This window comes from Phyllostomus hastatus, unplaced genomic scaffold, assembly GCF_019186645.2.
Source record: "Phyllostomus hastatus isolate PE091 unplaced genomic scaffold, TTU_PhHast_1.1 phas_scaffold_442, whole genome shotgun sequence".
NCBI classification, from domain to species: Eukaryota; Metazoa; Chordata; class Mammalia; order Chiroptera; family Phyllostomidae; genus Phyllostomus; species Phyllostomus hastatus.
The window spans coordinates 3,090,030-3,150,977 of NW_025334030.1; the positions used below are offsets into that span (position 1 = coordinate 3,090,030).

At 43.1% G+C, this 60,948-nt stretch overlaps 1 protein-coding gene across 1 annotated transcript; it reads left to right on the plus strand.

Moving 5' to 3' along the window:
- Positions 1–24,014: 24,014 nt before the first annotated feature.
- Positions 24,015–59,652, plus strand: LOC123807112 (ectonucleotide pyrophosphatase/phosphodiesterase family member 7-like). The gene is made up of 6 exons (XM_045820662.1): positions 24,015–24,261; positions 42,707–42,852; positions 52,729–53,355; positions 56,263–56,500; positions 57,851–57,974; positions 59,583–59,652. The coding sequence occupies exons 1-6, from the start codon at positions 24,015–24,017 to the stop codon at positions 59,650–59,652; spliced, it is 1,452 nt and encodes a 483-aa protein (XP_045676618.1).
- The last annotated feature ends 1,296 nt before the right edge of the window (positions 59,653–60,948 follow it).

Below are 60,948 nucleotides of genomic sequence, written 5' to 3' on the forward strand. Positions count from 1 at the left end.
GGGACACAATTCAACTCACAACAATAGGTATATATGTGTGTAAAATATCATTAAACTGCACATTTAAGATGAGTGCACTTTATCATATAAGTACTATGTCTCCAGAAAACAAAATGGAAGGAAGAAATTAGCATTGGACATGCACTCCCTCTCCATAAAATCTTCCAGGGCTCCTGGGATCTGCCTTTTCCAGAAGTCAGGGAGAGACCGCTGGTAAAGCAGCCATCATTTTCACTGTGAAGCTGCCTTGAAATTAGCAGGACCAGCCAGCTGCTCACTTTCCATCCTCATGTGCTGCCCTTGGCAGTCAAAAAGGAATTTTTAAAGACTGATTACACATTCTTTTTTATTGGTGCCATGTTTGTAGTATTTGCTGTCCCCAGCTGGTGCCACAGTAGGTGATATAAGAAGATGTATGAATAATGTATACAACAGCACTAGAGTCATCAGCGAACCTTACTGCCAAAACAGGGAAGGCACAGCAGGCCAAGATAATGGATTCGAGTGGGAAGTGGGAGAAATGCATATTACTGCCCAGTTTTCCCTAAAAATTGTGGGCTATGGTTGGTTTGAAGATGAGCAAGTGAGATCTTCACCCAGCCCCAGAAAAAGCTTCCAACAAGAACGTATGGGGTGTTCAAACACAGCAAACACACATCTAGAAATCTATCCTACCTAAATATAGTCACAGATGTACAAATATTTATGGACAAGATGTCAATTCAGTACTGTCCTAATTGTGGAGAAGAAAAAACTAAAGCTACTGAATTATTAGTGTTTCTCCAGAAACTCCCCATCTTGGGGCATGAGTCTCCCAAACAAAAACTGCCTGAAACAGTCTCTGACATGAGTTGATGCATGAAGGTCATGAATGTAGTAGAATAGAAGAGCATAATGGAATAGTTAGTCATTTATTTGGAAAAGTTGGAGGGTTGTTTGTCCATGGGTAGAGGCCTCTCCTCAGTTCTCTCTTTCTTGCCTCTGTCTATAGAGACTGAATAAGAGATGTTTGCTTTCCCAGCCTCCCTTTCAGTTAGGGGTGGCCATGTGATTCAGTCTTGACCAATGAGACATAAAGGGAGGTTTCCTAGAAAAGATATCTCCTCCTTCATAGAAAGACGAACCTTTCCCTCCCATCATCTCTCTTCTTCTTTTCTCCTCCTCCTGCTTCTCTCTCTCTCTCTCTCTCTCTCTCTCTCTCTCTCTCTCACACACACACACACACACACACACACACACACCTCTGGTCATCCCAATCCCCCTTACTCACATTTCACACCTTTGGATGGAACTATGTGAAGATTCCAGCTTGGGCCACAGCAGCCATCTTGTAACCATGAAGGAAAAAAAAAAAATTGCAGAATCCCCAACCCAGAACCCTGATATCATGGAATGGCTGAAAACCCCCAGAAACATCAACCTCTAGGTTTCTTGTGAATCTTCCCACTTACCTGCCAAAACTTGTGTTCAGTTGCTTGCAAGTCAATGCTCTCTAACTGCTCTGTGGCATAGCCTGTGACTGCCTGAATGCCACAGTAACACCTATTGAGCCTCCAAAAAGTCCTGGCCTGGCCTTTTTGCCTGGGGCAACTGAAAGTACCAGGACACTCTCTGAAGTGAGCTGAAACATATCCCTCCCCAAAAATCATGTCTAGCCCAAACTTCAGAATATGACCTTATTTGAAAATAGGGTCTTTGCAAACATAACTAAGGTAAAAACTAAGGTGAAATCATTAGGGTGGGCTCTAAATCGAGTAAATGAAAGTGTTCTTATAATAGACAGAAAAGGACATACAAATATTCAGGGAAGAAGGCCATGTAAATACAGAAGCAGAGATTGGGGTAATGTGGCCACAAGCCAAGGAACTCCAGGAGCCACCAAAAGTTGGAAGAGTCAGGAAGGATTCTCCCCTGGAGCCTTCCAAAAGGGCATGACCCTGCCAACATTTTGATCCCAGACTTCTGGCCTCCAGAACTATGAGAAAATAAATTTATGTTGTTTTAAGCTACGCAGTTGTGAGTTTTTGCAGCAGCTTCATGAAACAATACTCACTCAAGTCTGTTCTGGGGCCCCAACAATTGCTGGGACCCATTGGTTACACTGCTGTGCATCCCTGACACAGTGGCCCGACTCACACCATTTTGGAGACCTCTCAAGCTGTAGGAATGTATAGTAGACTGTTCTGTGTGGCGTGGGCCCAGCTCCCACTGGGAGATGCACAGGACCCATGCCCACAGATAGGTTCTCCTGTGGGGAATCAGGCCTGCAATGTACTTAGGCCGCTTTTTGCTAAAACTCCCTCACCCTGAATTCAGGACATTTACTGCAAAGCAACTTCCTAAAAAACATGCTAAACCTCCCAAGGAAGAGTGTAACCGGTCCAACTACTTTTGCCTTTTCATTTGCAAATATCCCTCTTCTGTGATGTGATAAGCAGCGTTGGCGCCTTTGTTTTCTGTAAAAGGTAACCACCTAAAGCAAGCCTGTGCATATTTAATGAGGACTTTCTTGTAATGTGCCCAGTAAGACAATAAAAGCTCATTGGAGCAAGGGCTGAGGCTTTTGCTCCCCTTGAGAGAAAAGCCATGCCCTCCCTTTTCCTCCGCCGGATTCAATAATCCATGTGAATGTCTCATTTCATCCATAATGACTCAGACCCCATGAGCCAGGGTCCGAATCAGGAATGACCACCCCACTTCCACCCACTGCTAGTAAACCTCATCCCTTCCTGCTTGGCTCAGAGACCCTCTACACTTGGTCTAGAAGTGGCAGGAGGCAGCAAGAAAGCATGTTTTTGTTTTATTCAAGGCTAGAGAGTCTGTTTCCTCAGTATACGGGCTCCTTCAGAAGAGAAAAAAAAACCTTTCATTTAATTCCACATTTACAACTAGAAAAATGTATCTACCTACATTAAACACAGCTGAAATGCCCATTGTAGGAGATGGGATAAATAAATTATGGAGTATCACATAGCAGCTAAAAAGAAATGAGGTATACTGATATATTTATAAATGCAGTGATATGATGTTTGGGATTTTCTTAAAAAATAATGTGGAAAGGAGGAAGTAGATGTGAGGGGATGTCTAAACAAAATAAATTTGGACAGGTTCTGACTGGAGTGGCTGAGTGGGTTGGGTGTCATCCCACAAAGCAAAAGGTTGCTGGTTAGATTCCCAGCAGGGCACATGCCTGGTGTGGACCTGGTCCCCGGTCAGGGTGTGTGCAAGAGGCAACCGATAGATGTTTCTCTCACACATCCATGTTTCTCTCCCTCTCTTTCTCCCTCCATTCCCTCTATCTAAGAATTAACAAATAAAATATTTTTTAAATAAATAAATAAATTTGGACAAGAGATGGTAACTACTGAAGTTGGATGAGGGGGTACTCATTTTTCTATTCTCTCTACTTTTGTATATGTTTGAAAGTTCCTATCATAAAGAGGACATACAGATGGCCAATAGACATATGAAAAGATGCTCAATGTCACTAATCATCAGAGGAATGCAAATTAAAACAACAATGAAGTATCACTTCACACCTGTCAGAATGGCTATCATCAATAAATCAGCAAATAGCAAGTGCTGGTGAGGATGTGGAGAAAAGGGAGCCCTCATGAACTGTCTTGGTGGAGGTTCACTCTGACAAGTTTCCCTCAAGTTGTCAAAAGGCTTAAGTGTAAGCGAGGCCTGAGGTGGGCACATTGGCTCAATATGGGGTAGAGCAGCCACATTTGAGGTCATAGTTCTAGACTTCTCTACTCATATTTCAAATTTAAAGAGGTGCACCAAGAATGCCCCTCTCAGCTGGGATGAGAGGATCAAGAGAAGAAAAGTTTGCTCGGTACACATCACCTACTATCCACCACTTATCCATAAACTTTGCAGTGTAAGATACAGGCTGAGAGCTTGTGCATCAGTGCCAACAGATCTGGATTCCAGTCCTGGCTCAGAAACTAAACTTGGACAAATGGCTTCCATTCTGCAAGCCTCAGTTTCCTCATCTGTGAAATGGAGCGGTAATGGTATATACCTCCTGGACAAGGCTGATGTGAACATTAAATGAGATGATATGTCTAAGGTGGTTGAAGCACATGATATCCCAGAAGCAGACCCCCTTTGATAGAGATTTGTACACAAGTAGTTGATTTGGGAGGTAATACTAAGATGCACTGACAGAGGAATGGAGACATGAGATGTGACAGGAAGAAGTCAATACTGGAGGTCTGATGAGCAGGTCCCTGCTATGTGCAACTGGAGTTCAACTAATTGCACTGGGAAACTGAGAAAGACTACATGCAGTATGTCCAGAAGCTTCTTTCCTGAAGGGGAAGGAAGCTGGGGGATTATCCACCAATGCCAACTGGCTGGGGGCTGCTCCCAGTGTGGTAACTTCCTGGTACATCTGGTCTACCCCATGCACTGGCTGAGCAAGCAGATGATCATGGGTTCAGGAAGGAGCTCTGTGCACAAAGGTGTGTGACTACAGAGCCCTGAAGCAGGGCCCCAGGAGTCTGCTACAGCTGCATACTACAGTGGATAAGGGAGCCAACTTTGAAGCCAGTCTTTCTGGGGTTGAATCCTAACTTCACCACCTACCAGCTATAGGGCCTTGAGGCAAGGGTCCCCAGTTTATAACCTAGGCTATTGACAGAGTATAAGGAAATGAATGTGGGCAGCAAATGTCACTACACTGAGCCACAGTGATCATTTAAATAGTCAACCTAGTGATCCCTGAGAAACACAAGTGCTTTGTAATATAAAACACAAGTATATTGAATAAGCAAGATAACCTCCCAAGGATAGATGGAATGACCCAGCTGACTTGTAGAAAGAAACCTGTGAGTCTCACCAACAGCAGTGATCCTCCAGACTCCTGTGCATCACGGTTACCAGGAAGAGTTGATAAAAATGCGGGCTCCCAGACTCCAGTGCAAGAGATTTTAACACAGAAGGTCCCTGGAAGGGCCCAAGAATCTGCATTTTAGCAAGCTCCAGGTGATTTAATGCAGGTGGGCAAAGGACAACGTTCGGAGAAATACAGTGCTAACAGAACCTAAAACATCGGTTTTTCAGATCTCCTGGCAACACCAACTGAGTAAGAGACACCTTCAGAGAGAGGGCACTATTCAGCATTTAAAACAAGCCAACAGTCACACAAGGCATGTACACGCACACATCAACAATACCAACAAATAGGGCTTAGAACACCAACTACATTTACTCAACAAAATTAATGACTCTGCTTCCCAACACACTCCAGGAATCATCAAAGAATAATTCATAAGCTCTATAACTGTCACAATCTCCTCCACCTACCCCCACCAAAAAAGTCCTCTTGATAACAGCCAAGGTTAATGAGGCTGGTGGCTAACTGCTGAGTAAGTGCTGGCCATGCAAGTTAAACTGCCTGAAGGCAGATTCAATTTATAGGTCCAATTTTTCCAGGAGCACAAAGAAAAATATTTGCCAGAGAAGAGAGGCCAGATGCCACAGGCCTGGGTGAGGAGTGATGACAGGGTTCCTCCAGGCTGTACTTGGAATTTGGTCCAGGGAGGGCAGCTGGCTCTCCAAATGTCTTTGTTTCCTCTCTATCAGACTCACCCTTTTCCTGCTCCATCTACTGAGCCAAAGGCAGCAAGAGGAACCTCTCCAAACCTTTTTGTCACATTGAACAAAGCTCCCTACTCCCTGCTTCTAAAAGAGAAGGTATCTATGTTTCCCACATATCCTGTTTAGCTCCCCATCCATCCCCACACTGTGAGCAGACAGACAAGGTTCAATGAGTGTCAGAGCTGGGGAATTTCTCTTCTGATGTGCTCTGTGGTAGCACAGATCCTTGAAAGCTTGACTGCTCAAAGTGAAGTTCTCAGACCAGCAGCATCAGCAGCAGCACCAACTTAGGAGCTTGTCAGAAATGCAGAACCCCACCAGACCCACTGAATCAGAATCTGCATTTCAATAAGATCCCTAGGTGACTTGTCTGTACACATTAAAGGTCCCCAGTATCCTCCAAATAGAATCCAATGTGTTCTGAATGTGTAGGGACACTTGCCTTAGAAAGTTTGGGGAGGGGGGGGACTACAGAATTTAGCTGTCTCTGTGACAGTCATTCTAGGTCTTTCTGGAGACAGAATGACTGTCTCCAGTATATATTTTTTTTGGAAATTGGTCATTTTCCTACTGTTCCAAAACAAACATAATTGTGTGTGGCAATTTACATTGATGATTTGATTTTACTTACTTTTCTCTCCTGAGGTTTCAGATAGTGAGACCAAAGTCCAATTCAGGACTGCAGCTTTATTTGGTTTTGCCTGCACAGTGTTTTTACATTTTTGTTCATTAGTTTCCAATAGTTTAAAATGAAGATTTTCCACAGTTTCTTTTTAAAAATCAGATTACTAATTTGCATTAAAAAATCAGAACACAGAGCACACACAGCAGCTGGAACTGAGAGGTGGCTGTCCCTCTAGACAGGGCCTTTGCTTTCTTCTGCCCCCATTCAGCCTCTGCAAACGATTGAGAGGGCAAGTCCAGTTTCTGGACCTGCCCACATTTCTGGCACTTGCCCAGCTTTCTGAAACTGAGGAAACATGCACGTTTACCCCCCATATTTCACCCCATACGAGTGTCCTGTGGCTGCCATAACAAATTACCACAAGCCAGTTGGCTTAAGACAAGAGAAATTTATTGTCTCACAGGTCTGAAGGCAGAAGTTCAAAATCAAGGTCTCAGCAGAGATGGGCTCTCTCTGAAGTCTCTAGGGGAGAATCCTTCCTCTCCTCTTCCAGCTTCTGGTGACTCCCAGCAATGCTTGGCATTTCCTGGCTTGAAACTGCATCACTCTTATCTCTGCCTCCATTGCACATGGCCTGTTCCCTGTGTCTCTGTATCTAAATCTTCTCCTTTATCTTGTGAAGACACCAGTCATTGAATTCGTCCTCCCCACTATCAATCCAGTATGACCTCATCTTAACTTGATTGCATCTGTGATGACCCCATTTCCAAATAAGGTCATATTCACAGGTTAGGACTTAGGCATAGCCTTTGAGAGGACACAATTTAACCCACTACACCAGTACCTACACTCACCTCCAGCCTCATTTCTTACCCTTCTCCCCGCCCATCCCAGCTGTCCACACCACAACCCTAGGAAGCTCCACTCTGACCTCTGTGGCTTCACAGGGATGCTTTTTTGGATTTTTCCCCTGGCCCCCATCTCCTTCCTACACATCCTTCAGTCTGACCCCAGCCATCATTTCCTTTGAGAATCCTTTCCCCTGACCCAGTCTCTCATTAAATGGCCCTCATCTCTTCCCAAATTATACCCCATGCCTTGAAATTGCCTTTTAAAGTTCCTTTCCTACCACTGTATGTAAATTCTAAGAGGGAAAACAACTGTGTTCATTTATCCACTATTTTAACTCCAGTATCTGCACTTCATAGATGTGCAGCAAGCACTCAAATATTTGTTGAATGAATGAATGAATGAGTAACTGAATGAAAGAAAGGGAGGAAGTAGAGAAGAAGAGGAGGAAACAATAGCATATATCACACCTCAGACTTACAAGGATATACGCTGGGCAAGAGATACTTTAAACAAAATGCTTTAGACTGCCTTAGATTGTCAAGAACTGGCCAGCACATTTTATTTCCTCTCTTAATCAATACTGCCCAACCTCAGTGCAGGCTCCTGTCTCATTAACATTTATCAGCAATGCTCGATGATATGTGGACTTTTGCAATTGTTTACCGACTCTGAATTTTAGTTCATCTCTCAAGCAGGCCATTTAGTACCAGGCGAGGACAGGGGTTGCTTCTAATCTGTATCCCACTGAACAGCACCAGCTTTATCAATGCCATTCCAAACACAGGCAGGCTGGAGCTCTTCCTCCCTTTTTGGAATTATATCACTTCTAAGAATCCTTCATAATCCAAGCTGATGCTCAACTTACTCTATCATGCCACTTTTTTTTGTTGACAGAGAAGGGTCCTTCTCTACCCTGCCTGGCAGTGATGTACAGGCAAGTCATTTCCATCCATTCGGTAGGGCAGATGTTGACAAGTACTGAGTGCAATTTCAAAGTGCAGAATGGAGCTGCATCTGCAGAGGGAGGGAAGGGGCTCTCAGGCTGGCTAAGATCTCCTTGGGTATTTCCTCCATTGCAGTCCCATTAGGGAGCTGTGGGCATCCATCACAGGCCTCTGAAAGGGTTCTCAGAATTACCCTCTCACTTCACTCCCTGGCAATGGCCTTGTTATGCACAAGGCTTTGTTGAGAGAAAACTAGAGTCCTCAGGGTTAGCAGCTATTTGTTTCTAGCCAACACTGACTTTTATCTCGCTTATTAGCAAGTATGTTCCATGGCCCTGTGAGCAAGAGCCTGTTTTCCTGCACAGGTGGTTGGTAATTTGTTTCTCAGCACATCACACTAGCTTCTCTGGACTTCCTTCTGCAGAACCAGACAGCATTTGTTTTCCTTAAAAGAGCCTCTGACATCTGGCAGATTCTGGAAAAAAAAATCACCATTTAAAATTCATCTTCTCTCTGGGTTTTATTTCATTGGAGGTTTGTTTTCCTGTGCCTTTGGTTTACGGAGCCATTGGGAAGAACTATCTTGACTATTTCTTTGTCCCCATATATCCCTCTTACATCTGAGATTGCTCACCTGCACCTCTGATCATGGCACCTGGTGATTCCTGCTCACACCTGGTGGATCTCTGGGTGGCAGGGGAAAGAAGGGAAACAGCAGGCACTGCCTCAGGAGGAAGACAGAAAAAGAGTCTAGATGACCTGCTTTACCTTGTCCTTGGCTGGTGTTAGGCTAGGATGGAGGAGACTGAGATGCAAATGGGAAAAACTTTGTCCATTTGCCTCTCAGCTTTCTCCATCCTAGCCCAACACCAGGCTCTTTCAACCTCAGGGCTGTGGTCATCTGAGTGTAACCACTCCCTGCCATCTACTCTTCTTGGAGGAAATAAGCTTAGAATTCTAAGACGGACCCCAAGATCCCCACTGCCCAAGTGTCCATGCATATATAATCTCCTTCCCTTGAGTGTGGGCAGAATTTTTGATTAGGTTACATAACAAAGGGGAAGGAATTTTCAAATGCAGTTAAAGTCCCTAATCAGTTGACTTGGAGTTAATCAAAAGGGAGATCATCCTATGTGAGCCTATCCTCACAAAGTGAGCCCTTTAAAGAAAATGAAGTTTCAGAGATTCACCCCTTGGCCTCCAAGAGGAAGCAGACAGCCATGCTCTGAGGTGCCTGTGGGGAAGGGCAGCCTCAAAGGACTGAGGGCCTCAGTCCAACAACCACAAGGAACTGAATTCTGCCAACAACCTGAATAAGCTTGGATGAGGACCCTGAGCCTCAGATGAGACTCTCCAACCAACATTGTGGTTTCAGCTTTGTGAGACCCAGTTAAGCCCTGCCTAGGAAGTGATGGAATTTAGCAAAGGCCGCCTTGCTATCTAGTGCTTAAGCTAGAACTTGGCTCCAAATCCGTACAACTAAAGTCCACAATCTTTAAAACACTCAGTAAATTCCACCACCCAACTCCCTTAGCCTTGCTTTTCAGAAATGTGTTCTTTCAATGATAGATCCCAATCAGGTGTTAAGTTATTGAACTCCTGATTTTGACAAAAGTAGTAACTATCTACCAAAATTAATAATATTAAATAGTATTTTTGAACCCATGTGTTTTCAGCACTGGGCTATCCTCCTTGGGATAGATAGATATTATTATTATTACTATTACTACTGAGAAAACCAAAGCATGAAAAAGTAAAGAAACTTGCCAAAGATCACACAAAATGCTGTAGAAATAGTAGACCCCTGCTTTTAACCGTCACACCATACTTTCCTCTGACCAAAGTTTTAATTCTGACATTCTGAAATAAAATGGTGCCCAATAATAGTTTGGAAATGCATGTATCTTCTTCAGGTTAACAGATTACAATCCACTTCAAGGGAATCACAACTAAGTAGCTACATTAAACGAGATCTTTTGTATAACTGATGGGAATAGTCAACAAGTCTGTTCACGAACATTTGACTTGACTTCCAGGCACAAGGAAGTTGGGCATGACCATGTGATCTATTTTGTCCAGTGAAACATGAGCAAAAGTAACTTGTGTCAGTTCCAGGTGGAAAAGTCAAAAGACTGTGATTTACCACATTCCCTACCCACTGAGATGTTGATCAAGGATGTATACACAGACTATTTCAAAAGCCTGGATTCCTGAGTGTCTAGAATGGGCAGTTTGTTAGTCAGAAAGATTTGGGTTATGCTATTGTAACAACAATACCCAAACTCAGTGGTTCAACTCAGCAAGGTTTAAAAGAACCCAGACACACATTGGACATGGAATGTGACCAAGAATATGAGGTCTGTCCAGAAAAAGTTCAGCCATTGTTAATATAATGAGAATAGTTTGCGTGACATTGATGTAACCTGGCAGCCAAGGAGAGTGGACTGTTATATGTATGCATGAACAATGACGACTTTACTGCACTAGTCAGTGCGGGCAGTAGGCACCATTTAGTGAACATGTGTACTGTGTAATCATTGCATTCAAAATGACAGAGTGAGTAGAGCAACAAGTCTGCATCAAATTTTGCGTTAAGCTTGAACATTCTTCAACAGAAACTATTCAGATGATTCAGAAGACTGCAGCTATGAGCAACTGGTGATTGGCAGCTTCATCGCAACAACAAGCTTGCTCATGGATCACATCTCATGAAGAGTTTTTTTGTGAAACATCAAATCATCCAGGTGACTAAGACCCTCTACAGCCCAGATTTGATTTACCTGTGACTTCTGGTTTTTTTCCAAAACTAAAATCACCTTTGAAAGGGTAGAGATTTCAGACCATTGATGAGATTCAGGGAAATACGATGGGCAGCTGATAGTGATTGGGAGAACTATTTGAGGTCCCAAGATGCCTATTTTGAAGGGGACTGAGGTGTCACTGTCTTATGTACAATGTTTCTTTTATCTTGTATGTTTTTCCATAAATGTCTCTATCTTTCATCGTACATGGCTGGATACTTTCTGGACAGACCTCGTGAACTTTGCTGAGTTAAAATCAGGTATTGTTAAATCAGCATAACCCAAACCATCCTGACTAATAAATTGCCCTAACCAGTGCTTCTTACCAAAAGCAAAGGCATTTTAAAAGTTAATGACATAAATAAAAGAGCAAATGTCAATATAATCTGCCACTTTGTCAGTCTAACAAACCAAAACAAAGCCAACAGCCATAAGTTAAAAGAAACAGATCATTAGGTTGAAAACAGAACTGTCAAAACAGGCACAACTGACAAATCTAGTGATTGGTGATGAACATCAGGCAAGGCACAGATGTTGTCATCATCATCATTTATTGTATGTCTAATTGCACATAATGTCTAAGAAAAACACAGTGTTTAAGCTCACTGTCTGTAGTTGAAAAAAGTAACTCTCCATTTATTTATCCCTTCATTCTGGATTTATTTATTAAGCAACCATTATATGTCAGGCACTGTGCTGGGTGCTGGGATACAACAAAGAACAAGTGGGCATGCCGCATCCTCAAAGAGCTTATGAACATTGGGAGAGATGAGAATAAAAAATGTAGAGAAATATGGAATTTTTAAAAATAAAGTCCATGAAGGGAGTAGCAAGAAACTGAAATAGAGAGTAAAGAGGTTCAGGAAAGACCTCTCTGTATAGACCTTTAAGTTAAGAGAAAGGGTGTTAAGAGGTTAGTCTGAGGAAAGGCAAAGGAAAACCATTCCCAGAGAACAACAGGTCCTGAGAACTAAAGGAGGCCAGTGTGACTAAAGGAGGTAGAAAAGTGGGCGGGAGCCAGCAGAAGACTCAAGGTCTTGATTTAACTCTCTGTGCAATGGGAAGCCAAATCAGGGACCCTAAGATCACTTTAGCTGCCAGGAAATGTACTGCTAAGAGTCAGGAGTGGAAGCAGAAAACCAGTCAGGAGGCTGCAGCCATAGCTGGCTAAGATATAGTTGGTGTCCTGGGCTAAGACAGTGACAGTAAAGATGGAGAGAATAGACAAAGTTCAGAATTATAGGACTTGCTGATGGGGAAAGGAGAAAGAAGGAAATACCTAGCTTACTGATCTGAACAGCTGGGTATGTGGTGGTGCCACTTAGGGAATAGGGAAGGCATGGATGGGGATCAGGGAAGGAGGGTGACGAAAAGCAAGAGTTTGGCTTTAGTGCCTTTGCACATGTTAAGTGTGAGATGTCAACTTTGTTGACATGTGGAAAAACCAAGAAAAACACTGGATATGTAAACCTGGTCCTCAAAAGAGGAGTCTGCATTAGAAACAAACATTCACAGGTCAACAGCCAAGAAATGGCAGCTAAACCTATGGAAACAGACGGGCTCACCTAGTGAGCAAGTGTGGAGAGAGCAGAGAAGAGTATCGGGACTAGGCTGTGAGAACAACCAATATGTCAAAGATGATTGTGTTGGACAAGCAAAAACTTGATTATATGCCATCCTCTATCCCTCAGTCTCTGCATTATGCCAAGGCAGGGCTCAGCCTCTGGTGACTTCCAATGACCCCCCCACATGTAACTTATTCTTCTGAGGCTATTTCCCAAATCCTCCTTCCATGCTTAGTGAAATGGGATTCTCAACATACTTGCTTTTTTTCCCCCAGCCAGTCTAAGGAAAAACTTTTGACTACAAGGGGAATAAAGAAGCTTTTAGTATCTGTTCTACACCACTAATTCCAGCAACAGTTTCTCGTTACTCATGCTTGGCTAATTTTTTTTCTTTTGCCTCATCCAGCTTATTCATAGCCTTAATTATTGACCTTTCCACTCTCCTACTACCACAAAAGATAAACATTGTTTAAATGGATGTCTTTCCTTCTAATCTTTGATCAAACAAGTCAGAGATCTCTGTGCATCAAAGGTTAAATTCAAGCTTCACTGATCATATTTCTGGTTTCTATTCTTCCAGCCTGTGAATTAACAGGTTTACAACCTTCACAGAGAAGTCAATAAATTTTCACAAGGTCTGAGTTTCTAAGGGTGATGGTCACCCTTGCTCTCTTTCTCCTGCTCAAAATGTGGCATGAGAAAATGCTACATCCTCACATTTGCAGAATGAGGCATCTTGTTCTAAGGGCCACATTTTAAAAGATGGACAAATTAACAGGCATTCAGGCATTTCTACAGGCATTGTAGAAAATGATTACTACATAAAGAAGAAAATCGAAAATCAAAGCCACACCAAAAAGCAATGGTCAAAAGAGTTAGAGATGTTCAGGCTACAGAGAATTTTCTGGAGCAGCAGGGGTAGAAAACCATAGCTCATGGGCCAAATCCTACCTGTCCCTGTGTTTCTGTAAACAAAGTTTTATTGGAACTCAGCCACATTTACAATCATGAATACATGAAACAGAGTTTATTCTTGTATTATTATTATTAATTACTATATTATTTTCCATATGAACAACTGTAAACCTACTTTTGCTCCACCCTGTTTTTATTTACAATAATCTATGGCTGCTTTTCATGCAACAGTGACACAGTTGAGTAGTCATGATAGACACTATATGGCCTGCAAGGACTAAAATACTTACTCTCTTTCTCATTATAGAAAAAGTCTGCCAACCCAACTCTAGAAAAAGAAGGGAAGGAAGGAAGGAGAGAGAGAGAAGAGGGGGAAATGAGGCTGTATGCAAACATCTGTTTAAGGAAGAGGGATTTGACTTGTTCAGCATGCTCCAACATGTCAAACAAGGAGAAACTGAAATTACAAAAGATGGACTTCCGGCAAGATGGAGGCATAGGTGGACACACCATACCTCCACGCACAACCAAGATTAGAACAACAATTTAGAGGCAGAATAACACCCAGAACTGACAGAGAATTTATCTGAATGGAAGTTGGACAGCCAAGAAGTTGAAGTAGACCCATTCATCCAGACCAGTAGGAGGGGCAGAGAGGAGGAGTGGGCACGGGGCATAGTGCATGGAGATCAGGGAGAACTGGGCACATAAGGCAACCGAGCGCATAAGCCTTCCAGGACGTGCAAGATTGCAGCGGTGGACCCTGAGTACGCAACGGCACCAGTGAGGCAGCATTGTGGACCAGGGCAGAGGGCGCAACCCCAGATCCCAGGGGGGTAACTGAGGCCCCAGGAGAAGGAGCTACCGCCATTGTTCCTCCCGCCCCCGCCCCCACCCCCACATACAACATCACAATCTAGTGACTGGGGTACCCAGCCCCAGTGAACACCTAAGGCTCCACCCCTCACCATAACAAGAGTGACCAGACTGGGGGAAAAAAAAAAAAACAAGGAAAGAAAGAGAGAGACACGTCTCCAACAGAAGAACAGCTCAATCCCCCAGGACTCATCCTTTTGAGCGACCAAGAGATAGCCAATCTATCAGATGCACAGTACAAAGCACTGGTGATCAGGATGCTCACTGAATTGGTTGATTCTGGGTGCAAATTACATGAAAAAATGCAGGTTACCATAAAAGAGATGAAGGAAGATGCACAGAGAACCAATAGTAAAGAGAAGGAAACTGGGACTCAAAACAATAGAGTGGACCAGAAGGAAGAAAAAAACAACCAAGCAGGAAAGAATGGAGAAATAAGAATTCAAAAACAAATGAGGAGAAGCTTAGGAACCTCCAGGACATCTTTAAACTAAACGTTCCAACATCCGAATTATAGGGGTACCAGAAGAGGAAGAGGAAAAGCAACAGATTGAGCACGTATTTGAACAAATAATAAAGGAGAACTTCCCTGTTCTGGCAAAAGAAATAGACTTCCAGGAAATCCAGGAAGCTCAGAGAGCCCCAAAGAAGTTGGACCCAAGAAGAAACACACCAAGGCACATCATCATTACATTAGCCAAGGTAAAAATGAAGGAGAGAATCCTAGAAGCAGCAAGAGATAAGGGGACAGTAACCTACAAAGGAGTTCCCATCAGACTGTCAGCTGATTTCTCAAAAGAGACCTTACAAGCAAGAAGGGGCTGGAAAGAAATATTCCAAGTCATGAAAGACAAGGACCTACATCCCAGATTGCTCTATCCAGCAAAGCTCTCATTTAGAATGGAAGGGCAGATAAAGTGCTTCTCAGATAAGGCCAAGTTAAAGGAGTTCATCATCACCAAGCCCTTATCTTATGAAATGTTAAAGGGACTTATCTAAGAAAAGATAAAGAAAAAACATGTATAGTAAAAGGACAGCAAACTCACAATTAACAACCACACCTAAAGCAAAACCAAAAGAAACTAAGCAAACAACTAGAACAGGAACAGAACCACAGAAATGGAGATCCCATGGAGGGTTAGCAACAAGGGAGTGGGAGGAGGAGAGAGGGGGAAAAGGTACAGAGAATAAGTAGCATAGAATGGTAGGTAGAAAATAGATAGGGGGAGAGTAAGAATAGTATGGGAAATGTAGAAGCTAAAGAACTTATAAGTATGATACATGGACATGACTAAAGGGAGGATATGGGTGGGAGAGGGTGTACAGGGTGGAGGGGAGTGAAGGGAGGAAATGGGATAACTGTAATAGCATAATCAATAAAGTATATTTTTAAAAAAAGAAATTACAAAAGATGGAGATTTTGCAGGTGGTATGCAACATAGTCTCTTCTTCTACATTCTCCTGAAATCTTCAGTAAAATTATTTTACTAAATATTTTATCGATGCTTCTGAGGTTGTATAAGTGGAGATTTATAGGAGAGGATATGATGTGGTGACATTTGTCTTAATGAAATAGCAGATTAGCCCAAAGAGATCTGGGTCCCTTCCAACCGAACTAACCCTTCTAGGTATAGATGTTGGAAAGCCATTCCCATCCTGTCAACCCTGAGGCCATTTGAGTCTTTAAAAACATGATCTGGCTTAACAGCATTACTTAATCTAACTTAACACTATACTCAGTTGAACACTCAACATGAACCCTGTTGACATGAAGCCATAAGAATGCATTCTTTAAATTTTTATTTCATTTCAGACTCTTCTCAGAAATTCCTAAGGCTTAACCACATGTGGAACATGCCAGAAGGAAAAATAATTTCTGAACTTTGAGATTTCTCTGAGATGGTCCAAATCTGTGAAAGTTTCACACAAGTTGTCCAAATTTTTGGTACACCAAAAGTGAACTGTTTATAAACTATGGACTTTGAGTGACTATAAAATCTTATTGTAGGTTCATCGATTGTAACAAATATGCAATTTGTTGAGAGATGTTGGTGATGGAAGGAGGCTACATATGTGCAGAGGTTGGCTATATATGGGAAATCTCTACCTTCTTCTTGGTTTTTGCTATGAACCTAAAACTGCTCTAAGAAATTAAGTCTTTAAACATTTTTTCATTGATCTTTATAACAATAAGAACAGTGGGAACATCTGAACTCTGGGACGGATTATAGGAACTCGTGGATCTTCAGCAGATGGGATATATGCACTCCACATGCTCACACCCTCTCAGGCTATTTCTATTGCTCCCAAACCTTAGTAGATTTAAGCCACAACAATTTGTTATTTCTCATGATTCTGTGAGCTGGTTGGGCATTTCCTCTGCTGGTCTCACCTGGGCACACTTGTAGCAGCTGGAGGCACAGCTGGGCTGGAAAAGTCAATGATGCTTTATGCATACGACTGGCACATGGTTCTGGCTGTTGGCTGGGGAACCTGGTTTTCTTCTACATGGTCTCTTGTACTCCCGGGTGCCCATGTCCCCACAGCCTCTTGAGCAGAACAACAAGGGATTACTTGGTGTTGGCTTCTAAGAGAGCAAAAATAAGGGAAGCTACAAGGGCTTTCAAGGCCTACGACCAAAAGTAAGACACCATCACTTTGGAAGCACCCATTGGTCAAAGCAAGACATAGACCAACCCAGATTAGGGAAGAGAAATAAACTCCACCTCTCAATGGAATGATCCACAATCACATTGCAAAGAGCATTTATGGGATATTTCACTCATTTTAGAAACTACCTCGCACACACACACGTAGGTATATGCAATCCTCCCTCAAGGTCCATCCATTTCCAGCCAGAACATAAACCTGACAGTACTCAATGGAAGAAAGAAATTAGATTGTCCTACATGCCAATTCTCTTCTTGCATAACTTCAGCCTCATCATAAGCAAGCCCTATCAGAGTTTATGTCTCTTGCAAAGCATTATAGTTGATCTTTGGATCAATCAATAAGTATCTGAATCCATAGAAACAGCTTGTACATAGGACATGTTTGGCTCATAATAGTTTTCTCCTTTCTGCTAAATCATGCTACAAGAACCATAATGAAACTTTATATTCAAAAAAATTTTAAGCTCCAGTTAACAGGTTTAACAGGATGCATCTCCTAATTCTTTCATCACAGACATCTATTATTTTTTTCAGCCTACCCTTTCTCCCCTCTGTTGAGACTTGTACCTCTTCCTACTCCAGTCATGTGGCCACCATGTTCCCACATGATTCCATCCCCCCATCATAATTGATTGGTCCAGAAATGGGCATCTGACACAAAACAGGCCAATCAGAACTCTTCCCTTGGACTTTTGTCCTAACTGGAACTGGAAATAATACAATCTTTCTCTGTGATGACAAGAACTATGGAGTAATAAAACAGGAGCGTTTATGAACACATTTCTCAACATATGGAAAAAAAACAGCCCTGAGTGAGAGAAAAGCTAATATAAAAAAAAAGTGGAGGGACAGTACAGAGATGGAGAGAGATCTGGTGGTGTGTAAGTCCCTGGCCCCTGGAGCTCAGCTGCATCCCTCCCTGTCTACAGAATGACTTCAGATGTCCTGCCCATAGCCTGTTGATATTCATCATTCTAGTTGTATGCACACAAGACCAAAGCACCTTGTATTGGCCTCCTGCCCTTCCTTCAACCACTTCCCCACTTCAGTATTGTCCTCCCTGGGATCATCTCCCAAATAAACCACTTGCACTCCCATGCTTGTTTCAGGGTCTGCTTCAGAGGAAAGCCTGACTAGAGCATGATCCCTTTTCTTACCCACACTAGTAAGATGCTACCAAGAGTTCTATTACCTTCATCTGGGATGATCCCTAAAATGTTTGTGGACTTTCCCCACCTCCATACAAGTAACTATGTCATAAACATGTAGCTTTATTAACAAAATATAATGGTATTCTTTGATCAATCATGAATTTCATAATTCTCCATGAATGATAGATATATCAGTTATGCAAAAGAAGGTTAAGAGTCAGAGATGGCTCTACTGGACTTGCAAGGAATAGTCTAGTTCAGGATGGCACTGTTGAGAGATGCTTTTGGAACTGGGGGACTCTCAAGCCTGCATGTTCCATAGCTGAGTGCTAGGACAGCTTGAAAACATAGTGGCAGGACAAGATTTACTCTCCTCTGTATTTTATCCTCTGAGCTACCCAAAGTGCTCAATACATATTTGATAAACAAATAACAGATTTATGCCCTGGCCAGTGTGCCTCAGTTGGTTGGAGCATCATCCTGTACACCAAAAGGTTAGCAGTTTGATTCCCCATCAGGGCATGAATGGGAGGCAACCAATCAATGTTTCTCTCCTTCTGTCTCCCTCTCTCTTTAACATCAATAACATATTTTTTAAAAACAATAGATTCATGCCTTCCAAACCAGAACGCACCAAAGAAAAACAGACACACCACAATGCTGTGACCATAAGCATCATGGTGATTATGATGAGAATTCTCTCTAGTCACCCACCTCCATTAAGCTCTGCTGATTACACCAAACATTGCACTTTAGGGAAGTTTCAATGGACTTGGCAGATTATTGTATGACTGCTAGCTATTTTTTCTGCATTGCCAGAATATAGAGATGTGTGTGTATTGTCCCTAAAAGGGCCTAACTGATTAGTATACAATTCCCAAAGAGCAAAACCACTTAGTACAACTATTCATATTCCCTGTGGAATCTATACAACAAGAGCTCAAGGTTCTCTCCAGACCAAAGAATGCTTAGCCTTTGACAGTCCCAACCCTGGTCAACTCTCCTCTGGGCCTGGCTGTCCCAGAGTAGCATACATCATTCATTGTCACCAGGGACATCCAGGGACACAAACTATGGCTAATGGTTCTTATTTATTGGCCCTTAATTGTCTGTCCTTCCTGCATGCTGGAAAAACTACCAAGTGGAGTTTGTCAATAAATGGCCTCATCAGATCAGAAAAATGAAACTATCAGTAGCAATTTATTATTATGCTAAAAGTAACTAACATCTGTTGGGCATTTACTATAACTAGGGACCATGCTTAACATGCTGCATTAGCCAAGATAGACTAGGTTATATCACAGTAGCAAATGAACACCAAAATATTAGTGGCTTTGGCAACAGAGGCTGATTTCACATTCCAAGTCCCCCATAGGTTAGGGGGACTATGCTCCATATGGTCACTCAGAGACCTAGGGTGACGGAAATTCTCCATCTCAACACAAGTCTTCACAGTTACTGAGGGTGGGATGAGAAAGCAGGATGGTTATGCACTAGCCTTTGAAAGCTCTGGGCTGGAAGTGATGTATGTGGCTTCTACTCACAGCATACTGGCCATCAATTACAAGGAGTCTGGGAAATGACAGGGAGCACATGGATATCGCATGAGCAGTAAGCATTCTTGCTGACACGTATTATCTTATCAGAGCCTCACAATCTTGGGAAATACATCATCATTCCTTCTTACACAGAAAAAACAGAGGAATAGAGAGGTTGTGAGACTTGCCCCAGAGTGTCATAGATAGTAAGTGGCAGAGCCGAGATGTAAACCCAGGCCTGGCAAGCTTCAAAACACTCTCAATCACAATGCTGCATACTTGTCACAAAATTCTATGAAAATCCCTCGTACAGCAAAACACAGTGCTAACAAGCCAAGTTATACAAATACAGAATGGAGCTCCCCTGACACACCACCTCCTCACCCCAAAGATTTGACCTAAGCAAATGCCTGGAACAGAATTCTCAGGCAATTTTGCAAGAGGGAAATGGATCATCTCATCTGAATCTGACATTCAGCCTTCAGCCCACCATGTCAAGACACAAACTTAAACTGAAAACCCAGGCAGACTGCCATGAGAAAACCCATTGGTGACATCTTTATAAAATTCACAGAACTTTCTAAAAGTGCAAAGGTAAGTGTCGTCCATGCACCCACAGGAAAAGGCCAGTGGCAGGGATCTGTTAGGTTGCTGTTGTCTTATCTGAATGAGTGGCTGAGGGTAGGTGTGTCCAAGAGGCTAACTCATCCATGCCTACAAAACTCAAGTCTAGCACCACCTCCTCCAGGAAGCCTGCCCCTGCCCAGCTTCTCAGGGTTAGGATCTGCTCCCACATCACTTCCCACATGCACCACCAGCAGGACCTTTCCACTGCACATAACCCTTGTTTCCGGGACTCTGAGCCACACACAGACAAGCTCCATATTTGTACTTCTGCATCCTGCACAATAAATGTGGAATAGATGGGAAGACACGTGTGTTCAAAGCAACTTATTCCTGTGGGGAATGTAATACCCCTGTGCCCAGAAAATATTTAGCCAAGTATTAAAACGATAATCCTGACCTCACTTGGGTTGTGTGAACCTGGATTGGTCTCTTAGAGCCTCTATGAGCTACTTATTCAGCTACAAAGTAAAAACTACCTCACACATTGTAAAAATTAAGTGGAAAACAGAGATTATTCAAACCAGAGCCTGTACACAAATATTCATAGCAGCACTATTCACAATAGCCAAAGGTAGAAACAACCCAAATGTCCATTAGCTGGTGAATAGATATATAAAATGTAAAATGTCCATACAATGGAATATTATTCAGCCATGAAAAGGAATAAAGCACTGATTCATGCTACAATGTGGATGATCCTTGAAACATTATGCACATTGAAAGAAATCAGACACAAAAGACCACATATTGTATAATTCCACTTATATGCAGTGTCCAGAAAAGATAAATCTGAACAGATAGAAAGCAGATTAGTGGTTGCTGGAGGCCAGAGGAGAGAGGAATGAGGGGTGACTGCTAATGGGTACAGGGTTTCCTTTTGGGATGATGAGAATATTCTGGAACTAGATAGTCGTAATTGTTGTACAAATTGGGAATATACTAAATATCACTGAATTTGCAAATATTACTTGCAAGTACTTAAAATGGTAAATTTTATCTTATGTGTATTTGACCACAATAATTTTTTTTAGAATTCTTATGGGAAATTTTCAACTAATAAGTTTCCAAAGATTTTTTTTAAATAACCCAGGCAAATTCATGATGAATTTCACCTTCTTTTTTTTTCTTTTTTTTTTTTTTGTAGACAGAGCAGGGAGAATTCTGGACAAGATGGAGGAGCAGGTAGACATACTGTGCTTCCTCGCACAACCAAAATAAGGACAACAACAATTTAGAGACAAAATAACAACCAGTACTCACATAAAATTGGACTGTATGGAAGTCTGACAACCAAGGAGTTAAAGTAGACACACTCATCCAGACCAGTAGGAAGGGCAGAGTTGGGCAGCTGGGAGGACAGTGATCTTGACAAAAAAAAAAAAAAAAAAAAGTGGTGGCTGGCGGACCCCAGGTGCTCAAGGTGACAGCAGGTGGACCTAGCTAGGCAGTGGATTGTGAAGGGGCTAGGTGCGCAAGGTGGCTTGCGGGACCAGGTGGTCCCATATTCACACACAGATACACCAGGCAAAACTGGGGAGTGAGACAGACCACACCACCCAGGGTCCCAGCATGGGGAAATAAAGCCTCAAAACACCAATTGAAAACACCTGTGGGGTTTGAGGTGCCAGGAGAGACTCCTAGCCTCACAGGAGAGTTCATTGGAGAAACCCACAGGGTCCTAGAATGTACACAAACCCACCCACACGGGAATTAGCACCAGGAGGGCCCAGTTTGCTTAGGGGAAGCAGCGGAAGGTACTGAAATTCACCAGAGGGCAGAGCAAGTGCCATTGTTCCCTGTTGGGCCCCTGACCCACATACAACATCACAACCCAGTGACTGGGTTGCCCTGCCCTGGTGAACACCTAAGGCTCCACCCCTCACTATGTAACAGGTACAAAAAGACAAAAAAAATGGCCCAAATGAAAGAACAGATCAAAGCTCCAGAAAAATTACAACTAAGCGGCGAAGAGATAGCTAACCTATCAGATGCACAGTACAAAGCACTGGTGATCAGGATGCTCACTGAATTGGTTGATTCTGGGTGCAAATTAGATGAAAAAATGAAGGCTACAGTAAGTGAAATAAAGGAAAATGTACAGGGAACCTATAGTGATGGGAAGGAAACTGGGACTCAAATCAATGGAGTGGACCAGAAGAAAGAAAAAAGCAATCAAACAGAAAAGAACGAAGTAACAAGAATTTAAAAAATGAGGAGAGGCTTAGGAACCTCCAGGACATCTTGAAATGTTCCAACATCTGAATTATAGGGGTACCAGAAGAGGAAGAGGAAAAGCAACAGATTGAGCACATATTTGAACAAATAATAAAGGAGAACTTCCCCAATCTGGAGAAGGAAATAGACTTCCAGGAAGTCTGGGAAGCTCAGAGAGTCCCAAAGAAGTTGGACCCAAGGAGGAACATACCAAGGCACATCATCATTACATTAGCCAAGGTAAAAATGAAGGAGAGAATCCTAGAAGCAGCAAGAGATAAGGAGACAGTTATCTACAAAGGAGTTCCCATAAGACTGTCAGCTGATTTCTGCAAAGAGGCCCTCAAGGCAAGAAGGGGCTGGAAAGAAATATTCCAAGTCTCGAAAGACAAGGACCTACATCCCAGATTGCTCTATCCAGCCAAGCTCTCATTTAGAATGGAAGGGCAGATAAAGTGCTTCTCAGATAAGGCCAAGTTAAAGGAGTTCATCATCACCAAGCCCTTATCTTATGAAATGTTAAAGGGACTTATCTAAGGAAAGATAAAGAAAAAACTTGTATAGTATAACGACAGCAAACTCACAATTATTAACAACCACACATAAAACAAAAACAAAAAAACAAACTAAGCAAACAACCAGAACAGGAACAGAACCACAGAAATGGAGATCACATAGAAGGTTAGCAACAGGGGAGTGGGAGGAGGAGAGGGGGTAAAAGGTACAGAGAATAAGTAGCATAGATGGTAGGTAGAAAATAGACAGAGGGAGGGTAAGAATAGTATGGGAAATGTAGAAACCAAAGAACTTATAGGTATGACACATGAACTAAATGGGAGATGTGGATGGGAGAGGGTGTACAGGGTGGAGGGGAGTGAAGGGGGGAAATGGGACAATTGTAATAGCATAATCAATAAAATATATTTTTTGAAAAAGACAGAGGTGAAGGGAAGGAGAAAAAGAGATAAACATCAATGTGTGGTTGCCTCTCTAGCAACCACAAACCCAGGCATGAGCCCTGACTGGGAATCGAACAAGTAACCCTTTGGTTCCCAGGCCAGTGCTCAATCCACTGAGCCACACCAGCCAGTGCAGCTTCCTGAGATTTCAAAAATAATAATTAAATAGAATAGATCATGTATATACAGTTCCCAGCCCTTATGGGTACTTAATCCATGCTGACTGTTTTCATAATCATAATAACCAGTCATTTGTTCTCCCCATAAAACAGGATGCACTGAGCAAATGAAAGCACCGATCTAATTTATTCCCCAAATCTTTACAGCAGTGGAATTAATATGAGTCCAAAATATTTCACACGATTTGACTTTTCTTATCAGGGTAAAGTACATGTAACATAAAATTGACCATTATTACCATTTTAAAGTATAAAATTTGGTAGCATTAAGTACATCCACAAGATTGTGCAAACATCACCACTATTTCCAGAACGTTCTCATCATAGAAAATGTACCACCCTGTTACAGTCCGGGTGTTTTGACCCTCAGCAGAGCTGGGGCAGAATTATCAATCTGAACTTTGTTCAACCACAGATAAAAAAGGGAGAAAATAGGAGCCAGCCCATGAACTCTGCAATGTGCGCGTGTGAGGCTCTCACAGCACAATGGGGCTCAGGGTCCTCGGGCTGTTGCTGTCCATTCTACTGGGTTTGGCCAGCAGCCACCCCATTCCTGGGAAGAAGAGCTTCAACAAATTGCTTCTGATCTCGTTTGATGGCTTCCGCTGGGACTACGACCAGGATGTGGACACCCCCAACATGGACCGCCTGGCCCGGGAGGGCGTGAAAGCCAAGTACCTCACCCCACCCTTCGTGACAATGACCTCCCCGTCCCACTTCACCACAATCTCAGGTAAGTTCCGCCTGCAGTCAGTCCACTAATGCTGGTGGAAAGTCGACGGGACTTCTGTCCCGACATCTGTCATTCCCTGAGGGAGAGCCCATTCTGGCTCAGCTCCGGAGAGACCAAGGTAGCTCGTGTAACTTGGGGCACTCCCTGGAAGAAGCGCTCACTTAGAATACCCTGGGATCTCAGGGCAGTTTCTAGAAACCCATGGGCTATGGAGCCCTGACCTACAGACAGAATCAGGACTAGGATTGCAGCCCCCTAAGGGATCTCCTTGCTCCCCAGGCCCACACTCACCCTCACCCTGCCTTTCACACAGTGGCTGATGATTTTTCTTTAAAGTAAATTATTAAAAGAATTTTATAAAAATAATAAAAACTTGTCCTGACCGGTGTGGTTCTGTTGGTCGGAGTATCATCCCATAAAATGAAAGATTTGATTCTTGGTAAGAGCACATACCTGTGGGTTCAGTCCCAGTCAGGGCACGAGCAGGAGGTGGCTGATTGGTGTTTCTCTCTCACATCAATGTTTCTCTCTCTCTCTCTCTCTCTCTCTCTCTCTCTCCCTCTCTCTGTCTCCCTCTCTCTCTCAAATTAATGAGCATGCTCTCAAGTGAGAACAAAAAATAATAATAATCAAACTTTACAATTTAAAGAACTCAATTAGATCAAGCAACTACCCTGCTTAATACTGGCGGATTAACCCTCTAGAAGAGAATGCAAATTTTGTCTTCCTGTGGCCTAGGAGGTCCCCAGGTCCTGGCCCCTGGTCTCTCCTGGCCTTTCTCATCTCTCTCCCCCTTGAGTGCTTCCCTCCATCTCACAAAATCCTCCTACCTGTGCCTCCACTCAGTCCCACCTGCCACAGGACCCTTGCCTATTCAGGTCCTCCCAGCTCACCTAGAGCATATTGTCCACTGGGGCAGACACATATCAGGCAAGCATACAGACTAATAGATCTCAGTACAAATTGGAGAGGCACCAAGAAGGAAAAGGAGAGTTTCTCCAGAAGAAGATGGCCAGAGTAAGGTGATCTGAAATTGGAGAGGCAAGAAAGGGGTCTCTGAGATGGAACAGTTGAGCTGCAAGAGAAAGAGACCTTGAGTGACAAGAGGAAAGAAAAGTGTTGTAGGCAGAGGGAACAGCATATGTGAGGTCTCTGTGACAAGAAGGAACATGGTTGTTCCAGAATCCCCTCACAAAGGACTCCACTGTAATAAGAATAACAATAGCTCCATTTCTCAGACATGGGCTTGATGTCAAGTACTGTGCTAGGTGCTTTGCCTTCATTGTCTCTAATACACTACTGCAAAGCAGTGTTGTCCCCATTCCACAGATGAGAAAACTAAAGCTGAGTAAGTGCCCAGTCACCTGGCCAGGCAGTGTGGAAGGGAGGAGTCAGGCCTGGAACCCTGCCATACAGAACTGGTTCTGCCCAGTTCTGAACTGGGAATCTGCAGACCTCTCTCGGGAGGAAGGGGCAGGGAGGGGTGCCTGGCAGCATGAGCCTCTCTCCTATCCTGAGAGCCACTCCCTGAAGGACGTGCGAACTGCTGGTGCCATTTTCCGGGGAGAGGGTTTTATTGCTTCCTCAGACTCTCAAAGGGGCCCTCAAATCAGAAACTTTAAAAATAAAGCTGAACAGACACTCAGAGGGAGATTTGCTGAGAGAGATTTTCCTACATGTAAACTCTTTGAGAAGCTAGTCATTTGGGAACTATTAGCACCAGGAAGCAGGAACTAAATAGCCCTTTTCTGGAGAAAGCAAATGCCACTTCCCGTCGACTTTAACTTCATAATGCTTAAAAGAACTCCTGTCAGCAGATGCTGGGCCCCTAGACACTGAGAATATGATGGGCACAAAATAGTATAAGGCTCATCCACTACTTATTTATTCCCAGAAGTGTTTTGATGAGAAGATATAAACAGTGAGAGCAAATTTTTAAAATTACAAAATCACCTCAACTTCTCTACTACATTCGCTGCCAGTGGGGACTAGAAACAGAACAGCTCCAGTGGAGGGTAATTTGGCAACTTCCAGCACAATCACACATGCAGGAACTTTCTTATTTGGCAATAGCACTTGTAGGACTTTATCCTACAGATATATATAGCTATACATTGGAAAACCATGTACTTATACAGTTATTCATTGCATTAGTGCTTGTGACCGCAAAAGAAAATATCCATCCAGAGGGAAGTGTCTAAATAAAATATATCCACAGTATGGTATACTGTGTCACCTTTAAAAGAAAAAAATGGCCCTGGCTGGCGTAGCTCAGTGGATTGAGCACGGGCTGTGAACCAAAGTATCGCAGGTTCGATTCCCAGCCAGGGTACATGCCTGGGTTGCAGGCCATAACCCCCAGCAACCGCACATTGATGTTTCTCTCTCTCTCTCTCTATCTCCCTCCCTTTCCTCTCTAAAAATAAATAAATAAAATCTTTAAAAAAAAAAATGAGGAAGGTCTTGGTGCCCAATAAGAAGCTACCTCCAAGATGGATTGAGTAACAAAAGCAAGATGCAGAGAATGTGTGGAGTATGCATATATATGTGTATGTAATGTATATGTGGATATATGCACATACAATTACTTCTAGATGCATAGAGGACCTCTGGATGAATCAATAAGAAATTGGTAACACTGGTTCCTCCAGGGAAGGGGCCGAGTAGTAGGAAGAATTTGCACTGTATGTATGCCCTGTGTACCTTTCAGATCTTGGACCATGTGAACATACTGACCATAAAAAACAAAGTGTTATAACTGAAAATAATCTTTTACATCCACCCATTGTAAAGAAAGCACGTTCCTGTGTTTTCCTTATTCATAACCAGACCTTCCATTTATTGAACAGGATTCACTCTTTGTTAACTTTAAAACAGGTTTCTCTGTGTACATTTGGGACCAAATCATTCCCTGTAGTGGGGCTGTCCTGTGCACTATGGGGTGTTAACCAGTTTCCACCCACGAAATGCCAGAAGCACTCCCTCTTCCCACTGTGACAACCAAAAATGTCTCCATACGTTGTCCAGTGTCCCCAGCTGAAAAAACCACTGCTGAGTGACTGAGCCCAGTACTTGGCTTACAAAAATGCCCAGCAGGTACCAAAACTATCATGTCCTTCAATTTTCATAACAGTGATATGAAGTCAGGACAGTTACCTACTTTACAGGTGAAATATCCGAGGCTCACACAATCTACCAATCTTCCCTGGGACAGGAGCAGTATTTGAACTGAGCCTTGAACAGTTCAGACAATGGGTTTTCCATTCCTGCCCTCCAGCATGACTACAGCCCTCTGTTATCTTTGGTTTAATTAAGCAATCATTCCAAACCCCTTTGAATATTGCCCATCCTCAAGCTTCCAGGCAATGAGAATATATGCTGAATATGTTGCATTAATGAAAGAAAGGCAACCCTGGACCCAGCAAAACCACTGGTATTAATCTTCATGAGCTAGGCTCAAGCCGACCTCTGTCTGACTCCAATGTGGAAAAGAATCATCTGTAATAGAAAAAAATAATGGTTAAAAATTGGTGCTGCCAGCACCCAAAGACCTCATCAGATTCCAGGGGGTCAGCCTGACACAAATTATGATAAAAGAGTCTCTCTGGCCCAACAGCTAATTCACTGGTGTTCTTAATAACACCTCTGGGCAATTTAACACAGGAGAGAGGTGATGATGGGGAGCTGCTGCACTGCTTCACATCCCAGCTGCAAAGTAGAATGGCACAGCTCCAACAAGGGCTCAGGTCTGAGAAGCCACAGGGTCACCCCTCTGAGTGTCCTAGACAGAGTCCAAAGAACAAGGATCAGGTGGTCCCAGGCAGAGAGCAAGGCTGGAGAGGCCATGTCCCAGGTACAGCCCCAGGAACAACCACTCCTAAAGCATAGATGACTTGGCTGCCCACGTCAGAATTCTGGGCTACCAGGGTCTTCATCTGGGCAGCAGGACCTCCTTGTGCTTTGGGGCTGCCAGGTGTGCAGATATCTCAGCCTTCACGGGAGTCAGAATCTCATGACCCTCATCAGCTTTCCCTGCTGCTGGTGAAGAACGTCTTCCTGGTATTTTTAGAGCACTCCTGCTATGTGCATTCTTTCATTGGACAATTATTGTTGGAGCATGTCCACTGGGCTAGGCAGTGGGAACAGTGGCAACTAGATATTTAAATGTCTCCAGCATCTTGTCATCTTTCCAGGGCTTGTCCCACAACACAGGCTCATATCCCACGTGCTTCCAGATCCCACAGACTTTTCTGGGGCTTGCTTCTGTTTCTCTGTAGTTCCACCACAGAGAAAGACAAAGAGCCACCTACCTGGGGATCCTTCTACCTCTGCTTCCTTTCTCTGATAGCTCAGGGCATCACACAGGGGAGATTTGTTCTTACCCGTGTCCTCCAAGCCTTTCTCTGCACCCCAACTCCCCTATGGCTCTCATAAGGAATCAAGCTTGTGAAACTCCAAAGCCAGAGAAGTCTCTGCTTTCTACATTTTCTCCCATGGCATCCTTTCCTTGAAGCATGGAGGACAGAAGTCCTGGCTGTTTGAATGAAGGAAAGTCTAAAGGACAGAGAAGTTTTTAAACTAGCTATTAATTCAAAATATCCCACTTTATCATCTCTCCATTCAAGAAAATCTTTTCATCCTCACAAAGAGTATGTGTTTTTCTGCCAAGTGTTTGCCTCTCAGCGCCACCTACAAGAGGGGGAAGGGGTCTCTGTCTAGGATCATGGCTTCCAAGTGCAGCAAGACCTGGCTGTGGGGTAACATTCTCCCTCCAGCTCCCCAAGGCTGGGCACTGGACAGGCCTGCGTATTCATCGAGCTTCTCCCTTCACTCACTGGATGGGCCATAACTTCCTCCAATATAGTTTTCTTCCTCACACCTGGCTCCATTTCCCCACCTCCATGCCATGCATTCACAAAGTGGGCTTGACCACAGTACCTGAAAGATGTATTCATTTTCTATGACTATGTAACAAATGACCATGAACTTAGCAGCTTAGAACAATATCCATTTATTATGTCTGTTTCCATACATCAGGAGTCTGAGCATGGCTGAGTTTGGTCCTCTGCTCAGGGTCTCACAGGGCTGCAATCAAGGTGTTGGTGGGGCTGGAGTCTTCCCCCAAGTCACCTGGCCTTTGGAAGAAGTCATTTCCTTGCAGCTAAGAACTCAAGGAAGGCAGCTTGCTTCCTTAAAACCAGCAGGAGAGTGTCTCTCTCTCCTCTAGACCCTCTTTTAGGAGCTCATCAGATTAGGTCAGACCCATGCTGGATAATTTCCCTTTTGAGTAACTCAAAGTGAACTAATTAGCAGCCTCAGTTACATCTGCAAAATTCCTTCAATTTTTCCATGTACTACTGGTTAGAAGCAAGCCATAGGTAATGCCCATTTGCAAGGGGAGAGAATTAAACAAGGCCTGTATATGGGGGGCGGGGGGGTGCAGGAATCTTGAAGGCTATCTTGGAATTCTGCCTACCTCAAATAGATAACCAGGAGATGAGCATTAGCCTTTGTTTAAAGGGAATAGTAAACAGGATGGTGCCCCAGAGTGGAGCTCCAGAAAGCCCCCAGAATTATTGTCTAACCTCTGAGCCCCAGGGGCTAGTACAAGAAGGGCAATGAGTAACCAAAGAGGCTGGACGCCCCACATCACATCAAAGAGGCTGGACGCCCCATCATCAAAGGGCCTTAGTACTAGGCCCTTTCTGCTGCTTAGGACAAAATGATGAGGAGGAGGATGTTGACGATGATGGTAATGATAATTTTAAAGAAGAGTTAAGAAACAAGGAGAAGAAGAAGGGCAAAGGAGGAAGCAGATAAAGAGGATTATTCATCTGAAACTACTTTTGTATATTTCCTAAGGCTTGCATAACAAAATGCCACTAACTAGGTGGCTTCAAACAACAGAAATTTGTTGTCTAGCCATTCTGGAGGACAAAAATCTGAAATCAAAGTTTCATTAGAGCCATGCTCCCTATGAAACCTGTAGGGAACCCTTCTTTGTCTCCTCTTAGCTTCCTGTGGCTCACAGGCAATCTCTGGTGTTTCTTGGCTTGTATGCATCAGTACAGTCCTCCATCCCATCCATGGAGTTCTCCCTGTGTCTCTGTCTTTGCATGGCCATCTTCTCATAAGGACGCCAGTCATTTGGATTAGGGGCTCGTCCTACTCCAGTATGACATCATCTCTGCAATGGCCTATTTCCACATAAGGTCACATTCTGAGGTCCTGGGGTTTAGGGCCTCAACATATCTTCTTCAGGGAATACAATTCAGCTCATAACAGCCATACAACACATAATTCATTGATAACTTCAGGTATGGCTATATCCAAGTCCTCAAATTGTGTCATCAAAATGATATATCTCTCTCTTTCTCTCCTTTTCCCTCTCCTTCTGCCACTCTTTTTTTCCCTAAGAGTGACCACAAAATCTCCAAGATGACCCTCATTGGCCAATCAGCTTCTCATAACCAAGGGCTGTGGCTACAGGCGTGAAATGATGCTGAACACCCAAGTTGGGACCTCATGCACACCCCAGGTCAGGGTAGGGGGAGGCAAGCCCCACAAAAAGCATATGGACTGTCAATTGTAGGCTGGTGAGTCCCCAGTAGAAAATCAGGGATTACTATCAGAGGGAGGAGCAAGTGAAGAAGGACTGGCAGAAATGACAGAAGTCCACTACACCAGCCTAGGCCTGACGGTGCAGGAAAAGGGGTTTTCAGTCTGGCGACCCAGTACTCAGTCCCAAAGAAATCAAAACTCTATCTGTGGGGCTGCCCACAAGGCATGGATTTGGTGATCACACATGCAAACAGACATCTTCCAGCACTGCCCCCCTGTCTGCCTGAACTCTGAGACCCCCTAAGATCTCACCAAAATGAAAAGCCAGTCTCTGAGGGTTAAGCAGCTCATGGTGCTAGTTGAAATCACCCAATTCTATCTCTCTCTTGAGAAGCCTGTACTTACTGCTCCATCACTAGTAATGACAATGAACATTTCTGCAATCTCAGTTTTTATTGCAAAGTGATTGAGGACCAGTAACAGTAAGTTACACTGTTGAAACTAAGGAAATCCTGCCAAACAAGTGGTGGGTGGATAGGAAGTCTTATGACAGCATTGTAAATATATTTTCTCCCCCAAGGAACTGACTGAAATTAAGAAGTTATCACAGCTATGTTTCAGACAAAATCTATCATAAGCATAAGCCATGATATTATAATTTGACAATTTTAGATCTAGTCAAATGGATATGGCCCTAGGGTATAAAGGAGATGCTTTGTAACTAGACAATGGTCAGGAATAATAAAAATGAGGTCCTCTCTGTTCGACATTTTTCCTTTCTTGAAAGGACATTTGATGATAGCCTCAAGACCCCCACTGACCAGAAATTGTCTCTCTCAGTTCCAGAACCCATGACCCCCAGACAACCCCAAAACCAGAGCAACCACTTATAGTCATATAGATTGTGTACAGCACAATTCTGGGGTGCTGAATTTTCATAAATAATATGTGGGTGGTGCCCCCTGGAGATGTGCAGGGCACAACTTGCACAAATGATCACTCACATTCCATCCCAAAATCAAACTATAAGAGGTAAAAATTTCTCATATATGTAATCAATCATGAGTCTACCTCTCTTTCTACATGAGACAGGAGCAAAGGAAGTGTAGCCAAATGTACTTGGATGATCATTGGCACTAAATCAGAGTTTCTCAACTTCAGTGATATTGATATTTCGGACCAGATCATTCTTTGACAGGACGGAGTCCTGGGGGGTGCCGTCCTGTGCAACGTAGAATATTTAGCAGCAACCCTGGCCTCTATCTAGTAGCTATCAGCAGTATCCCTCCCCCAGTTATAACAACCAAAATTGGCTCCAGACATTGACAAAATGGTTCTCAGGGTCCAATTCATCACCTAGTTGAGAACCCCTGGAATAAATATATAATATGCAAATCACATGTAAATCAGACAGCCATAGATCACATATATGACAATCTAGCCAGTGGGAAAAAGAAGTCTTCAAGAGGTAAGGGAGACAGGGAAAGAGATAGAAAATCAAATTCCTGCTGCCAGTAACAACACAAGCCCAGCAGATGTTGTTGGAAACCTAGTCAGAAGATACTGTAAACCTTAATCCGTTCCCATCCTACTTCCTCAGCAATAGCTCCCCACTCAAAAAGTCCTGGAAGTCAACAGAGCCCAAAACACAGGCAAACAGGGCAAAGAAACCACAGACAAAAAATGTCTCTTCATTTCCACAAAGGGAGAAAAAAAAACAAATAGTAAAAAAATGGAAAATAAAACAAGGCTGAGAAACCAGAGTATTTCTTAACTTTTCATTATGGAAATTTCTGCAGAAAAAAAAAGCAGAGAAAATTGAAGAATAAACTGCCATGTACCCAGCACCAAGATGCAAGAATTTCTCCACATTTTAAAAACCTAGTTCCATCATCCCCACTCAATGCCCTTTTCATAATTCCTTCCTTCCTCCCTTCTTTCTGGAATCTTTTAAAGCAAATGTCAGACATCATGTTATTGCATCCATAATACATCAGCATGTATTTCTAATCTAAGAGTTTGGGTTGATGTGGTTTTTATATAACCTCCATGCTGTATTTAACAGACTTAACTTGAAGAAACTAGAATTCTTGCAAGTGAAGAAAAGATATAATTGCCACCTCAGAGTCTCTCCTACTAATGCTACTCAAATTACATGTATACGAACCACCTGGGAATCTGGTTAAAATGCAGATTCTAGTTCAGTGGGTGTGAACTGGGGTCTGAGAGTCCACAGTCTAACAAACTCCCAGGTGATGCTGACACTAAGGGTCCATGGATCACACAAGAGGAAGGTTCAGCCCAAAACACAACAACCAAGCAAAAAATCATGACTGCTCTCAACTCCAAATCTTGAGTGAGAGAAGCAGGAACCACTTGAGACTGAGAGCACAAGCATATTACTTTCCTGAGGCTGCTGTAACAAAATACCGTAAACTGGTGGCCTAAAGGAACAAAATGTCTAGAGGCCAGAAACACAAAACCGAGGCTTCAGCAGGGGTGTGCTCCCTCCAGAGTTTCTGGAGGAGAATCATTCCTTGCCTCTCCTGGTGGCTGCCAGCATTCCTTGGCTTGTCGCAGCATCACTCCAGTTTCTACCTCCCAATCACATTGCCTCCTCTTGTCTGTGTCCTCTCCTCTTCTGCTTCTTATAAAGAAAGCTGTCTTTGGGTTTAGAGCCCTCATCGCCTCATCTCAAGATCCACAATTTAATTACTTCTGCAAAGACCCTGCTCCCAAGTAAGGTAACATCCACAGATTCTGGGGATAAGAAGATGGTCATATCTTTGAAGGGAAAGGGGGTACCATTCATTCAGCCCACTAGAGTAGTAAACAGGGAAAAGTAAAGTGAGAAAAAATGGCAGAAGCAAGGACAGATCCTGTCTCTTTGACAGTGGCCATTAAGTCAGGCCAAAAGTAGAACTGTGTGTCAGTAGGGTTCTCAGACAAAACTCAAGGACAGCCCATCTGCTTCCAGCTCCTTGAAGAGATAGCATTTTCTATTCTGACTGTAGATTAGAGGGAGAGGTGGGGGTAAGAAAGCCTGTTCTCTGCTTGCCTAGTTCCTGAGAAACTGTGCCTCTGCCTTAGGGCCATTCTCAAGTCTTGTGCAAGGATAAAATTATCTATTGATGGCCATAATTAAAAAGCAATGTCGAAAAGAAGCAGCATCAGCATTTTTCATTTGCATTTACACATGAGCAAGACCAAATTAGTAAAATGGGTGCACTAGGGTTTTATTTTCTCCATCCAGAAAAAAGCTGCCATCATCTGGTGCTAGTGTTGGAGTCCAGCCTCATTTCTATAGTGGAAGTTGTTGATAAGGTATTAAATTTCTATCAGTGCACTGGGGCACCTGTTCTTATTTCAATACCTTTATTACGTTATCAACAGGTGGCACTCAGGGTTGTAGACTTGGGGTGAATGTGGTTTTGAGCCCCAGTGGGACTGTTTTTGCATCGGTGTCTTGGTGGTGGTTCTGGATGAGCTTGTTTGCTCAACACTGGAGCACTGGGTTGATTTAAGGTGGTTGGTCGACTGAATTTGGCAGCTGTTCTTCCTCACTGATTTTATACGAGGTGGTTAATAAAATTTTCTTCTTTGGTTTTGGGAATATGCACTTAATGAAGCACTGGACCTCACAAATTAAAAGGCAAATAAAGATACATGTATAGCTTACATGGTAGATTGGGTCAAAGGAATTAGTAAATGAAACATAGTAGGTCCTCAAGTTATTGTTAAGTAAGTGAATGCATGAAAGTATGTCAATGCCCTAATGGACTATTTGTAAAAATATATACTGTTCCACCTGAAAATTAGTAGGTAGAAGCTGAGGAAATGTTGGGGATGCTCTTACTGAGTTATTAAATTATATCATGGTTTATTTTAATCCCACTGAAGTATTTTTTTCCCAAAATGACTTTGGACTAAATCAAGTTCTGCTTTCTATTTGTTCAGATCTCACCTGGCCATCTACAAATGGGGCAGAAGGTGGGAGGGGGTTTATTCAATTAAATTCAACAAACATTTGTTGAACACCTACTAAGAGTAAAGCCCTATGCTTTGTGCCAGGGAGATACCAAAATAAATGAGGCACTGCCCTACTCTTTGTGATATCAGAGAAAAATGGTTATAAAACAGAAATCCATTCATGCTAACTCAAAAGGACCACATTCCAAGGCTCTAATGAGCAAGCTCATGGATATGAGAACCAAATTAGAGGCAAATTAGAGAATGGCAACGTCCCCTTTCTGGCTCTCAGAAGCCCAGTGGTCTTTCTCATCAGCCCCATGGACTTTCTTATCTCTGCTTTTCTCACTCACAACTTTCTTTCTCTTTTTGTTCATGGTCAACCATGGTAGACAGCAGAGCCCACCACTGGCTAATTAGCTACTGTGTCTCTTGGTTCATGTCTTGAGAGAGAGAGAGAATTGGGTTTCATGCCAACCAATTGAATATAGGGAGGAGATGTCACATGGTACAAATATGGTGCCTAGACCCACCTTTAGGCAGGACAATGAACAGGGAGATTCTAAGAGAAGGTATCTGTGAGCACTGCAGGTAGTCCAGAAGATACTTTTAACTCTCCCTTTTGCCCCTTAGTTGTAAATATCATGAGACAATCTAGGATGCACTTGGTTCAAAATATTTCAGAAAAAGAAGGAGAAAGGAAAAGTTGGATCAAACTCTGGACTTCATGGTTTCCTAAATTCACCCTGTAAGTATGAGAAATAAATGTTGGTCCCTGAAAACCAAGGAAAGGAGTTGCATCTATCTGCGTTTGTTCCCAGACCTGAAATGTTTGGCTGGGTGAATTTATCTGCACCTTGCCAGAACTGATATGGTGTGGGAGTCTGCAATGTACCCTGATTAAAGCACAATTAGCAAGCAGCAGGAATCTTATTCACGAGGAGAGCTCATCCTACTTCCTGTTTAACTTGCATAATTACCCATATCACCAGACATTGAAGTGACATAGATGACAGACTCTCAGTAAGACAGCCAGAAAGGCCCTTGGAAATCATTAACCTAGCTTGTTTTACAAAGAGGGAAACTGAGGCCCAGAAAGAGAGAGCAAGAGCATGCAAGAGCCAAGACCAACCCTCCCCTCCAGGCCAGCCCTCCTTGCGCAGGATTGTATTACAGTGAGGGCAGCATCTTCTGACTCCAGTGAAACCCGCTCCTTCGCAGCTTCTGGAACTCCAGGCACAACCAACAGCATACCTTTCATGTAGTTTTTCTAGCCAGTTTCTTGGTTGTCTCCAGAGTAGAAAATGCAATTTAAGTAAAATGTGAACGCTGCTCCCTACTGCTGTTCCTTTCTCTGCTTTTATTCTCTTCTGTCATGTTTCGTCCACATACCAGAACTGGCCCTTGACCAGGATAAAGAGTTCTGAGCAGCGGGAAGGAGAAATCAAAGGGGCAGTGGAAACTTCTACTGGGTCATTAGTGGTGCCCAGTCGCTGGCTGGATTTAGAACATGCCTTTAAATGTCAGGGTGGAAATAACCCAAACACCACAGAGATGGTTCCCTTTGTGCAATTACTGAGACTAGCCATGCTGCAGAATGGAAGGGTCATGCTCCCTGAGCTCATTTTAGCTTAGTCATTTGAAACTTGGGTAACATCACTTTGAGGGGAAAATGGATTCTATGACTGGATCCCAGGCTAGTCTACTTAACTGAAATTATAATTGACCTCTAGGTCCCAGGGCATGCAAGCAGCATCCTTAAGGTACAGGAGGGGGAAGTTCTTCTGGCCATGGCCTCCTTTGTTTTTTCCCATCCCTTCTTCCAAACCCTCCTAGTGAATCTGGGTCCCAAGCTTTCCCAGACACTGGAGTAAGCCAAGTTTTGGTGGCTGCCTGCCCTACCTCTGGTTCCTCTGTAATGAGCAATCTGCTAGAATTAATGCATGTATGTGAATGACTAACATGCATGCATAAATGACTAAAGGCCCTGAACCAGTTGTTCTGATGAGTTAGTAGGCACTAAAACCACTGACTTGTTAGAATACAGGCTCCAGAGCCCACGCCAGAGGTGAAGATTCAGCACGGGCTAGAATGGGGGACCAGAGAATCTGTGTTTTAACAAGCACCTCAATTGAGTCTAATACTGGTAGTAGAAAATACAATGGAGAAATGCTACAATAGGTGAAACGGCAGGTGTTTGTAATCCCAGGGTGATTTGCTTTTTGTTGGGCAGGAATATAGAAGAGAATCTCAGATATCACGGGTTTAAAAAAAATAAGAGGCAAAATAGAGCTGCTCCCTGGGTGAATTATCTCTGTGCTTCCATTTCATCTGCTGGAATGTGGCATGGCTTGGCCATGAGAAAGCTCAGGCATGGTAACAGGAAGAGGGCTCACTGTAGATTTCAGAAGGCTTCCATGATTCATTTGCAAGGCTTGAAAAGTTCTTGCCCATTATAGCCTCTGCCTACTAGTAACAAAGTATCCCACTCAAGGTATTCAACCCCCACTCCTGAGAGACAGAATAGCAGAGAGATTAAAAGCACCAGTTGTAGATAGATGTTCAACATCATCAGGCATTGAGAAATGCAAGACAAAATCACAATGAGATAGCACTTCACATCCACTAGTTTGGTCATAACCTTAAAAAAAAAAGGGACTTCCAGTCAAGATGGAGGCATAGGTAAACAAACTTTGCCTCCTCATGCAAACACAGAAAGAATTACAACTAGACCTCAAAACAAATAACACCCTGAACAGTCAGAAATTCAAGCTGTATGGAAATCCAACAACCAAGGATTTGAAGAAGCTACATTCATCCAGAAGGGTAGAAGGGGTGGAGATGGGTAGAGAGGAGTGGAGGCAAAATGTGGCATGGTGAGGCAGCAGCTGCAGGACAGGCAGAACCACGTTCACATGTGGTAGATAAAAACTGGGAGGGATACCTTGGGAGCAAGTGATCCCAGACCCAGGTCAGACCACAGAGCCCAGGTTTCCCACACCACAAAAGTAAATCTCCATAACTTCTGGCTGTAAAAACCAGTGGGAGTTGGACCAGTGGAAGAAACTGCTGTATTTTCAGGAGAATCCACTTAAAGGGCCCTCACAGACTTAAAACATACGCAGACCCACCCCCTCTAGGATTCAGCCCCAGGGAAACAGCTGGAAGGGCACAAGTTACACAGGGTGATTGCGGGACAAAACTCCAGAAGCTAGGCAGTGACATTGTTGCTTCTCCAAGCCCTCCCCCTTAAAAAAAGCCACAAAGCAGTGAAGCAGGTTACCCCACCCTGGCAATTACCTAAGGCTCTGTCTCACACAACTTATAGGTGACTTTTCTACAGTAGGCCATGCTTCTAAGACAGGGAGTCAAAGCATCTCTACCTAACACACAGAAACAAACAGAGGGAGGCTGCAAAATTGATGAGACAAAGAAATGGGGCCCAAATGAAAGAATAGAACAAAACCCCAGAAAAAGAACTAAATGAAACAGAGATAACCAACCTATCAGATGCAGTGTTCAAAACACTGATGGCCGGGATGCTCAAAGAACTCCCTGAGTACAGCAACAACATAAAAAAAGACCCAGAAAGAAATGAAGGTTACACTAAGAAAAATAAAGAAAAATCTACAGGGGACCAACAGTGAAGGAGATGAGTTTGGGATTCAAATCAATGATTTGGAATATAAGGAAGAAATAAGCATTCAACCAGAACAACAAGAAGGAAAAATAATTTTTAAAAAATGAGGATGGTATAAGGAGCCCCTGGGACATCTCCTTACCAACATCCAAATTATATGGATGCCAGGAGAAGAGAAAGATCAAGAAATTGAAAACTTTTTTGAAAAAATAATGAAAGAAAACTTCCCTAACTTGGTGAAGGAAGTAGATATGCAAGTCCAGGAAGCACAGAGAGTCCCAAACAAGTTGGACCCAAAGAGGACCACACCAAGACACACCATGATTAAAATGCCAAAGGTTAAAGATAAAGAGAGAATCTTAAAAGCAGCAAGAGAAAAGCAGAGTTGCCTACAAAGGAGTTTCCATAAGGCTGTCAGCTGATTTCTCAAAAAAAACTTTGCAGACAAAAAGGGACTCACAAGAAGTATTTAAAGTCATGAAAAGCAAGGACTAAAAACCTAGAGTACTCTATCCAGCAACGCTATCATTTAGAATGGAAGGACAGAAAAAGTGCTTCCCAGATAAGGTAAAGTTAAAGGAGTTCATCATCACAAAGCCATTATTACATGAAATGTTAAAGAGACTTATTTAAGAAAAAGAAGAAGATCAAAACTATGAACATTAAAATGGCAAAATTTAACAACTATCAACAAGTGAATCTAAAAAAAACAAACCAAGCAAACAACCAGAACAGAAACAGGATCATAGATACAGAGATCATTTGGAGGGTTATCAGCTGGATAGGGGAAGGGAGGGAGTGGGGGAAACCATGCAGGGACTAAGAAACATAATTAGTAGGTACAAAGTAGACAGGAAGATGTTAAGAATGGTACAGGAAATGGAGAAGCCAAAGAATTTATATGCACGGCCCATGGACATGAACTAAGGGGTGAGATTGCTGGAGGGAATGGGGTTACTGAGCAGAGGGGCACAAAGAGGGAAAAGTGGGAGTATTATAATAGCATAATCAATAAAGTATTTTTTAAATTAAAATAACAAATGTTGAGGATGTGGAGAAATTGGAACCCTTGCACATTGCTGGTGAGAATGTAAAATAGTGCAGCCACTGTGGAAAATAGTTTGGCAGTTCCTCAAAAACTTAAACAGAGTTACCATATAAACCAGCAAGTCTGCTCCCAAAAGAAAAACAGAAACTCAGACACCTGTACATGAATGTTCATAACAGCAGTATTCACAATAGACAAAAAAATGTAAATAACACAAATGTCCATCAACTTATGAATGAGTAAATAAATTCTGCCCTATCCACACATGGATATTACTCAGCCAGAAAAGGAAAGAAGTACAGACGCATTCTACAGAATGGATGAACCTGGAAAACATTGTGTTCAGTAAAAGAAACCAGGCACAAAAAGTCAATATTGTATGATTTAATTTCTATGAAATGTACAGAATAGACAAATCCATAGAGATAGAAAGCAGATTAGTGGCCAACAGGGAAAGGAAATAGTGGAATGAGTGGGGGGGTGACTGCTAATGGATACAGGGTCTCCTTTGAGGGTGATGAAACTATCTTGGGCCCTGGCAGGTGTGGCTCAGTGGATTGAGCTCAGGCCTGCAAACCAAATGGTCACCAGTTCAGTTCCCAGTCAGGGCACATGCCTGGGTTGAGGGCCAGGTCCCTAGTGGGGAGGGTGGTGGGAGAGGCAACCACACACTGATGTTTCTCTCCCTCTCTTTCTTCTTTCTCCTTCCCTTCTCCTCTGTCTGGAAGTAAATAAATAAAATCTTAAAAAAAAAGAAAAAGAAAATATCTTGGAACTAGAAAGGTGATTATTTCATAGTGCTGTGAGTGCACAAAATATCACTAAATTACACACTTTAAATGTTAATGCTTGATTTTAAGTTATGGGAATTTTACCTGAATAAAATAACAAAAAAAAGCATGGGTTATAACAAAACCTCCCAGGTTCAAAACCCAGCTCTGCTCTATGACCTTAAGCAAACTTTATGCCTCAATTTCCTATAAAGGGAGAAATCTCTAAAGGGAACTATAGAAATACCCACTTGCAGGACTATTGGTAGAATTACATGAATTAATGTCCCTAAAGGAGACTTGGGAGAGGTGTTGGAGCATGGCCTGGTAAATGTGTGCCATGATTCCATTACATGAACCTACCCCTGCTCCTGGGTGGCCAGGAAGCCAGGAAGCCAGGAAGGTTAGGTGCTTGCTCAAGTTCACACAGCAAGTTCAGATGTCATGTCAGGGTTGGCACTGAGCTCTCTGTTGGGAACTGCCCTGACTGGTATCAGAAGCTGAAACCCCCACCTAGGCTAAGGCTAAGGGAACCGTAAGCCAGCAAGGAGACAAAAGCTTATCTCCCTGGCAGGAATGCTGCTTCTGCTGCTTTATTCATGACTGAACCCCAAAAAGCTTGGTCGGTTAGCCAAAGACGGGTAAGATTCCCCAAGGGGGGAACAACCTAAGACAGGCACAATCACTTTGGGAGGCCCCCCAAAAGACGGACTTGGGGGGCTGCAGCAAAAGGGGCTGATGGACCCTCGCTCCTCGGCTTTCACATAGCCTGAGATTTCATCGTCTGGGAGAAAAACTCCTTATCTCTTGGTTGCCTTAGTTCTCTTGCTCCACCTAAGCTTGAAACAATGACAGGGTGGTGCAGCTCTGTGCTTAAAAGGGCGGATTCCCCGGGTGATCAGGCCTAAGAAAGAATATGTAAATTACTATGAAACCTTCTTTGTTTAGAATGCTCTCAGTTGAATGAGAAGGGTCTTAGGAGGAAGTTAGTTTATTTCTCAGTCTTACAGTTCTTTGACCCTGACTCAAAATAGACCAGCAGAGTTCCTTGTTTTCTATGGTTCCTTACTTCCCCCTAATGAGTACTGTATTTTACCTGAATTATTATGCAGAATGAGCCCAATAAAAGCAGGTATGGACTGTAAATCGGCATGCTCCCCACTTAGGGGGGGTGGCCATTTCGTCCCTACTTCCCCACAGAAACTAGTCTGTCTCTGTGCATGTTGTTTTTTTTCGCGTGTTTTTCATCGAGCCATCCACAGAGTTCCGTGGTCACTGCTGGCCGGTGACCCACGCAACAGCTCTCGTGGACTCTAGGTCACTGGCCTTCCTCTGCTGACAATCTGATTTGATCCTTCACCAAGAATCTTGACACTGAAAGGCCCCAAACCCTGGCAGCAGTACAAGTTCTTTCCAGTAATCCCACATGTGCTTGGCTATCCGGCCTACCTACAAGGCAAAACAAGTGTTTGAAGCTTTACAGCAACAACTCTTTTTGCACCATCCCAGTTGAAAGACTTGGTCACCCTCGGGGGACTTTACCCACCAGCAGCCTGGTGGTGACTCTGATCTAGCAGAGAGTTTTTCCCTTCCCTGTTGCATGATCATGAATGCTCTGCCTCAGTTTACCTTGAACATGAGAGAAATCATGACTATCTTATTACAGTCAGTAGGGTCATCCAGAGTCTTTCTCTTCCAGGAGGTGGGGGGAGGAGGATCCCAGTTCTCCCCTTAGACTGCCCCCCATATGCACTCCCCCTTTCCCTGGCTCAGTGTAAGACCGACCACAGGGATTTTTCGCACTTTGTTCGAGTCTTGTGTCTTTCAGAACAATCTAGCTTACTTGCATTCCCCAACATCTATCTTCCTCCCTCAAGTAGATAGAAATAAGTCTATACTCATCTATGTCTAGAAATCCCTCTTGATTCCATTGGTACCCTCAAACAGCATAGCCCATGGGAGTCCTAGGAGAAACCCTGGGAGGTTAACTGAGAGACAGGCCAACTGGATGTTAAATATTGAATCAAATTATCACACGCAGAAGATAAGAAAAATAATCTCACAGGAAGTACCCAAATCCCAGGCTCTCAGCTTCTGGATGCAGAATAACCCAAGAAACCTAGCCTCCCTATGCCCTGCCTTCCTCCCTCCCTAATCGATTTCCACAGCCAACATCAGCTTCCCCCTGGGCAGTGAAGTCTGTTCCAGGAGCAGATCCAATCTGACATATGTGAGATGTGATTACACTTCCTTTGTGGCTACCAATATTTGCACCACCAGAAAAACAAATCTGAAATCCGCGGGTGGCCATCTGGAGTCATACTCCACCAGAAGACATAGACCAACCAAAAGGATGTTGGTTGTGCAGGGGCTGGGGGTGGGGGTGGTCTTACGACCACATTAATACTTCTAGCAACCTGTTCATAAAACTTATACCTTCCCTCCTTTATCCCCAAGGTCGCTGGATTGAAGATCACGGAGTCATTCACAACATGATGTTCAACACTGAGACGGGCTGGAAGTACTCCTTCAAGACCACACAGAACAAGACTGAGTGGTGGGACAATGGCGTTCTCCCTCTCTGGATCACAGCCCAGAGACAGGTAGTCGGAAACCCTAGGCTGGCTTCCAGGGATTTTGCCTCTCATTCTACAGCATGTGGGATGGAGATTAGAAGATGTGTGACCTTGGGCAAGTGACTTCACCTCTCTAAGTTTTTTTCCTCTAAATGTGTAATAGGAATCATGATGATGTGCTCATTTAATAGATTTGATGTAAGGACTAAATGAGATATGCACAAAAAGCAGTAGGTAGAGAGGAAATGCTCAGTAAGTGTTAGCTGTTATGGATGGACAAGTGAGGGCAGAGACTGGCTTAAGTATGATTGTATCTCCAGGGCTCACCATATAGTCTGGACCCAGCAGCTCTTTAATAAATATCTGTTTATACACTTCCTCTGACTTAGGCATAAAAGCCATTAAGAATGAAGTTGACCATTTAATTCATCTTCAGGCCATGTAAAGCCCTAATGAGAACATTCACTTGAAAGGATTCCAGTAGCCATTCATTATTGCTTTGAAAAGGCAGAAATCAGAGCTGTGTTCAACTCCCAGCCCAAAACCCATTGACAGCTTTGCATTTTCTCAATGAGCTTCCAGTTGTCACTTCAGAATAGGTCCTCTTTCTTCTTCTGCAAGACATCAACCTTTGCTCCAAAGCTATCCAGGGTTCTATATCTGTGCTCCAAGACCACACTAAGCATGTCACATTGCAAGGTGGTATAATGCAACCTTAGGCAATGACCTCCTCTTTGTGCTTGAGTTGCCCTATCTGTAAAATAAGGATTGTCAGAGTCCTTGCTTCATAGAATCTTTGGAAGGATTCACTGAAATAATGCCTGTAAGCACTTAGATTTAAATGCTCAAAAACTATCAGTCATGCCTTTGAATGGAGGCTGAATCATTTCAGTACTTCTTCAGCTGGTCAGCCCTAGGCCAGAACTATCCCATGAAACATTCCATGATGATGGGCATGTTCTATTTGTGCATATCCAATATGAAAGTCACTAGCCACATGTAGTATTGAGCCCTTGAAATATGGCTAGTTAGGCTGAGGAACTTAATTTTAATTGTATTTAAGTTTAATTAATTTCAATCTAAATCTAAATACCATTGTAGCTAGGGGCTGCTCTATTGGACAACGCAGCTCTAGAAGAATCACAGTGGGTGGTCAGTGAGCTTATCCTACCTCACGTTCATTTTGCTCTGTGACTGTTGCACCTTAATTCCTTCCTCTTCTGTAATGTTTTTTAAACTTTGAGGCATAGACTACACAAGTAAACTCTGTCTTTCCAAGAAAATTATGCTCATAACACTATGAGCCAGAACTGATTTAAGTACTTTACATATATTAATGTGTAACAACTCTGAGGCAGGTATGATTATACCCATTTAACAGATGAGTGAATTGAAGCACAGAGCAGTGCCATAACTTCACAAAGACACGAAGCCAGAAGAAGAAATTCTGCTTGTGGAACAGCAGTTTCAGTCCATTCTAGAGGTTTCCAGAATGCTCTGCCTGGCAGCCTTCCCAACAGATTCCACAAATGCCTAGCTGGATTCCAGAATCAGAGACTTCCAGTCAACATGGCAGCATAGGCAGACATGGCTCATCTCTTTGCACAACCACATCAAAATTACAACTAAAATATAGAACAAGAATCACTTAGAACTGTCAGATACAAACTTGAATGGAAGTCTGACAACTACAGAATTAAAGAAACCACATCCACCCAGACTGGTAGGAGAGGTGCAGATGCAGTACAGGCTGGTCCCTTGCCCATATGTGGTAGATAAAAATTCAGAAGGGATATCTCAGGAGTGAGAAGTCTCAGCCCCACACCAGGCCACCCAGCCCAGGGTTCCAGGGCCAGGAAGATAAGTCCCCACAACTTCTGGCTGCAAAAACCAGCGGGGATTAAGTCAGTGGAAGAAACTTCTGGAGTCTTAAGCAATTCCTCTTAAAGGACCCACACACAGACTCACCTACTCAGACTCACTCCCTCTGAGTTCTGGCACCAGGGTAGCAGCTTGAAGGAACCAGTGGCATACAGGGAGGAACTGAAGTGTCTGGCATCAAGGAGAGCAGAGGCCATTTTCCCTTTTCTAAACCCTCCCCCCACAGAACCGGCAAGCTGTGCCATATCTGAGACTCCATCAATATGGCTAACACCGTTTGATCCTCCTGGGAGATCCCCAGAGATTTATCCCACCCAACTTACAGGCTCACCCAAGTTGCTTTCCCATATGAATGGCTGATTTTGGCTCAAGTTCACAACTTCCTAAATACTATCAAAAAAGCAACAGCAGGCCTCAGTGAGCCCCAGGCCCAGCACTAGCAGTAGCCAGCCTGGGTTTGCCTGGGAATCTCCAAGCCCAGAATAAGTAGCAGCCATCTCAGATTGCTTTATAGCTCAGGCAGGGTGGCCCTGGGAAAAACAGAGGTGGGGGCATCTTGGTTTACACCACCCAGGAAACCCCAGGGCCAGTACACCCAGTGGACAGCTACAGACCACATTGGAGCACCACCACCCTGCCCCTGCACAGCTGATCCTCCACAGAGGGTAGAGGTGTGTGGTCAGTGGTCACAGACAATCTTTGCAGCTGACTGGTCTGGGTAAATCCCTCCCACTGATCTGCCAACAGCAACAAAAGCTCAACTACAAGTGGAGGGTGTGCTCAGCCCATGCAAAGGGTGTTCCTCAAGTACCCACCTTGGGTGATTGGGGAAGCTGTGCCACTGGACCCTACAGGACACCTACTACATTAGGCCACACTATCAAGACACAGGGTCAAAGCAGCTCTACCTAATACATAGAAACAAACACAGGGATACTGCCAAAATGAGGGGACAAAGAAACATGACCCAAATGAAAGAACGATCAAAACTCCAGAAAAAGAGCTAAACAAAAAGTAGATCAGCAATTTATTAGCCACAGAGTTCAAAACACTATTTCTAAGGATGTTCAAGGAACTTGGTGAGGACCTCAACAGCATAAAAGAGAGATCCAGTCAGAAATGAAGGGTATACTAATTGAAATAAAGAACAATTTACAGGGAACTAACAGTAAAGTGGATGAAGCCAAAAATCAAATCAATGATTTGGAATATAAGGAAGCAAAAAAAAAAAACAACCAATCAGAACAATAAAAGAACAAAAGAATACAAAAAATGAGGACAGTATAAGCAGCCTCTGAGACAACTTCAAGCATGCCAACATTTGCATCATAGGGGTTCCAGAGGGAAAAGAAGAAGAGCAAGAAATTGGAAATCTACTTGAAAAAATAATAAAAGAAAACTTCCCTAACTTGATGAAGGAAATAGATGGGCAAGTCCAGGAAGCACAGAGAGTCCCAAACAAGGTGGTTGCAAAGAGGTCCACTCCAAGACACGTCATAATTAAAATGTCAAAGATTAAAGATAAAGAGAGAATCTTAAAAGCAGCAAGAGAAAAGCAGAGATTTACCTACAAGGGAGTTCCCATTAAACTGTCAGCTGATTTCTCAAAAGAAACTTTGCAGCTAGAAGGGATTGGCAAGAAATATTCCAAGTCATGAAAAGCAGGGACCTATAGCCAAGATTGCTCTCCCCAGCAAGACTATCATTTAGATTTGAAGAGCAGATAAAGAGCTTCCCAGACAAGAAAAAACTCAAGGAGTTCGTCATCACTAAACCATTATTATATGAAATGTTAAAGGGACTTATTTAAGGAAAAAAAACATCAAAACTATGAACAATAAAATGGCAAAAAAAATACATATCTATCAACAATTGAATCTGAAAAACAAACTAAGCAAACAAGAACAGAGACAGAATCATGGATATGGAGAGGGTTTTGATGGTTGCCAAGTGGGAGGGGTGTGGGAGAATGGGTGAAGAGGTGAGGAGATTAAGATGTGCAAATAGGTAGTCACAGAATAGCCATGGGGATGTAAAGTACAGTATAGGAAATGGGGTAGCCAAAGGACTTATACTCATGACTCATGGATATGAACAATGGTGGGGGGAGTGCCTGAGGGAGTGGGGGATGCTGAGTAGAGGGGGGCTAAGGGGAAAATCAGGACAACTGTAATAATTTAAATAATAAAATATAATTAAAAAGAAAATATTTAATAAATACATACATACATACATACATACATACATACATAAAGCCACCCTGGGCTCAGCCACTGTTAATACTTAATCATGACATAATATTACTTCTGTGGCCAAAACAACTTAGCCATGAACTTCATAGTAAATCTGCTATGTGCCTAGCTGCTAGAGAGGTCTGGACCATCTTCTTTAATTCACTATTCTAAACCCGAGGCCTCTTTAATCTCTTGCCATAGTATTTGTTCGCTGGCATGCGGCCTCTGGTAGCATTCTCCTTTCCTATTTTTTTACTCATGGTTCTTGTCTCATTGCCATTTATTTGCAGGACTTTGTTTCCTTCCGCCCAATTCATAATCAGAGTTGTTTTCCTTTTTGTTTAATTCATGTCATTGTGCAGAAAGAGGATCTGGTACAGGGCCAGGCAATTGACAGCACACCATTTGGCATGTGAATGTCAAGTTGGTATATCTCATTCTGCCACTGGCAGCTCCTGCCACTGGCCAGGGCCATCAGCAAGCTCCCTGAGGGGCTGGCAGAAAAGTTGCTTCAATCAGATTAAACCAGCAGCCCCAGGCCAGTGCCCCAGGAACAGCTGGACTGCTGGCCCCAAATGCCATTCAGGGGCACATCTGTATTGCCAGGCAGGGCTGGAGGAAGGGGGCCTGCCCCATATCCATCATTAGGAAAATCCATCCTTCTTCGAAGTCCCTTCCCAGTAAACTTTGTGGAGATTGATACATGAACCTTTAATGTGACTAAAATGTTTTCCATCGGTGACACTAATGCTGCTGGAGCCCATCAAGATACATGAGAATTGAGATGCCTTGGTGGATGATGCATAAAAGATAGGATCCCTAACCACCTTTGTGTCCATTATTCACAGCCCACAAGTATACTCGCATTCGAGCAGCACTTCACGAATGGTCAGGGTGTAAACTGAGAGGCTCCATTGTGCAGATTTGCAATGAGCACCCCCAAAAACTGAATATGATCAATGGCCAAGGTATGTCACCACATTCACAAATTCTAATTCTCAGAGAAAGGCAGGCAGCCATGACTATAAAACCTAGGAAAACCATAAAAACCTAGGGGCATGCTTTGCCTCTCTGTGGAGAAGCTACAGAGTGTATTAAGCAGCGACATGGCAGAGGATGATCTGAGTGAGATCTTCATTGGTGCCAAGAGTCTGTAACAGGACTACAGTAGGTGACTACCAGGAGGGGACTTGAGGAGAGGGTGGGAGGGCAGCTACAGTTCTCGGTTCTCATTGTAAGCCAGGTCTCCTAGACAATAGTTTCCAAAGTTGGAAGAGCTGTGAGCAAGATGTGCCTAGAATAACAAAATAATGCATCCAAATACTGACCTAAACCCTGTCTTTATTGTGCATCATAAAGGTTCTGAGAATAACAACCTCTCCTCCAAAAAGGGTAGGAGGGGAAGAAAACAGAATCTTGAATGTCTAACTGCCTTCTGTTCAGTGACTCCTTATTAGCACAGAAAAGCAATAAAAACACCCAGAACCAATTTTGATGTTTTAATTTCAAACACATGGAGCCCATCTCTATCCACTCAATCATTCCCTGGAATGAGTAACGAACTCCTTCTCCTCAGCCACACATACTCCCCACCAAAGCACATTCATAAAACATGTGCCTTGTGACATTAATTCTTTCACCTAAAGGAAGAGACAAGATAAAATGCAAAACCAAATGGAAACTTTTCCTCTAATTATTGGTTCCGAAGAGTTTGGTGAGTCTGTTTAAAACCCAACAGTCAGGATTTCCTGGTAGGAAGTACAAGCTCTTGTTTTTAAAAAGCAACTTAAAAGTAATAGCCACATTGATGCGACATTACACTAAGGGAGAATAATGAACCTAATAAAATTAGTGATTTTCCAATTGCTATTGCTACTGGAAACACTGATTATGCTAATTAAAGGGTAGAATAGTAAATACCAACTCTTTTGCATCAAATTAAGGGCTCAGATTATTTCTCGGAAGTATTTGTTGAAAATAGCACTTTTGATTATCTTGAGTCCCAAATAAACAGAGTCATGTGTGAGTGTGTGTGTGTGCACTCACACACATTTCTCTCTGGAGCTCATCTCACAGAGCAGCACAGCTCCTAAAATTCCTATGGGACCAAGTGAGAAAAATCATAGTTTCCTAAGACTACAGCTCAGAATATCTTTAAAGGTGTGTGTTGTAAATATGGCATAAGAAAACAATTCAGTTCCAAGTTAGGAACATCTGAGACTTAACATGCAAACATCAGGAACTCTACTGGATATGTAGGGCCACATAAGTCCTTCAGGATATCCATGTCACCTATTCTAAATAATAAAATAGCCAAACTACATTCCACAAAATGTTAGAAGTGTCATCCTTCCAGTCATTCCATACTTCAGAACAAAGTCAATTTATATGTAAGTTAAACAAAGCACTATCACTGAAAACTGAGAATTATGTTGATTGCCAATCAAAAATGCGATAAATAAATATTAGAGGATTTGCAAGTTAAACCAACCATAGAAATTCTATTATCAGAAAGGAAATGTGTTACCTGTGGAGGTTACAAATAAGATGGTAGACCCCAAAAGAGAGTTTCTGTAACTATTTGTATAAGTTAATCAGGAGTGAGAACAGGATGGGTTTTATACCTACAAAAGAAGACATGATTCATTCACTCACTCAGCATGCATTTAATCAATAGCACTTACTCTGAGCCAAGCCTGTTCTAATTCCCAGGAAAAGTGCGGTCAACAAGATAGACATATCCCCTGATGTCTCTAGAAGAGAGAAATAGACCGTAAATAAGTAAACAAATCAAGATGATTTCATATTGGAGAAGGCACTTTAGGGAAAATGGGATAATAGAAAATGAATGCTGGAGGGTGGAGGGGGTAATATTTCACCTATAGCTAAGGATAGCACGACTCCTAGAGCCTTGCAAAGTATTTAGTATTAAGACTGTGTCTTAGGTCAAGTTTCCTGAAAGCAGATCCTGAGGAAGGGATTCAGTTCATGTAATGCATTGGGAGAGGGGTCTCAGGAGATAGGAATAAGGAAAACTGACAGGGCAAGGGAAAGGACTAAGTGGGACATGGTCCCAGCTGGAGACCAGCTTCAGCCTGACCTCACGGGGAGCTCTGGAGCATAAATTGAACCTCAAAGTTATCTCTCCCTGAGGCCAGAGAGCTGATCTTATGTCCTCCCTTCAGTCAATCACTGGTCACAGGCCCCTGCTGCTGGAGGAACACAATAGGACACCTTCCCAGGTGAGACAGGACTTGGCTACTTGAGTGAGGGTAATTTTCCAGATAATGAGGTAGCTGAGAGTCATTAGCAGCCACACTCACAGAAATGGGTGTGAGTGTATTGGCCCAGTAAGGGGATCTGTGTGGGGCACCCTTAGCATCCCCTACAATTTCCAAATTGCTTTCTTACTTCCCAAACATACATGAGACATTTTGGTATTACTCTTGATTATACTTTTCTGTTCACTTATTGACAAAATAGCCATAACCCAGGAGCCATTATTCTTCCTAATCATTTATCTCCATACCAAATCAACATACCATAGTCACACTAACACCATCCCTTGGTTATTCTAAAACCAATAACTTCAGAGTGTTCTTTCAGAATATCCAAATCTTGGATGATACAGGGTGTGTCACAAAAACCCTTAAGGTAATAGCTTAGCTGAGATGAAGGAAAGTATATGCTCCCCAAATAAGCAGGCCATTCATTCACTGAAACCAAAAATCTATTGAGTACCTGCTACGCACCCATTCCTGGTTAAGGAGCTGCTTTGTAAAAACAGAACCTACTTAGTAATGTGTCCATCTCATTGTTAACACATTGGTGAGCATACAGAAAAGTATTTTCTTTTCCAAACTGTTTTACCACACTTTATTCAAAAGTCACCTTCCTGCTGGTGAGTAGATTACTTAAGAATATCTTCATGACTTTGCAGTCACTTGTGTTGTTAAAGCAGCCTCATTGCTGAAGACTCAGTTCTGCTCATGGTGGAAACTTCATCTCAAAACCCAGTCATAGCTTCCCTCCCCACGTGTCTCCTATCCTCTCTACAGATCCCCTGGTGGCTCCAGCAGCCTGGGGTAAAAGGAGCATGGCCTATGCTCTCTACTCCTTCAGATACTCACGCACCCTTTCCTGGTTTACTCTCTGGAGACAAGGAGAAGAAAGAGATATTAGCAACTCCTGTGACAGATTATAGGGAGTCTGTGACAGATTGTAGGGAGTCTTTTCCTGTTGGCTATAATTTGCTGCCCTGCCTAGATGACCATGGCCTGACAGAGGGGTAAAGGTCACCAGGCCCCACTGACAAGAGTATCAGTGTCAAGCAGCAATCCCAGGCCTCTCTGGGGCCTTGCAAAACTCAGCCACATTTCATGGCCAGCCCACGCCATTCCTCCTATGTGAAGAGCCCGATGTCCCATTCTGCAGTCACTTCTGCCATTACTAAAGGCCTCAACCTCATCTTCCCTCCCTGCAGTCCCCAGCCCTGGGGTATATAGGTATATTCCAGATTCACCTTCAGTGCCCCACAGGTGACAGAAACTAAAGGAAAGAATCGTTGGCCCCCTCTTCACCTGACCATGCCTGCTCGCCCAATGCTCTTTGTCTCCAGGCAAAGCTAAACTCATTAAATAGTTACTAATGTGCTCTACATGCATTTAGTTCTCATGGCCAGCCCATGAAGTGGCATAATCATCCCAATTTTACAGATGTGGAAACTGAGGTGGAGAGTGTAACATGCATCCAAGTGGTGGAAAAGGATATAACCTGGCAATCCAGCATCAGAGCACTCTTTTAACTACCATACTGTTCTGCCTCTAGGCAGATCATCAGGCCCAGTGGTTGAGCAAACATCTGCACAGGGAACAAGATAGCAATCTCCCCCTTCTTCCAAACCCCTACAAATTTTAAAAGAATTAGATATGGGAACCAGTAGGGCAGCTTCTCCCCTCTCCAACAGCTCCAGAGGAAGTACCAAGATCATATTTTATTACCTTGACTGCGACATGGGCCCAAGGCTGAACTAACTACAGTGACCAGATGATGCAGTGTCCTCTGTAGCCAAGCTAGAGCCTCATCCCACATCAGGAGCCAGATGTGGAACCAATACATCCTGAGCCTGGCACGGAGCAAGGACAGAGAGACGTGTCTCCAGGGAAAGTCAGGGGACTCTAACCAGCAGACAAGGGAGTGGATGCTGGGCAGGCAAACATGTTAACTGTCCACTACACACACTGGGTCAGGCCTGTGGTGGCTTGTTATATCCGAAGGCAAAGAGTGCCTACTATGTGCCAAAACACAATGCCCAACACTTCAGCTTCAAATTATCTAGCTCAAACCTCACAAAAATGCCATCAGCTTTTTGGCATTTTTACATGTAGAAACAGTGAATCATAAGAGATTAAAGAACTCACTTTCACCAGCTTAGAAGGCCATTTTCCTCCATTCTAAGGAACTTTTTTTTTCATTTTGCCATCTCTGAAGTTAGAATACATCTTCCAATCACCGGAGTGTCATGATTTCATTGGCAGCATTGTTCTTCCTGTTAGTGTCTAAAATAGTGGCATGTCTTTCAACTAACAGGGGTTTAGATTCAGTGAAATCCTGGTGAAGCCAAGAATTAAATCCTTGGTTTCACCCCATGTCTAAACCCCATGGCTCCAAAGCTCATGTGTTTTCGAAACCTCTGGATGAGGGCAGGGATGTCAACAAGTTGGGCTTTGCTTATTATGAGAAAGATATGAGAAATGACTTTGATGAGATTTTCTTCTTGTGCTTGCAGGGGAGGAAGACGGCATCATTCCACTATCCTGGGGGAGGTGCTAAGTACAAAGGAGAAGCCATCCAGAGGTCCCTGGTGGAGTCTTACTCTCACCCGAACAGCAATGAGACAGAGTGGAGGGAGAACATTGATATTGTAATGAACTGGTTCACTAAGGAAGACTTTGACTTTGTGACTCTGTACTACGGAGAGCCAGATAATGTGGGGCACCGGTATGGGCCTGAGACGGAAAACCGAAGGGTAATTATTCAGCAAATCGACAGAACCATTGGGTACCTACTGGAAGCCATTGAGAGGCACAGCTTGACTGAGCACCTCAATGTCATCATCACATCAGACCACGGCATGACCACAGTGAAAAAGAAGCCCAATGTCACTGAGATCCTCTTGACCAACTACATCAGGTACAAGGACTTGGTTAAGTTTGATATTGTGGACTATGGAGGCTTTGGGATGATCCTGCCCATACCAGGGAAAGAGGAAGCCCTTTACCAAGCACTGAAGAATGCACACCCTCATCTCAATGTCTATAAGAAGGAAGAATTTCCAGAACGCTTCCATTTTGCTAAGCATGAGCGGGTCCTGCCAATTGTAATGTTTGCCGACTCTGGTTATAACATTAATGGGGTGAGTTGATTCTAAAATGAATTAAGTAATCTGGGATCTGGGAGACAACCACTAGGGAGGGATGGTTCTGGAAAACATCAAAACATAAGTGCATGCGCAATGAGTGGTAACCCACTGTTTTCTATGTGTTCCCCACCACCCACCCCACAGCCCATGTTAGCATTATGCAATGATAATGACAAACTTAGCCACGGTTAATTGTCCAGCACTGTGCCAAAAACTTAATATGAGTTATTTCAATGTTCTCTTTCCAACAACCCTAAAGACAGATGCTCTTATCTCCCTCAGTTTAATGAGGAAGAAACCAGAGCTAGAGAGAAGTGATTTGGGATTAGACGTGTAAGGCTGAGGTCTAAACCCAAGCATGAATGCCTGATTATCATGTACAGATCACCAGGAGAGTCACACACATACAAAAAAAAAAAAAACTTCTGGTTCCCCTTTGCACCTGTTTTCTGTTTAATTAAAAAAAAAAGCAGCCCTGGCTGGTGTGGCTCAGAGGATTGAGTGCTGGCCTGTGAACCAAAGGGTAGCTGGTTCAATTCCCAGTCAGGGCACATGCCTGTGTTGTTGGCTGGGTGGGGTGCATGCCAGAGGCAACCATACTTTGAAGTTTCTCTTCCTCTCCTCCCTTCCTTCCTCTCTCCATAAATAAATAATTTTTTATAAAGCAATCTTGTTCACACAAAAATTAATAGACAAATGCTCACAGCAGCATCACTCACAATAACCAAACAGTGAAAACAACCCAAATGCCTACCAACTGATGAAAGGATGAACAAATACGGTACATCCATACAGTGGAACATTATATGGCCATTAATAGGAATGAGGTCCTGATACATGCTATGACTCAAATAAACCTTGAGAAAATTATGCCCAGTGAAAGAAGTTAAATACAAAGTACCACATATTGTATGATTCCATTTAAATAAAATATCCAGAACAGGAAAATCTATAGAGACAGAACACAAATTGGTGGTTGTCTAGAGTCAGGAGTAGGGAGGACTTGGGGGGACAAGTGGGGAATGACTAAGGAAGCCACAGGGTTTCTTTTAGGGGGTGATAGAAATCTTCTAAACTTGATTGTGGTAATAGTCGGACAGCTCTGTAAATACACTAAAAATCATCCAGTTGTACATTTTTCATGAGTAAATTGTATGGTATATGAGTTATATCTCAACAAAGCTGTCATGAGAAAAATAAGCAAGTCTAAAGAAGAAAATACCAAAATCAATGCTAATTGTGAGACATAAGTGAAATGGTGCAGTTCTTGTTACCTACCAACCAATAATTCATGGCAGAACAAAGCTGAGGAGATGTTCAAATATCCACAACAAAAGACCATCTCAGGTACAGCTTGAAGAATTCCTGTCTAAGGCTGTGGACAGGAGCCAAACATTATAATTATGTTTGCAATCTGTATACTCTCAGCTTACTGCAAGTCCTGAGTATAACAGGTATTGGAAAATTCATTAGGTTATTCTCTAATGGTGGTAGAAGTATTCACAATAAAATGCAACAATTTATTGGTATTTTGTAATCCCTCAAGTAGCCCAAAACCCTGAGGATGTACGCCCGAAGCTAAGGCCTCTCCAGGAGAGATTCCAGAGTCAGTGGCCTCTTTGTAAACCTGGTTCATGATGTAACAGGTTGCAAGTAATATACAGTCGTTCAGAGGGATGTCACATTCCCAGCATGAACAACCAGATAGTTTGAGGGAATAGGATGCTGTGATCAGTTTAATCTTCTGGCAAACTGACCATTAGAGAGAATGTTCTTTGGTCTCAGTACATCCCACTAAGTATACTTTCTCCGATTGCCATCTACCTGCCTGCCTTGAAGTATGGAGTGGATGCTATCTTCTCTCTGCAGGTGCTAAGGAGCCTACAAACTATATGAGGCCATTGCTCAGGCACTTGCTCTTTATGGGCTGCCCCATGGCCTCAAAGGTCATTGGACTGGTTTCTTCAGGAAGGGCAAGGGAGCCTGAGCTGAGTGATAGGAGCTTTCTCCGTTCACCAGGCCAAATATGAGACCAACTTTCCAGAGCTCAGAGCATCACATTTCTTACATGCTAGAATATCTGTTGGTCATAACAAAATATAAACAGTGTTGTGACTGATGTTACTTAGTTATTTGAAAAGGGGCACAGCCAAAAACCTATCTGTCGTTCATTAAACAATTACCTGCAGTCTTTATTCCCTCCTTTCCGAACTTTCCCCCACCCTGAAAAATATATATATTTTTTTCTGTGCTATAAAAAAAAATCCTATTTTGCCATGTGCAATGCGCATCCATGTTTTGGTGTGTATTATATATTGGATTACTAGGCCCATGGTATGTAGTCATTGCACCCACGTATAATGTGCATTCTCATTTTTCCCTAAAACTTTTGGACAAAACAAGTGTGCATTATATGTGACAAAATTCGAGTACTTGGCTCAAGAACCAGGCAGGCTGGGTTCAGGAATCTGCTCCAAATCTTGCTACTACATGATTCCAAGCAGGTTCCTCAGTTTTCATTATCTTCAAAATAGGGATGATGATAATAGTGCCCTTGCTGGGCCACCATGAGGGTAAAAAGAGTTTGTGTGTATATATATATATATATCGTTCAGAACCATTCATCGTACATGGTAAGAACTCTATGCTTGAGCTTATTGTTATCGTCAGTATTGTTATCATGTTATCTTCTTGCTGTTTCTAATGGGCATGCTTTCTTTATTCTTTCTTGGAGATCTTTCACTCCTTGCTCTTCTGTCTGCCACTGCTAAAAGCAGTGTCCTGCCTTGTCATTTAAATTTTCAAAGATTTCGTGGATCTGACAAGCATGATATTAACTAAGGGGCAGTTTTCTTTCAGTGAATTGGGATCTAAAATGGCTTTTTTGTTGTTATTTTTCAGCGACTTATAATATATTTCAACAAAGGAGATCATGGTTTTGATAATGTCCACATGGACATGAAGACCATATTCAGAGCTTTCGGGCCAGATTTCAAGAAGAATCACCTGGCTGAGCCTTTTGACAGCATACATATCTACCCACTCATGTGTAAGCTCCTGGGGGTTACCCCTGAACCCCACAATGGCTCCCTGGCAGTCACCCAGGAAATGCTTGTGGCCTCTCATGACCAGCAGCCAGGTGAGATACAAAAGCAACCACAAAAAAACTGGCAGTGTAGTTTGTTTTGTCCTGAGAAACAATAGATTCATAATGGAGTCTCCTGGGGAGGGGGCGAAATCAAGCAGAATAATCCTGTTTCCCAGCAGCTTCCACACCCCCAGCACAAGATATCAGCAGTTCCAAAAAGATAGCAGAGGACAGGCTGGTGACATTTTACATAGTGCCTCTGGGGCAAAGGGAAGGCTCTCCATAGAGGAAGTTAGAGGATAATCCTTCTGATCCCCAGAAACTGTGTTCAGTCTGCCCCCCCAGATGTCCCTTATAAATACCAAAAATTAGCCTTCCTTCTACAACTCCATGCATGCTACTGCCTGGAAAAATGCTGCTTGCCCATTTCACTCATTGCTGAAAGAAAGGGGCAGGGGCCCCTGTAAATGAGGTTGCTAATTCTTAAGACTTCAAAATTCCAAATCTGGGTGACATAAAGGAATAAAGGAATCGTCTCTGGAATTCAGTTGTTTGCAAACACTGGCCAGCTTTCCTTCTGCCAGGAGAGACTTAGATACTGCCCGATGATTTATCAAGTGCTCAGAGCAACCACCCTCAAGCAGAGCAGAGTATAAAGAATAGCTTCCTAGGCCTGGCTGGCATAGCTCAGTGGATTGAGCACAGGCTGCGAACAGAAGTATCGCAGGTTCAATTCCCAGTCAGGGCACATGCCTGAGTTGCAGGCCATGGCCCCCAGCAACCGCACATTGATGTTTCTCTCTCTCTCTCTTTCTCCCTCCCTTCCCTCTCTAAAAATAAATAAATAAAATCTTAAAAAAAAAAAGAATAGCTTCCTGCACCCTTTTCCCTTCTTCCAAGCCACTGCCCACAATCTTCTTGTGAACTTACAGAAAGCAGGCCATTTTGCAGAAAACTAATTAAATAAATGACTGTTTCACAAAATTACTGAGGATTTTTTTTAACTTTAGGGTTTTGCTCAACTATTTGGGCCCTCCTTCTGTCCCGTAGTACATTGGCGGCCAGCGTAAGGTTTGTCTGACCATCAGTTACCACCGATAGGCAGGACATTCCACAACTGATTCTCCGTGAATTGGCTTTTAGCAAATTGGTCATTTGGCAAAGCAGTCATTAGGCAAATGGGTCATTTGGCAAATAGGCCGTTTAGTAAATCGGATTTCAACAACTTGCCCTGTGAGATTTCTCTACAGTGAGCACTTTCTTGGGTTAAATGTACATTTCATTTCCATAATTAATATCCACTACTGCCTGGATGGGAAACTTCCCAGGGACCCAGGAGCAGCTGGAATAGCATCTTAATAATTGGACAATTAAAAACCATCTGACTTTTTTTTTTAACAGGAGGAGAGATGCAGAAGACCTCTGCTCTCCGAAACACCGCAATAGGTCTTGGGGTTGTCACAGGAGTTCTTGCAGTTCTGTTTGTCACGAGCGTGATATACACAGCAGTTCGTCGGAAAAAGAAGTGAGTGGCCTTTGGGGTTCCTGTGGTTGGTACACAGAGTAATAATCCATTTCAACCATTTCCTGCCACGGGGTGTCCAGCACTTTGAGAGCCCAGCAACCAGAGCCAGCTTGGGCCCAGGGCTCAGGAGAGACAGCGTCTTGGTTTAATAATCTACTGTCACAGTCTCAAAATTCTTAATTTTCAACAAGGACCCTGCATTTTCATTTTGCACTGCCTTCCCCTCCACCCCAAATTATGCACTGTTTGTAGTATTCTAGGGTTTCCGTAACAAAGCACCACATACTGGGTGGCTTAAAGCCCAGAAATGTATTGTTTCACACAGATCTGGAGGCTAAAAGTCCAAAATCAAGGTGTTGGCAGGGCCATGGTCCCTCTGAAACCTGTAGGGAAGGGTCCTTCCTTGCCTCTTCTAGCCTCTAGTGGTTGCCAGCAATCCTCGATGTTCTTTCTCCAATCTCTGCCTCCACCCTCACACAGCCGCCTCCTCCCTGTGTCTCTGTCTCCTAAGGGCACCAGTGATAGGATTTAGGGCTCCCTGTAATCCAATGTGATCTCATCTTAATTATATCTGCAAAGACCCTATTTCCAAATAAGGTCACCTTCCTAGGTATCTTTTGGGGGGACATAATTCAACCCATAATGTTGGTCCTGCCACCAATCAAAGCATTATATGATCCCGGTGCACTGCCTTCTGCATCTCAATAATTTATCAATAGACTGAGCCTCCTGTGTTATTATACCCCACCCTGACCATTCTTCTACTTTAACATAGCATGAGAACACTATAAACTAAGGAAAGTTGGAACTTTGTCCTTAACTCCATTTCAAAGCCCACGTATAACGTAATTTATATTTAAACTATAAAATTATCCTGTAAGTTGAAACATGACCTATAAAGGTCTCTACACCCTGAAGCAACATTTTAGAAAGAAATCAATTGGTCTTTTTTTACTGAAACCATTAGCCATAGGAGAGATACAGGAAAAACTGCAAGGTACTGATTAAATTGCCATGCCCACAGCATAACTTATAAAAGGCAGCCATTCCATAAAGACATTTTTATTATTGAAATTCTCACATCCAGAAGCTGAATCTTTAACACATCTTCCCTCTTGCCACCGGAAGGACCACTGGGATGTGTCCTGATGCTTCTCTCCATATTAACACCACCTAGAATTTTTACCTGTGTTAAAGAGCAGTCCTAATTGTCACTTATGCCTGAATGTACCACACCTTTGAGGTTCATAGAACATTAGACATCCCTTCAGTGCCTTGATCCTTCTAGATTCAGACCTGGAATGTATCACCTTTGTCCTCCTGAGAGCTCACACGCAAAGATAGTTTTCTTCTGGGTGCAGATCAATGCCGTTGCCCACTCAGGGTCCTTCCCCCATCTGCCTCCCAGCTGTGGCATTAAGACAAGTTGGGCCAGCCTAGGTTTATTAATATCTTAGTATAACATCATACAGTATTACTATGGCATTGACTATACATGTCCTTTAGCTCCACAGAGGAAAGGTAATTAATAGCTATTATGTGTGTTCATAGAATAAACCCTATATTTATGAGTTTAACTGACCCATTCCCATTGGTTTTCTCCTACAGGCAGAGAGCTGATCAAAACAACAAAAATGAACCAACACACCTGGCCCAGCTCCCGAAGACATCCTTTTAGGAACAAGGCTCAAAGTTAAGACTCATAGTTGTATCACAGGTGACTCTTTCTCAGGACACTGTGACTGAAGAGGGTTCATGCGACATCTCAAAACGAGAAACTATCAATTCCATGTAAAAACACAGCAATAACCACAGCACAGCTTCTTTATTTAAGTCAACAGTGTTACAGGAATAAAAGATGAACAATTTTTGTGTCAGATCCTGTGTTCACCTGGTTGTGGAAGAAGCACAACAGATATGAGAGAATAAATACATTCCATTAGAATTAATTCTCCTCTCTTGTTCTCACAGCTGAGCAGGGCTCTGGTATTTCTCATCCAAAAGGGGTAATGAGATTTAATCTGTCCTTTCATTTACCTTCTGCAAGTATACTTAACAAATTAGCTCTCAAGATACCTCTAAGTGGAGTTTTATGAGAGATTTGGGAAGGTAACTGTGTAAATTTTGAACAGAGTTCAAAGCCCAGAGGCAGCACTGGTGACTTGTGAACTGTCTGCCCTTTCACTCAAGACATAACAATATCGAACAGAAATAATTCTTCTTTTCCTCCCCAACCCCACCTCTGTGCCACCCCACAACACCCAAGAGCCCTCTTACCTTTCTCCTCCAAAGTGAGAACTCCCACTCAGCTCCATGTACTCATCATGCTTCTGCATTTATCTGTGTAATAATTAGTTCAAGAGACCCTGAGCCCCTGGACAGCAGGGGCCACTCCTGGTTTTTCTCACTGTTGCATCCCCAGTGCCTGGCAGTGCAAAGCATATAATAAGTGCTCCATAAGTATTTGATGAACAAAAGTCCCCATGAGTTAGGGATAGACCCAAAAGCTGGGGGAGTGAGAACTCCTGCCTTGTGTTGTTACTGGAGAAACCCTGATTCTTCTCGCCGACACAGTGAAGAATTACAAGTCAGCGAGTCTATTACTGTGTAAGCAAAGTTTATTAGTGAATGGGAGAGCAAAAGCAAGGGTGGCTAAAGGCCTGGGTGGCCAGCACCCAGGTAGTAAGAGGCTGGGTGGCCAAAAGGGGGTGGCCAGGGACCTGGCGGCCAGAGGCCCCCCTGCCAGAGGTCGAGTGGCCACCCCTCGACCCCTCCCACCCCCAACCTCACCCCCAACCCCACCCCTGTGTGGGAGCCCAGAGCCCTGAGGAGAGGCTAAGAGAGTCCTTTGTTCTGAGGACTTCTATAATTGGTGGGGTGGGGGTGAAGAAGTTGCATTTTGATTGGTGGTTAAAGGTGGTGCCAGCCTTCCATGAAGACATGACTACCTAAACATAGGTATATGTGGGGATCT

Excerpts from the sequence above, each read along its gene's own strand:
- LOC123807112 (XM_045820662.1), top strand. The coding sequence starts at position 24,015 with ATGGGGCTCAGGGTCCTCGGGCTGTTGCTGTCCATTCTACTGGGTTTG. Across the intron at positions 56,501-57,850 it reads CTCTCATGACCAGCAGCCAG|GAGGAGAGATGCAGAAGACC; the intron begins GTGAGATACAAA and ends TTTTTTTAACAG. Across the intron at positions 57,975-59,582 it reads GCAGTTCGTCGGAAAAAGAA|GCAGAGAGCTGATCAAAACA; the intron begins GTGAGTGGCCTT and ends TTTCTCCTACAG.